Here is a 65518-nt window from a genome sequence, read left to right on the forward strand (position 1 = left end):
AATTGTTTGAAATAGAGGTTATCCTTAGAAACCTATTAATAGTGCCTGAACATATGTAAAGCCAAAGAAAATATCAGAATCTCCAGCTAATAGAGGATGGAGGGTATTACCCAATGCAGGAAATGGGAAATTCTAAATTTGAAAACCTAAAACCAGTGGATGATGTTCTGTCCCCGTCTCATACACGCAAACAAACAGTCAGCCAGGGGTTAAATAAAACTTGCAGACAATAAATTCCTTCGATAACAGGATTGGCAGCAACCCAGTAGCTGCTTGCCAAGAACTTTACTCACAGAGGGAGGTGTTCCTCCTCCATCAGATAAACCAAAACAAATACACAAAGTCAAAGAATTGTCAAGTCCAGTCCATATTAAATCCAAGGCAGGCAGATAACGTAGTTTCAGAGATACAATGCGACTCGCTAGTTGTTTAGTTTTGTCCATCACAGAGCCTGAATGGCTACCACACCCCCTTTTATCCCCTGTTGGGTGTGGTCCAGTGACTCAGATTAATCTCTAGCACCCTCCTTTTCTGTTGCATGCGCTTGTCTCTCCAACGCTGGCGTGGATCCAGCCAAGACTTATCTCCGTCACTGTCCAACTACGACTGCTCGGAGATACCTGGCTCCTGGCCAATCTCTTCTCCTTCGGGAGACACCTGAGGCATTGCCAGAGAGGAGGGTCCTGGAGACGGAGGCCTGGCCAACTCCTCTCCTTCACTTTCAGAGCCTTCTCCCTCCGATAAGATGGGCTCGGGGGTCGAAGTCACAACAGATAAAAAGGATTAAACCTAATGAAATTTGATGGGCTAAGGCACAAGGTCAAACTCGATCGTGTCACGGGCCAGATTGTGACGTATCGTGATGCTTTTGCCTTTGCGGAGCCGGGATGGGCTGGCCTGCATGCAGAGGTGGGCTTCACATTCTTTCACCACCGGTTCGGCAAGCACTGGAAATGTGTGTGCACACCATCCACACATGCGTGTGACATCAAACAACATGGGAATTTGCTCATGCACATCATCAACACATCCGTGCTGCATCAAAACCACAGCGATATAGGACGGGATTGCACCTGGGCAGGTACTGGTTCACCCGAACCGGTTCAAGCCTGCTGAATACCACCTCTATCTATGCATGACATATCAGGCCCACGGGCCAACAGTTTGATAGGCCTGGGCTAAGGATTTTTTCTCATGGGTCAAAGAAAACTTTTGCCTGGTTTTGCATGGTATGTGTACCATATAATCTTTTTTTTAAATGAAATCTATAAATGTTTCAGATCTCCAACTTCTAATTTGCAAAGGAGTGATGTCATTGTTCTAGGTAATTAGCTGTAAATTCTAGAGCTGGGGTGTCAAACTCATGGTGTCATGTGACATTTCACGAGGTTTTCCCTTTCCAGTGGTGAAATCCACTTTCACCACTTTCGCTACTGGTTCAGGAACGGGAGTGTGCGAGCGCTATGCACGCATACCTCTTCTGCGCATGCTCAGAGGGTCAAAAACTGGACATAATAATATCCCTGTGGGTGGGTGGAGCCTCCTGCCACCGGTGCTACCAGTTCGTGTGAGCCAGATAGATCCAGATGGATTTCATCGCTGTTTTTCCCCTTCGTGGAGCTGAGGTGGACATGGCCTGCGCGTGACGCATCCGGCCCACGGGTCACCAGTTTGACACCCCTGTTCTAGAGGAACAGTGGAAGCATGCTTTAAGGAAACTCTAGAAAGGACATATTGGCATTTCTAATGATTTATGCAACCTGGGTGGGAGGATTTGCATGTATGCGAATATTGTAATTGCCTTATAATGTAATAAAGAAAACTTCATTATGAACCAAATATATGATTCAGCTTATTTTTATTAACATGAGAAAAAATGGGCAGAATTGGAGAGTTCCCCCATTTAATCAAACATTTTGCTCTCTTCAATGGCCAACCAAAAAGATTTCAGAATTCCACCAGAACTTGTGCAAAATTTGTATTTCAGCAATTATGTATATTGAGCACAGCATAATCAGTGCCAATATGAGAGTAGCATACAGTGGAACCTCCGGTTACGACCATAATTCATTCCAGGACTTCGGTCGCAACCCAATTTGGTTGTGACTGGAAGCAAGACTGACTACACCTCTGCGTACCCCCCAAAAATGGCACAGAATGGGAAATCACTGCGGCAGGGAAAATCGCCACGGCTGTGTTTGATCGCCACCCGAGGATGTGCTCATGATCAGAGTGAAACATTTAGCAGATTTTTTGGTCGGCACCTGATTTGGTCATGGTCAGAAGCATTCGTGACCCAGGTTCTACTGTATAGGCGTTGAGTATAATAGCCACCTCCTCCATGAATTCTGCTTCTAAAGATATTGAATGAATAAGGTTTTCCACTTACAATTGCCTCATGTGCCATTCCCAAATTAATGTACAGTTTCTTCTGATTATGCAGTCAGTCTGGAAATATTTCCAACTCATGGACATGATCATAACTAATTAATTTTTAATTTAATTTAATTTAATTAATTTAATTTAATTTAATTTTTTTTAAAATTTTATTTGATTTCTATACCGCCCTACTCCCAAAGGACTCAGGGCGGTGCACACCAAACAATAAAATACATACATACAAAATTTAAAAAGTAGAATTAAAATCAAATTAAATAGTTTTGGCCCAGACAAATTAAAACCCCAATCAATTTAAAACCAATTTTAAAAATTTGAATATATAAAATACTAAAAAATATTAAAAATTAAAAATCTTTTATAAAAGAGGGAGAAAATTAGGCCAGGCCCGCTTGGTGAAATAAAAAGGTCTTTAGAGTGCGGCGGAAGGTGCGCAGATCCGGCATCCTCCGTATCTCCGGGGGGAGCTTGTTCCAGATAGTAGGTGCCCCCACAGAGAAGGCTCTCCCCCTGGGGGCCACCAGTCAGCATTGTTTGGGTGACGGCACCTGGAGGAGCCCCTCTCTACGGGAGCGTAGCCGGTGGGAGGCAATTGGTGGTAGTAGGCGGTCCCGCAAGTACCCAGGTCCTGAGCCATGGAGCACTTTAAAGGTGGTAACCAAAACCTTGAAGCACACCCGGAAGACTACCGGGAGCCAGTGCAGCTCACGCAAGAGGGGTGTTACATGGGAATCCTACATTCTTGGTAATCCTAAATCTTTTGTGTAAGGAAGGTAGGAGGTGTGGCTTCAGTCAATCCTGCCAATCCATTTCATTTAATAACACTGACTTGCAATAGAACCCAAGAATGACTGAAGTGAGCTTTTCTGTAGGGTAATGAATTGACAGCCTTTTCAGCTGATGATTACCATTGTGAAAATTTACATATCAGAGATCATATATAATAAGGTAGCCTTTTTCTTTAAATAAAAGCTATTGTAAAATGTTTGAAATTGTGGAAATTATATTCCCACCCTGAGATGTCAGTATTATGAAGACAAATAATGTAAAGCCACGATGGTGCAGTGGTTAGAGTGCAGTACTGCAGGCTACTTCTGCCGACTGCCGGCTGCCTGCAATTTGGCAGTTCAAATCTCACCACGCTCAAGGTTGACTCAACCTTCCAAGGTGGGTAAAATGAGGACCCAAATTGTTGGGGGCAACATACTGACTCTGTAAACCATTTAGAGAGGGCTGCAAACCACTGTGAAGCAGTATATAAATCTAAGTGCTGTTGCTAAAACAGGTGAGCTCAGGTTGATGGTTTTGTTCAGGGCCTATTTTGTTCAACACAGCCAGGAAAAATTGGTTGATATTCCATTAGCAGAAGTTAATCATTAAAGGGAAGGATCCATGAGAGTTGAAACTATTTTTGAAATGGCTCACATATCCATATCTAAAGAAGATGATTGGTTCTCCAGTTGATGCCTGGGTGGAGTCAGTGATAAGGGATCTTCCATTTCAAAAGAAGATGCAGAGAAAAGTAAACCAAGGAGTTCTTGATTGCATTAGCCAGAATTGAGGATGCAATCTTAGATGGAATTGTTCTCCTGGGATCTTTGTCCTATAAGGGTACCATTGTTTCCCCACTGTCTATATGCTTGTTCATAATACATTTTCTCATCTCAAGGAAGTCATCCTGCCCTTGAAACTACTCACTGCTCAGGAATGTGAGGAATAACACTCTTAATTGTAATAATAGTTATGTAGTAATCTTGTTTCATGTGTGTTTCCTTACTATAATCATTGAAATAACTACATAAGCCAGACTTTTCCAACATGGAATCTCCAGATGTTTTAGACCAGGGCAGTGGTAAGATTCAAATAATTTAACAACCGGTTCTCTGCCCTAATGATTTCTTCCAACAACCAGTTCACCAAGCTGCTCAGAAAGTTAACAACCAGTTCTCCTGAAGTGGTGCGAACTGGCTGAGTCCCACCACTGGACCAGGGGTCTCCAAACTTGGCCACTTTAAGACTTATGGACTTCATCTATGGTGGGCTGAGGAATTCTAGGAGTTGAAGTCCACAAGTCTTAAAGTGGCCAAGTTTGGAGACCCACGTGTTAGACTGTAACTCCCAGTACTCCAAGCTCTATTAACAGTGGATAATTAAGCAATTATCAACCTTAGCTGTGTAAAGTTGCAGCTGTTGTCATAGCCTCTAATTGTGGATACAGTAGTTCCCAATCTGGTAATTTTCATATGTGTGGACTTCATGCTGTCTAGGAATTCTGGGAGTTGAAGTTCACACATCTTCAAGTGACCAAGGTTGAGAAACACTGATCTATGCTATTGTTGACCCATGAGATTTTTGCATAGTATAATTAAAATTGCAAAAAAATAAAAACAATTTAAATGGATGGCATCTCATGGAACTGTTTTTTTTTTTTTTTTAGGTTTCCACTCACAAGCATTTATTATTGCTCGGGGTGCAAAAAACTGAATGGAAGCTACTATTAAATATCAATTTTAATTATGCTCAAAGGTTAATAAACTGTTCACAAAGGAAGTGTAATTAAAAGACAAATAGGCAGAAATAATCATGCAAAGTTGGGCTTTTCAGATTATTTTTTCAACAAATATTCTGGTATATAGATAGTAATTGAGCGAAATTTTCCAATTCCCTTTGATTCATATGGAAACTGATCACTCAGTTAAAAAAAAAAAATATATTCTGCCTTTACATGCTTGAGTATATACTGTATAACAATGAGTTGTTTTATTCAATCATTTTGAAGCATTGTATAAAACAATAAAGTGATACATGGCCTACTGCAGTGTTTCTCAACTTTAGCAACTTTATGATAAGTGGACTTCAACTCCCAGAATTCCCATGCTGGCTGGGGAATTCTGGGAGTTGAAGTCCACCCATCTTAAACTTGCCAAGATAGAGAAACACTGTTCTATAGAATTTGGGAAATGAGAAGGCCAAATCTGTTTCATTTATTCCTTTCAAATATAAAAATAAAACATTCCTCTAGCTTCCAGGACATCTAACCCACAATTTACTTAATCAGGATTTATTCAATCAGCTGGATTCACCTCAGCCTCTCGAAGTAACAGTAACAGTTGGAAAGAGGTGGATCTCTTGCCTCACAATCAGGAGATTGTGAGTTTGATCCTAGGTAGAGGCAGATGTAGGGTCTCCTGTTTGGGCAGTGGGTTGGACTGCAAGGTCTTTTCCAACTCTGCTAATCTTGGAGATCATCTAGTCCAACCCCGCTCATGAAGGAGACCTATACGAGGGATTCAAACCCCTGACCTCTCTGATCGGCAAGCTCAGCGTCTTAGCCACTGAGCCACTTAGGGAGCAGCCTTTGAAGCATCTCCTGCCAGAATATCCCAAACTACATTTGAGCTCATCCAGTTATATGAATTCTGTCACTTGCTTTCTTCTTTCTGCCCAGCATATATGTGTGTGTGTTTTGTCAACTCAAATGAGTTGCTCGGTTCCCAAATAAACTGAGCAATGAATTTAGGGTATATTGGCTAGAATATGGTGGGTTCCTGTATGATTTGCTGGCAACACCAAATCAGTTAAAAGAGCAAGGAACTGCATTCACACAACATGCTAAACTTGGTTAGCATTAATTCTGTGTTAACTTTACACTTCTTTTGAATGCCAGGAGAGCCACTTAGCCGACTGTGCCAAACCCAGCCTGGGGGAGGGGGCTACTTGACAGATCAAGGTATCTAGCTAGATTTACAAATCTAGCAAGCTGAAGAAATCATCCATGGGGTTACTTTATTTATTTTTTTTAATTTGATTTATATGCCGCCCTTCTCCGGAGACTCAGGGTGGCTTACAATGCATTAAGCAAATAGCCTTCATACTTTTGTATATTTATACCAAGTCAGCTTATTACCCCCACAAACTGGGTCCTCAATTTACTTACCTTAGAAAGGATGGAAGGCTGACTCAACCTTGAGCCTGGCGAGATTCGATCTTACTTTAATTGCAGACAGCTGGTGTTAAATTACAGAGCTCTGTCTGTTGAGCTATCCAGGCTCCTGATTTAGTTGAGAGGTCTATAAGGGGCGTGCATAAGTGCACCAGCGTGCCTACCATCCCTGTCCTAATATTCCTTTTTTACTTACTCTTTTCATGTATTCAAATTATGCTTATACTTTTACCTGTTATCTTATATATGCTTGACAAAATAAACAAACTTAAACTACACTGCTCAAAAAAATAAAGGGAACACAAGCAGAAGACATCCGAGATCTGAATGAATGAAATAGCCTTATTAAATACTTTGTTCTTTACATACAGTAGTTTATACACTGCTCAAACAGCTAAAGGGAACACAAAACTACTGTATGTAACGAACAAAGTATTTAATAAGCCTATTTCATTCATTCAGATCTCGGATGTCTTCTGCTTGTGTTCCCTTTATTTTTTTTGAGCAGTGTATTTAGTTATTTAGTTATTTAGTTATTCAGCACGCAGGCTAGGGTGCCAGGCAGGGCCGGATTTTCCTATAGGCTAACTAGGCTTCAGCCTAGGGCCTCAAGATCAAGAGGGGCCTACATTCAAATTGTTAGCAAAATTAAAATTACACTTTCACTATAGGTGAAAGGGCCTCATAAGTGGAATAGCCTAGGGCCTCTTTTCATCTAAATCCGGCCCTGGTGCCAGGCTAACCCCGCCGGAGTGGCTATTCAAAGGGATGCGTGAACTCGCAACACTGGCGTCGTTCACACAACCGGGAAGGGGCGGGGCTCGCGTGTCGTGCGAACGCAGCTCCTCCTGCTGCTGCTGCTGCCGTTTCGGCTCTTCTTTCGGCGCGGAAGGAGTTAAGTTTTGGCAGGCGCAATAGACACGATAAGGGGGAGTAGCCCGAAGCCGAGGCAGGCAGCGCAAACAGCGCGGCGCATTCCTGGGTAGCCCTCAGCTGCCAGCATCTGATTAAAACCATCTCTCTCGCTGTGAGTGGCTAACTAAACAGAAGGCTGGAGTACGGCTGCGTCTATTTAAGCCGAGTTGCCGGAGCTGCGCCTTCGCCGGCTCCAAGAGGGGAAAAGCCTCATGCGCCAAAAGGGTCGGGGGTAAGCCGGGTAAGTTGGCAACGGAGTAAAAAAAAAAAAGAGAGAGAGAGAGAGAGGCGCGTCTTTGGGGAGCCTCGGAAGGGCGACGCTGCAAAAGGGGTCGCGGTGGGCTGCGCGTTTGGAAACGCCAAATTGGGTTAAGGAAGGAAGGAAGGAAGGAAGAAGGGAAGGGAAGGGAAGGAAGGAAAGAGGAGACGGTGGCCAACTCGAGGGACGAAGCCGAAGCGGTCGCGGCTTGGGAGGGAAGCGTCTTCCGCGGCTCCTTTTTTTTTTTTTTCCCTTTCCCTTCCTTCCCCCCCCCCCAAAAAAAAAAAAGGAATCTCCTTGGGGATCTATTCCTCCGGGCCGGTCGCCTGGGCGAAAGCGGCTGCTGCTTTTTTTTTTTTGCTCGAGCTGCTTGCGAAATAACGAGGATCTTTTCTGATCTCCATCCGAGCTGGCTTGTTGAGCCGCCGAGCAGACGCGCATGGATTATGCGGGCTATAAAACCTCTATAGAGACAGATTTTTTTCCCCCCTCTTACGTTTTCTAAACGCTTTTTTTTTTTTTAATTTGTTGCCCAAATAATTGGGGGAAGGTGGGTGGGTGGGGGGGAGGAAGAGTCCTTTGCTGTAAGGCTTTTTCGAGGAATCCAGAAACCTTTGCCAATCTTGGAGGGTGACGGTAGGAAAAAGGGAGGCAACAGAATGAATGGGAAGCACATAAGAGACCTGAGCGAGCTGTAAATATGGTGTTTTTGTATAGGAAACTTGGCTTAGAAGATTACCTTTTCAGCGTGGAAAATACCACCCTAAGAGTCCAGGATTTCAAAAGGGGTTGGGGGGGGATCATTGACTTAAGAAAATAAGTATTGGGCACAGCCTTAAAAAAAAAAAATAACAGGCAGATGCTTGCAGCTGCTAAAAAGGAAAACTTGGAAGAGTTGTGGAGTAAAGATTGCAATGAAATTTCGGAAGACGGAATTGCAAATCCCTCAGAACTGGAGGGGAGGGAAAAAAAAATAGATGGTTAGGAGTTGTAGGCCTTTCCTCTTAATGTAAACCCACTTGTTCGTATGCTAAAAAAAAAAAAGTTAAATTGAGCCCTGGTACTTTAAGTCACTGGACAATGTTCTAAACTTAATAGCTTTGCCTGGAGCAGAATTTCCTCCCAGGTGTAACATTATTCCTGCAGCCCCTTCCTTGCCTAAGTGAAAACAAATAGTAACTTCCCCAAGCAGTCCAAGATGGAATGATACGGTTTTCCCAACAGCAATGGATGAATGGTGTTTTAGTCTGTGAGCGAACCAGTTATGTTGAAATTAACTTAGGCGTGTCTGGCTCATCTTTTGAAGATAAAGTATTGTTACTTTTAAAAGCCTCTGAAGGGCTTGTTAGGATTCTTGCTCCCTTCAACCTGCCTACCCCCCCCCCAGTCCCGGTTTGTTACATGGGGAAGTCTAAACCTTTCTTATGGGATAAAATGCGTATTTGGTGTCAGTATCTGGAAGCATTTGTCTAAAAAAACAACACTGGCCATGTTACATGAAATAATACATAATCTATGGTTTCAATAAAATGTCTTGTGTCCCCGTAAAGGTGGAAGCAAAGATTATCTGGGGATTGCAGGATTAATTGTGGACAGCAGACATTCTTGCTTAGGAAGAAAGTGGGTTTGCCAATTTATCTGCTAGTTCTTTATTTATAATCCAGCATGTCTGAACGCAGGCTGACTGCCTGCTTTCTATTGCTGGGTTCATACCAAGTTAGCTTCATTACTCGGGAAAAAAGAATTGTTCCCCTCACTGGTTTTGGATTTAGGAAGCCTAAAGCACACACCCTAATGTGTATTGATGCTGGCTGCAGGGAAAGCTGCTGATATCTTGGAAGGAAAATTGTCTCCAGCTGTATGTAGAGATCCTGCAAAAGGTTAGTTGAAGCTAGAAAAGGGAGCTGATGTGTCATACATTTTTTTTTTCTTTTGGGCTGTATGAAGCAAAATGAGAGACAGCTGACTACCCTCACAGGTGTGATAAGGAGTGCAGGACATATGAGTCAAGCTGTGTGGTGGCTTCTGTTGCTGAAATAAAACCTAAAGAAGGTTTCATGATGTTCTGTGTATAACCTTGATTAGCTGAAATGCTTGCTATTCACTCAGCCTGTTTGATTTGTAGAGTTGGCAACTACGGGTCAAGGAAAATAATTTTCAGCAATGCTCTTGTAACCTCTGATACAAACGATGGAATTTTTTTCCTCTTGGACTGCATGTCCAGGAAGACCTGGAAATTGCTTTGTAAGCAGAAGACTGTGTGAGTGAAGATGTAATGTTTAACTCTGGTTAAAAATGTCTTCAGCAGGCTACTGACATTGGGAGCAGTGTAGGATCAATGTGGATGTGAAATGTGATGATACAGTTTTATTACCTACTTATGAGGAAGCTTGAACGCCGTGTTAGTCTCATTAGTAAGGCAGCCCCATACAATGGCTGTGCAAAATCTTAAGTACTTGCTGCATTCTTTCACTCATGTAAATGTTGAGTCATCTTTTCAGTCCCAGCAAGGGGCTGTAACAGCAAATAGAGATATAGAGGATAACCAGCTTAGCCTGCTCTGTACAGCTGAGATACAGCCAGCAGGGGGGTTTATTGGAAAGCTGGTTTCAGCAAGATTTTTCATAATCTAGTCTCCTAATATGATACCCTCCAGATAGGAGACCACAACTTCCTGAGTGTGCCAGGTATGGGGAAACCAGATTGTGAATAGTTTTGAAATGTATAGATGTACGTAATGAATGTATGTAAATCTGGGATTCTTAAAGCAATGGGATGCATAGCTAGTGCCAACCTCGGGTTATACCAGTCATTTGATGTATGGAACTAATTTCCTAGTGAAAGCTATTGAATAGGGCAGTTGGCAACAAATCATGGTCATGCAGAAACTTTGCTTGAAGGGCTTCAGTTTTGTTCTAACATATCATGCTGAGAGTGTCTTCCTCAACCCCTTGAATTTCTTTGTATGAAAAGTCCTCTAACACATTCTGAGGAATCTCTAAAATGTAGACATTGCAACATGTTTTCCTGAAGAGTTGCTTCTACTGGAAATCGATTGGACGACAGTTGTGATGATGGGGAGATGATTAATTTCCAGCCTGATACAGTTTTTTCACAGATGTTGCCAAGCAAGGCACATGACGGTTTTGCTGAAAGGATATTTGATTAGGAAGGAAAGTGAAGAAAGCAGATGAGTCAGTTTGCCTTCTAGTCAAATTGTGTTTGGCTACAATTTCTACAGTCTGATGTTTTGCTTTGTGCTGCCTGGAACTTTTGGAGACTGAAGTCTAAATCTTTTGCAGATACCTGATTGCTTATTCCTAGGTCTTATATATTGTGTTCGTCATTGAAATCAATGACCTTAACACATCTGTCCTGGGCCTTGCTGATTTTCAATAGCACTTAGACTTATATACCACTTCACAGTGTTTTCCAGCTCTAAGTGGTTTACAGAGTCTATTGCCCCCAACAGTCTATTGGGTCCTCATTTTACCGACTTCAGAAGGATGGAAGGCTGAGTCAACTTTGAGCCACTCAGAATTGAACTCCTGGAGTGAGCAGTGAGTTAGCCTGCAGTACTACATTCTAACCACTGAACCATCTTGTCTCTATACCATCAACCATGGTATCTTTCTGGATCAGCTCAGTGATTTGGAACATACCATGTTGTGATGATTTCCCCCCAATTCCACTTGCTGCTGGGGGGAGTTGTCCCACCTTAGAATTCTGCTTTGCAGGGGTATCAGCTTGTTGGGGGCAATATGCTGACACTGTAAACTGCTTAGAGTGGGCTGTAAAGCACTGTGAAGCGATATATAAACCTTAACTGCTATTGCTATCAGGGCTGTACCTTCTCCCTACTTACCGGTATTTTAAATATCTACAGGAAACTACTGGGGAAGGTCATTCCACCATGTGGTGTCCAGTATTATCAGTACATTGATTATTTCAGTTGTAGATCTTTGTCCTTGGCTGAACAAGTGTGGCTGTCAAAGTCCTGGCCTGGCATCTGGATACTATAGGACTTTGGTTGAGGGAAGAAGAATTTTTGGTGAAACTTTAGCAGCTGTGGTTGCACAGTGGTTAGAATGCAGTATTGCAGGTTAACTAGGCTCACTGCCAGGGGTTCAATCCTGACTGGCTCAAGGTTGACTCAGCCTTCCATCCTTCCAAGGTTGGCAAAATGAGGATCCAGATTGTTGGGGACAATAGGCTGAATCTGTAAACCGCTTAGAGGGGGCTGTAAAGCACTATGAAGCAGTATGTAAGTCTAAGTGCTTTTGCTACTTACCGAGACCAGATTGTCCATTCTTGGTTCTACTCAGGGATGTACTCCCCTACTCAAAACTAATGTGCAATTTTGCCAGCCTCCTAGACTCGAGCAGCTCCTGATCGAAGAAGTGGCCAGAAGTACTTTTGTCCAACTTCTGCTTCAGTTGCTTCCCTTTCTGGATTGGGAGGTCCTGCCTACTGCTTCTGAATGGAGTACTGCAATGTGCTCTATCTAGTGCTGCCCTCTAAGGCTGTTGAAAAACTCCAACAGTCCAGAATGCAGTGATGGTTATAGTTATGGATGCACCTCATATACACATATAATAACATCATTAATTTTCTAAGCCACACCAACTACCTATGGTTTGATAACTTGAGTGCAATTTAAGGAACTGGTTATTTCTGACCCTACTGGTCTTCAGAAAGACATTTTAAAATATGGCTTTTTCCTGTGGATTTTAACTGGGATTGTTTTGTTTTTTTTTCTTTCTTTTATTGTGCACCAACAGGAGTCACAGCGTTTTGAGTCTGGAGGCCGTATAAATTCTTTAAATAACTTAAATAAATGAAAACCATATTATGGCTCAAAGGTGCATGCATCAAAAGATTTTGGCTTAAAATCGTTATTTTAGCATCATTGGGTTGCATATGTGAATTTAATTTATCTTGCATCTACTGTGTTTCCCCGAAAATAAAACCCTGTCTTTTATTTTTTTTGAACCCTGAAATAAGTGCTCAAAAGCCCTATTGGGCTTATTATCAGGGGATGTCTTATTTTGAGGGAAATAGGGTAAGTATTATTAGACCCTGAAATTCAGAGGAGTTTATTATTACTTTTGTTATGGCTATCCAGTCCAAAAGGCATTGTGCAACAAGCAATATACAAAAATATCAAATAAAAACATTGAAACAAAATATATCAACCTGGACAAAAGCCAGCTATAATAACCAGGCACACTAATACACCCCAGGCATCTAGACCAGGGATCTCCAACCTTGGCAACTTTAAGACTTGTGGACTTCAACTCCCGGAATTCCTCAACCAGCGAAGCTGTTCTAGAATACTATCAGGTCTTAAGGCCTTCTAGAACCCCAAGAGAGGGGAAGCCAGGAGTGAAATCCAGCAAGTTCTGACAGGTTCTGGAGAACTGGTAGTGGAAATTTTGAGTAGTTCGGAGAACCAGCAAATACCACCTCTGGCTGGCCCCAGAGTGGGGTGGGAATGGAGATTTTGCAATATTCTTCCCCCAGGAGTGGGGAGGGAATGTGTATTTTGCAGTATCCTTCCCCTGCCACGCCCACCAAGCCACACCATGCCCACCAAGCCACACCACGCCCACCAAGCCACGTCCACAGGACCGGTAGTAAAAGAAATTGGATTTCACCACTGGTGGAAGCTACAGAAATGTCTGAGGCAAATGGTGTACCAGAAGGCAGGAGCAGCAGCGACAGAGAAGGCACACTTTCTCTCTTTCACAAGATGATTTTGAGGGGGAACCAGGGATGGGTTCTACTTACCTTTACTACTGGTTCACAACAGGGCATGCACAGAAGCGTTCTGATGACGTCGGGGTCGGTGGGCAGAGTCTCCCACCGGTTTTACTACTGGTTCTATAGAACCGGTGCGAACCGGGGGCAACCCACCACTGGGGGGAACCACAGTGTCTCTGTTTGAAGATACTGGGTAGGGAGAAATGATTGGAAACAGGAAGTCCCGAAGATTACTAGACCCTGTGTCACAAAGAGCTTTATAGGTGATGACCAGTACCTTTGAATTGCATTCAGAAGCCAGTTAGCAGTCAATGCAGCTTGTATAACAACAGCGGTATGATTACGAGGCATGAAATGTGCCCATTACAGTTTCCACCACTGTATTTTGGAACAGCTGTAGTTTCTGGATGGTCTTCAAGTGCAGCCCTCTAAATGCAGTACCGTAGCCCAGTTCTGAGATCACCAGTGACTTCCTAGTCTGTCAATTCCTGAAATTGACAGACTAGATAAACCTATGCAAAGGAGTCATCTACTCCTCAGGTGTCAGCCTCCAAGACCAAGGATGGAAATGTCCCTATCCCAGGGGGCTCAATCAGTCACAGCTACTCAGTTATGTCAGGCTTGAGCTGAAGTCGGTTCCCTATCCAGTTGTTTAGGTTAGTACACAACTGACGTCATCCATGCAGCTTGGAGTTGAGATGTATAGTTGGGTATCATCCATATACTGATGATACTACAGTCTTAACTTTTAAATTTGGTTCTTAATAAAACATCTAAGTACATTGTATTGTCACTGAGTTTTCATGTACACTCTGAAATTCCTATCCAGCAGAAATTGAGCAAAAAAGTAGGCATTACAATACTTATATACCACTTGTCTTAGAGCAATAGCAACCATCCTATCCTTTGGAGATGTAATATACCAAGATTTATCAGTTTATATATCTCAGATGTTCTGCATTTATAGAGGAGGATACAGATTGTATAGCAATCTGGTGTAATTCTGTTTTTCCTCCAGCAGTTTGGGGGAGTGTACCTATTACCTATTACTTCATTCTCCCCACAACAACTCTGCAATAGGTTGAGCTGGGAGCTGGTCCAGAATCACCAGCTGAGCATCCATGGCCAAGGATAAACTTGAATTTGGGAGTTTAGCCAATGTTCTAGTCTTGTGGTTGCTAATTGAATACCCATGAGAAACACACAAGAAGACTGAATATTCTCTTGCATGGTTCCAGTAACATGAAACAAAGGCAGTGAGATAAAAATCAACCTCAACACAACATAGTGTATAATTAACTTTCACCTGTGAGTGCTGGAACCATTAACAGGATTGTGAATTAGTGATGAAGAACATAATCCACCAATTGCTGTATACTTGACAGAGCAAGTTGCCTTAGTTCTGGGATCCATGTATTGGCCAAGATAAATCTTGCATCACTAGACTGAGTCATGGGTGGAACCATTGGCATCATTGCAGTCAACCTTGTGATAAATGCATAGCCATGCCTTCCTTGCTTGATATAAAACTTCATACACTTGCTAGCCCAGAGCCCCATCACTGCATATTCTTTTTTTAATTCTTATTAAACTTCAAACCAATGCTTGCTATTAAACTTCATACACTTTCCTAGCCTAGGACCCATCAGTGCATATTATTCTTAAGGCCTTAATCCAGGGGTGCTATTCAGCAGGTTCTGACAGGTTCTGGACAACCAGTAGTGGAAATTTTGAATAGTTCAGAGAACCGGCAAATACCACCTCTGGTTGGCCCCAGAGTGGGGTGGGAATGGAGATTTTGCAGTATCCTTCCCCTGCCATGCCCACTAAGCCACGCCCACCAAGCCACACCACGCCTACCAAGCCACACCCACAGAACCTGTAGTAAAAAAAATTGAATTCTACCACTGTCTTAATCCATGTTATGGATGCTGTTTTCCCCCATTAATTTGACGTAATGGGGTCCTTGCTTGGTGCAAGCATCTCTAAAGGAAAAGGATCCCAAATCATGTGTCAGGATGCCATGGATTAGCTTTTTCAGATGTTTTCCAGATGTAGTGGGACAATCAACATTTATGTGACATGATGACAAATATATCATTTGATCTTTGTCTCTCAGAAACAACTGGGAAGATTGACAAAACCTGGCAAAAATGTTTCAACAAATTCAGTTTAAGATTGAATATATTAACATTTTAGGAACTTATAGTAGTGAGTTTTTCTTGTAATCGTTCAAGAAAGAATCAGAAAAATTGCATTGATCTATCTTGGATATTATAGTAAACAAAGCAAATAAGGAATGTCACTTTAAATTCCAAGATAAGAAAGCGAGGTTCCAGTTGTACAATATTGAAAAGTATTTTGTAAATATTTCCTGTTCAGAATTCAGCATCAGAAAAGAAGGGTTGTTTTTTTCAATGGGATTTTTGCTTTAATTCATTCTTACCTATGCAGACTCTTAACAATTAAGCCTCTGGATCAGAGGGGGTATTCAGCCGGTTTCGATCGGTTTGCCTGAACCGGTAGCGGAAATCGCCCACCCATCCCAGCTCTATGCCATCCTATTTAGGCATGTTTTTTAGCTGTGCGCATGCGTGCAAGCTGCACGTGTGAGCAAAGCGCATGCGCAGAAGGCCGTTTGCATGCGTGGACTGCGCGCACGCTCACATTTGCAAACCAGTAGGGAAGGTAATGAATACCACCCCTGCTCTGGATGGCTAGAATTAGTAATCAGGCAAATATGAAGTTATAATGGGAGAATAATATCTATGCCCTACATTGAGGTGTGGGGTACAGAAGAGTTCACCATCCTGATCTGGCCAAGAATGAAGGGCCAGAATAAACCGTGACAACCCATGTCTTCTTAGCATAGGGCTGTTTCACTGCAGACTTACTACCGTGTTTCCCTGAAAATAAGGTCCAGATAATAAATGATTGTATGATTTTATGTATCTTATTATTTACACAATATGTCTTAGAAATAAATCTCTTCCTAAGGAAGTTTCCAAAATGTCTTAATAAAACAGGCAACTAAAAGCAGCATAGAATAGTGCTCTAGAGTAGTGGCCGTCAATCTTTCTGGTCTCGGGGATTAGTTTTGGGGGGGATTATCTTTCATGGGACTGGGCACAATTGTAGAAGATGTTGGGGACCCCTCCTCTAAAGTTTGGTTTGAATCCAGGTTCTGCTTGTTAAGGGTTAGGATTGTAGACAAACTTCCTCAACCTCATTCTCTTTGTGTGATGTGAAGAGGTGGAGAAGAGTAATTGAAAATATTACTGTTGCAGTAATTGATCAGGGGTGAAATTCGTCAGGTTCTGACAGGTTCTGGAGAACCGGTAGCTGAAATTTTGAGTAGTTCTGAGAACTGGCAAATACCATCTTTGGCTAGCCCCAGAGTGGGGTGGGAATGGGGATTTTGCAGTATCCTTCCCCCAGAGTGGGGTGGGGATGGAGATTTTGCAGTATCCTCCCTCTGCCATGCCCATCAAGCCATGCTCACCAAGCCACACCATGCCCACCACACTACGCCCACAGAACCGGTAGTAAAAAAAATTTGAATTTCACCACTGTAATTGATATACTTACTGCATATGCTGTTTTGAACACTAGAAATACTGAAATGTAAAATCAATATTGAATTTCGAAGTTGTAGAAATTTGAATGAGAATGTCCCCTAAGAGCAGGCTTAATGTTCATATACTCAAATCTGTTTATGATTCATTGATAGGAAAGGAATACAATTCCATTCTACAAAGGAAGGCACATTTGCTGATGACTGAAGTGCTATGTAATAAAATGTGCTGTATCAGCCAAAATGCCTTAGTTTTTGAGACGGGATGTTGTAGTTCATTTCACAACTTCCCCTTTGACGTATGTAACAATTCATGAATTATCCTTTTCTTGACTTACCCTTGACTTAAGGATATCACCATTCTTGGTGGTATGAATACAATAGATATACAAGTTTAGCAAATTTTTGGCATAATTTCCCAATACTGTGCTGTACTACTCATTCTATTCCAGTGGAATGCATTCAGTTATAATATCCATCCATGCGCATGGCTCGGCAAAGGAGGGAAAACTCTTGTTTCTTGCTAAGGAAATGTATTCCTTCCTGGCTATTTCTAAATAATAAAAATCCAAATAAAGGAGTTGTCTATTCTCCATGGAAGAAGACAAATTTTCCTGTGTCCTACACTGATGAGAATAAGTTGGCTGAATTTACACAATGTGCCTTGTCTTGGTTACTGAATTAATTCACCTGCCTGGGTTCTCGGTAGCGTATTGAACAAATTACAAAATAGGCAGCCAGATTTTAACTGTATTAGCTATACCTTTGAACTGTTTGGTTTCAAGTGATTTAAAAATAAAGAACAATGGGAAGGAGCCAAAATCTAAAGGTTTTGACATCAATTGTTAGCAATAGATGGAATAAGCTGGTTTTCCTAATTAAGGTGAGATTTTTCTTTGCCGCTGACTTCTAAATTTGTCTCCATCTTTATCTATGAATAGAAGATGGCATTCCTTTTCTATACTTTGGTATAGGACATACCAGTTATTGTACTAACTGAATTCCCTAAGAAATGGAGATTAGATGCAGGATAGCTTTGATTGGATAAAGGACACAATTTTTTAGAATATATTTAGAGCTATTGACACAACTGAATGCACATTGCCGGGTTAAATGTTGGTATTGGGGGGGGGGGGGTTCTTGCTTTTAAATGTTAATCTTTATCATGATAAGGTAATCCTCAATTTACAGCTGGTCATTTAAGGACTGTTTGCAGATGTGACAATTGTAGAACGGATGCTTTGTGGCATGTAAAGCACTTGTAGGCATTGTAAACTGTTGTGCTGCCCTCACCAGCTCACATGACTATGTTTCTCAGCAGAGTCTTTCTCCCCCAGAGAGGAGAAGGATGCTAGCGAAAGAGAGAGATTCCAAAAGGTAAAATACTGAAGGCTTCTGAAAGGCTCCAAATCTCAGTATTCTGAAATGTATGCAGTTGCTTAAAGACAGGTTCCACTTACTTTTGCTACCGGTTCAAAACTGTGAGTGTGCGTGTGCACATGCACAGAGCATCTGTGATGACATCCGGGCGGGGGGGGCAGAGCAGGAATGAAATATTTCCGGTTCGGACTGGATCGCCCGATCCAGTAGCAATGGCGGCGGGTGGTTCAGAGAACCAATAGCAAAAATTCCTGCCCCCCCCCATGCCCAGCTGAGCCGCACGATCATCAGTGGCTTTTTTTTTTTACTTTTAAAAGCATTTTTTCTTCGGCCGAAAAAATGCTTTTAAAAGTAAAAAAAAAAAAACCCTCTGACGATCGCACAGCTCAACTGGGATCGTCAGAGGCTTTTAAAAGCATTTTTTCTACAACCTCTTCGGCTGAAGAGGTTGTAGGGGGGGCATGCATGCTCCCCCCGTGCCCCGTTTTCACTAGCAGAGGCACCATGGGTCTGTCCTTCGCTATTTCCAGGCCAGCCCCGCGGGCACCCCACAGGCCGGATCCCGCTGTGAGCCTTGAGTTTGACACCCGTTGTTCTGACCCAGCTCCCCAAACATGACAAACCTTCTGAAGTTAACTCAGTTCTTTTATTAGGAGCGCCAGCAGCCCCGGCAAAAAGTTTCTCTCTCACTGCAGGCTAATAAGTCCGGCCGGCTGGAAGATGAATAGTTGTCTGCCACATCTTTTCAGCTCTGCCCCCTGCCTTTTATCCCCAGAGCTAGAGTGGGGCTTCGCTAGCAGTGGTGGCTCTTCCTTCCCCAGGATCGGTCCATGGATTTCCATTGCTCTCCTCTTCTCTGCCTTCTGCGCATCCACGCATCAGGCACTGGACCCAGCTGTTCCTCCTCTTCCTCATCAGCCACCTCCAGACCTGGGTGCTGTTGTCTCTCCATCTGAGGGCCGACGGCCAGCCCAGGCTCCGCCTCTCTCTCTCTCTCTCTCTCTCTCTCTCTCTCTCTCTCTCTCTCTCTCTCTGCCAACTCCATTCTCTCTTCCCCCCTCAGAGCTCTCAGGTTGCCTTGATGCTGACCCTGACTCCCACACCGCCACCGCCTCTGATTCGGCTGCTGGAGGGGCCGGTGGCCGACAGGCCACCACACCCCTGTTCTAGACCAAAGATCACCCATTTCAATCTGGGAAGAAATTCCCTTCTTGCACATAGGAAGAAAATGGGAAATGATCAAAACAATCTCCCACCCCACCCCCACAAACACTATGTTTAATATATGCTTAAAAACCATTTAAAACATAAAAGGGTACATATCTTCTTAAATTCCAAAAAAGCAAAGCTATCTTCCATAAGCTATGTAAATTCTTAGCAAGATGCAGGAAGAGGATAAGTATTCTGAGACTTCCCATATATCTGCCTGTGAATTAATCTTGAGTACTTGCTAGACCAGTGTTTCTCAACCTCAGCAATGTTAAGATGTCCGGACTTCAACACCCATGCTGCCTGGGGAATTCTGAGAGTTGAAATCCACACATCTTGAGTTAGTGAGGTTGAGAAACACGGTGTGAGGCCATGAAGAGATCAACATAAGACATTTGCTGTTCGCTGCCTGGCTACATTTTAATTGACCTCAAGATAGTAAAATACCCAGAAAGATGAAAATAAACAGTAGACCTGTATAAGAGATCCATGAAGTTGTGGGCTAATTAAGATGTTGTATATGTTTTGTAGCCTGAGGTTGATGCCTAGCTCTGGCAATCTTGGGCCTTGATACAATTGGCAGCCTGGTTAGCAATGTTTCTCATGATACCTGATCTTATTACGTAAGTTACTTTCAGTAGCTGCCTGTCAACTCTCATCAACTTTCTCTAATTTGTGAAGATGAAATGAGCATGAGAAGGTAAGGTGAATTCCTGCTCTTCCTGTGATCAGTGGGGCAGTTCAGGTCCATAAAGGGAAATTCAATGAAAGGGCCTTGATAGGGAAAGGGTTGCCCTTTTGGCAGGACTCTACACCCCTAATCAGTTATGATTTCAGCATAGGCCAGTTTAAAAGACACCTTTTTCTTCCTGAATGAAAGTGGGTAGCCCTTGCTTAGAGATTGCCTCACTTAGTGACCATTCAAAGTTATGGTGGTGCTAAAAATCAACTTAGTGTCCAGTCCTTACATTTGCAACCTTCACAGAATATCCCTGCTCTTAGATTTATTTATTAGCTCCATTTCAATATGATCTAATAGAGAAAGAACCCAGTTCAGTTGAAGAAAGTAATAAGAAGCAAAGTAAAACTGAAGTAAAATCGTAAGCCCTATCGCTGTCATGGGAGTTTCACCTAACAACCGCTTCACTTAAGAACCCAAGTTGCTGGTCCCAACTGTAGACACTAAATGAGGACTGCCTGTACTGCGTCCAAGATGACTACTTGTAATCCTGAAAAACTTCCTTCAGATAATAATTCCATTTTTCCATTTGAACTGAGGTACCAAGATTTGGCTCAGTGGCTAAGACACTGAACTTGTCGATCAGAAGGTCAGCAATTCAGCGGTTCGAATCCCTAGTGTTGCATAACAGGGTGAGCTCCCGTTACTTGACCCAGCTTCTGCCAAACTAGCAGTTTGAAAGCACGTAAAAAATGCAAGTAGAAAAATAGGGACCACTTTGGTGAGAAGCGCTCCTTTGGAATGCAGCTACACGGAGACGTTTTTGGACAGCGCTGACTCTTCGGCTTAGAAACGGAGATGAGCACCATCCCTAGAGCCAGAAACGACTAGCACACATGAGCGGGGGAACCTTTACTTTTACCTTTTTACAGGTATTTTTAAATTGTAACCAGGTTTGCACATTAGAGTAAATCCCAGCTTGTTTATCTACTGTTTATTGAATAAACTATACCGAGATATAAATTGTGGTTTACACAAAACCTCAATGACTGGGGTCATGCAGCCTTGTAAGCCACAGCCAAATTACAGTATGGCTTAGCTGTACATTGTCAGAGCCATCATCTTTCAATGTTCTTCAACTTTTGCTAATGTTCAGCAGTGAGAAACATTCATATCTTTGCATCTACAAGGGTCAAAAAAGAGCTTGAAAACACACGCTGTATCTCTGTTCCTGATCCTGTTGGCACATTTTGTAGCATGAATGTAACTCTGAAAATAGAACTTGACTTGCCGGTCACAGAGTGATCCAGCTATTCAGCCATATCCAACTTTCACACTTCCTTCTCTTGCGCTTCCTTGGGGTTTTGTCAAGCAGTGAAAGGCAGGACCAACACTAGGCACAAAGCTGAACAGGGCTTGGGTGAAGATTTATGTGATCTGCGTCATAGTAGGTCAAGGCTGGCAGGCATAAATGATTGTGCTATTGTACAAGGCATAACTAGTGAGCAGCTTGGACTATGGCTTGCTATTTATAAATGTCATGCTACTTTGGCTCTACCCAAGCTTTGTAATGAGTGATGGAGAGTTCTGTAATTTTCTCTTTTTGACAGATGTTCCCATCTATTACTTGGATACATATTTTTCAAATGCAAAAACCACTGTACTGTGACAATGCATTGCTTCTTCAAATTGGGTGAAAAGTGGGGGAACTCACGGTAATTTAAATGTGAAGTACTCTGTTTTGAGGACAGAAGGCAAAGAAGTAAATTTATCTGTCAAAACCCCACATCAACTTGGAAAATTTTATTTTTTTTCAGGGAATAGATAGGATGTTGATAGGAAAGTTATTTTTCAATACTTCAGTACTTCCTGGCCTTTTGATATCATCAGCACATAATTAAAAGCCTTGCAGTTCCCATGATTTCCAAAAGGGGGCCTCCAAGATAGATAGATTGATTGATTGATTGATTGATTGATTGATTGATTGATTGATTGAATCACATTTCTACCCCTGGTAATCATAGAACATGTGGCCGCTTACAGTACATATAAATTAAATTAAAACAGCCAGCGTGAGATTAAAATTGATCTAAATCATAATCTCCATCAATAACCACCATTAAAAATGCCAAAACACAAAAAGCAACAAGAAAAGAAAATAGAATAAGGGAAAACATAAGAAAAGTTTCCCTAAAACAATTCAGTTCGCAACTTTCCCTCAATTTATGTGGAAAAGTGAGAGAAGAAGTTGAACATAATTCCTTCTGACTTGAAAAGCTAGATATATATCCCAGCAGCCACTGGGTCTCCAGAATTGGTAAGGTAGGTTCTCCTAATAATTAAAAAGAATAAGATCAAAATCAATGAGAGAAAGCTTTTCCAGAGGAAACCTGGCACCTGAAAATATTTGGCTGTTTTTCCTTCCCCCAGGGGGTGAAAAGTTCTTTTCCACTGCTGGTTTTTTTCCCCCCTGTCAGGGTTCCCTGGAAGTAAGAATTCACATAATAGCAACATTTAGGTAGAGTGGTATATATTTTCTTCAAGGGACAATTATGGTTGGGTTTTCATTTGTTGAAATGAAATGAAATTTTGTTTTTAGGATGGTAGATAATAAAATTGAAAAAAACATCTTTATCCTCTGACAACGTCAATAAGTAGGATTGTATATTAGTAGTAGATTAGTACATACTAATCAGTGGTGGGTTTCACATGTTACTACCAGTTCACTGCATGCATGCTTGCTTCGTCCGCATGTGCATCCAGTTCACACACGCACCTGCCTTCCACACATGCACTTTGCTCATGTGTGCGCCTTCCGCGCTTGTGCCCAGCCTCAAAAACGTGCCTAACAAGGAAGGGATAGAGCTGGGGCAGGTAGGTGGGCCCACCTGTGATTTCCGCAACCGGTTTGGGTGAACTGGTCTGAATCGGCTGAATACCACCTCTGATACTAATCATGAAAAGGGTCCATTCTCTCACCTCTGTGGGATTAGAAAAGATCTAAAGAGCTCTCTAAGTAATTCCACAGCAACGTTCCCAAGCTGGTGCTGATGTCAGGAGTTCTGGAAACTGTAATCCAATACATCTGAAGGACATAAGTGGAGGTATGCAAAATGTTTTGAGTTTGAAGCATTCTAACCTGAAACAGAAGCTGAAATGGTTTTTCTAAGACTAGAGCAGAGTGTTTTGACCTTGAAATATTTTGTACACCTCTAGGCATTAGATTACTTGGTATTCAATAACTTCCATGCTTTTATTTTTTTTTTTAAGTTGTCCTGATGTGCTAGAAAGTTTGAACATAAAGTCCTAGAATTATTGTATTACGGATCTGGAACTTCTTAGGCATTTGTTATAAGAAGCTTCAAGAGCTATCTTTCTGGAACTACCATTTCTTTATAGGGAATAGCTGGCTTACAAAGCTATGTTTCCCCAAGAATTGAAGTTGTTCTCAAATGCAGTCACAATCTATCTTTATGTCTGTTCAGCTGCAACTTGCATCATATCTAGCTGCGTACCTACCATGATGGGGAGGTGCAATCCAACACATCTGGAGATATCAATGGAGATCGTCAGTCATCCAGATCATGGTTGTCCCAAAGGTGCTTTTTTTCAAGAGGCAACTGGATTTGTTTTTCTTTGAAAATGTTTTGCTTCTTATCCAACAAGCTTTGTCAACTCTGGGCTGGATGAGAAGTGAAACCTCTTTAAAGAAAAACAAGGAAGTCCAGTTGCCTCTTGAAAAAGCACCTTTGGGACATCTGGAAATAGTAGAAGAAGATTGCTCTAATGAATAATTTTGAAGGAAGAAAGTTCTGCTGTCTTGGTGAATGTATGTTAGTTGACTATAATGACTGAATGGAAAGTCCACATTAAAAGAAAATTTTTAGTCTAGATGTTTGTGTCCTATTGGCAGGATTGCTAAAGGCATCTGAAAGAGGCAGATGGACTGCTGGCTTGGATGTACCTTGACCCACCACTGTCTTGTGTTCTAATGGGATAGTGCCACTGGTTCATGCAGTTCAAAAGCATCCACTGCAGAGTAAATGATTGGGTGCCTTCCAAGTGTTATCTAGATCAGGGGTCTCCAACCCTGGCAACTTTAAGACTTGTGGACTTCAACTCCCAGAATTCCTCAGCCAGCAAACAGTTGAAGTCCACAAGTCTTAAAGTTGCCAGGGTTGGAGACCCCTGATCTAGACTACAGCTGTGGTGAATCCACCAAATACAGCAAGTGTTTGAGGTTATGGAAATGTTTATCCAAAATCTTTGATGAACTGCCCTTCGGCTTTGTGTCCTGGCTGAAAGCTTTCCAATGTTCTGAGAGGAATCTTTTTTCAGCTCTAGCTGGAGATGCCAAAATTTAACCTGAGACCTTCTTCAGGCGAAGCACCTGCTGTGGCTCTTCTCCTAAAATACTGGGAGTTTCCTTCAGCTGGTTGTTCTCTGAATGAACTATCTGACACCCCCATATAATTAGCATAACATGCCCATTATTGTATTAAGTGTTTTTGTAAATTATTGCTCTTTTAAAAACAGCAACAACAACTAAAACCTACATCGACGTTGCTCAACTATCAATTAGGCCTGATTTGTTCCTTCATTTGTATGGAACCAAGTTTGGCTTCTTTGTAACAGCAGGATTTTATTCTTCCGCTTTTCTGATGTACCTTGTTAGTGATTTTTTTTTCCTCTTCAAGACAAATGGAAAACGTTTCCTGTTACATCTATAAATGTGACTTTTTTGAGTTTGTAAGACTTCTATCACAGTGTTGGAAGAAAATATCCATCTAGTTCAGTTCCAAGCTGGGAGAAAGACACTGGAAACATAGAGGCTGATTGAAAAAGATGGTTTATTGATGAAGCAGAACCACATGTGATTCTGGGTAGCTGACAAAATGGAGTTGAGAGTGGGTGGCTTTTATACCTTCTCTGGGCTTTGTATGTGAGCTTCCTGTTCCTGTGCAAGAACATATATTCTATTGGCTGTTGTCAGACTCCCATGGGGCCATGTAGGGGTTATGTAGGGGTCATAGCTGGCTCTATAGGCAATGTACAAATCCTAGGTGTTTGTCTGAGCTAAGTTTGGTTGAAGTTTGTGAAGGTGATGCAATGACTGAAATACCCTTAGACAGGGGTGTGAAATTCATGTCATGGTGTCACGTGACGTATCAGGACTTCCCCCCCCTTTTGCTAAACTGGGCGTGGGCGTGGCCACCATGTGACGCAGGCTGGGAGTTTGACAGCTCTGCCTTAGGAGATTTTGCAATGTAGTGAGCTCTCTGTCTTCTGATAAATGGTAGTGGGTTAATTTTATTATGTCCTGAAGGCTCATGTCCTGTTCTTAAGCCCATCCTGCTGGAGCTGAAAGTCTTTTGTTTTGTAGATAGGCTGGCCCAGTCTTTCTTAAGGGGCACCAGATATCTGCTGCGGGAGTGGGCTATTAAGAGTGACTCTGCTTCCTGCCTCTAGAAAAACCATGTTTCTCCATTTCTCATTTAGGGAAATAAAATATTCTGCCTTTTTAATATTCCTCAAAATATTTCATTCTTCTGGGGGGTGGGGGTTAGCTTCCCACAACAGTCTCATACAAAATGCATGTTTTCTAAGCCTTATTATTGAAAACAAAAGTGTTAACAATAGCTGTACTGTCCTCACACATTTATCTTGAGGTAATTACTGTTTTATGTATGTCCATTGCCTGTTTCCTTCTGTGCTGGTAGTTATATCTAATAGGGCAAGGTATTTTTTTCTGTTGGATTATGGAATACTTATGGAATTTATGGAAATGTTCCAGTGGAAAGCTTCAAACAGGCCTGTACAGGTAGCCGTCAACTTACTACCACAATTGAGCCCAAAATTTATGTTGCTAAGTGAGAAATTTCTTAAGTGAGTTTTGCCCCATTTTACAACTTTTCTTGCCCCATTTGCTAAGTTAATCACTGCATTTCTTAAATTCCCCATTGACTTTGCTTGACTAGCTTTGACTAGCATTGTCTAGCTTTGACTAGCATTGTCTAGCTTTGACTTAGCATTGACTAGCTTCCCCATTGACTTTGCTTGTCAAAAGGTCGCAAAAGGAGATCATGTGACTACGGGACATTGCAGCTGTCATAAATATGAATCAATTGTCAAGCATAGAAATATAAATCATGTGACCATGGGGATGCTGCAACGGTCATAAGTGTGGAAAATGGTCATAAGTCACATTTTTCAGGGCTGCTGTAACTTCGAATGGTGACTAAGTGAAATGTCGTAAGTCGAGGACTACCTGTATTGATCTAAGTTCATTGGAAATGTGTCTTTGTGAATGTCCTTTCTGGAAACGCTTTAGTTATGATGTAACACAAGCTTTCCCATTCTCCTAAGACGACTTCAGGGCATGAGGTCGAGGAAGGCTTTTCTAAGAATTGTTATTACCCGAAAAAGCATTTTTCTAAAGTATAGTTGTGTTTTTTATTAACATGGAACAGTGCAGGAGAGAAATAGTGCAACATTTAATGGGTGTATATTTCAGAAACATGTTTAAATACTACTGATGAATCTTGGTCACAATCTGAAAGCCATGTGCTTATATTTTAGAAACAGTAGTTCTTACTGAAGTGTTCTGAGATTGAATGTGAGTAGTTTACAAAGAGAAAGGTTGGTAATGGAAGTTAAACCTAGCTGGTACCTAAGGATAAGGTAAAGGTAAAAGTTCCCCTTGCACATATCTGCTAGTCGTTCCCGACTCTAGGGGGCGGTGCTCATCTCCGTTTCAAAGCCGAAGAGCCAGCGCTGTCCAAAGACGTCTCCGTGGTCATGTGGCCGGCATGACTAAACACCAAAGGCGCACAGAACGCTGTTACTTTCCCACCAAAGGTGGTCCCTATTTTTCTACTTGCATTTTTTTCGTGCTTTTGAACTGCTAGGTTGGCAGAAGCTGGGACAAGTAACGGGAGCTCACCCCATTACGCGGCACTAGGGATTCGAACTGCTGAACTGTCGACCTTTCGATCGACAAGCTCAGCGTCTTAGCCACTGAGCCACCACATCCCTAAGGATAGAAGGCTTCAATATCATTTGAGTCCTCCATAAGGATTTTCAAATTGGCTATGTAAGGACAGGGTCCTCTTTTTGCTGATGCTGCTTGAAATAGTGAAAAAGCAAGGCTCCAAAATGAGCTGGAATTCAGGAGCAAAAGTCTTCCTTAGCTGAAGAGCATGGCAGGATCAAAGGAAGGAATCATGGGGACTGAAATATTAACTTGTTAAGGCTGCAACCTTTGTACTCCAAAAACCCATGTCAGCATTCCAGCAGTTTCAGCTGACAGATAAAAATCCAAGCAGGGAAGAAAACATGGTTCAGTCTTGGGTTTTAGCTGGGATTCTCTTGCAAATACTTTTCTGTTCCAGTAAAGGAGAATACAGTATTTGCAACTCAGGATTAAAATGAGGTGTCCTTGGTGGTCTCTGAGCTTGGTTGCAGATATTCTTGCTAGCATTGACAATGTTCCCTAGTTTGGGTAATGAAACATCTGCAAGAAAGCTAAGCTGAGAGAGCACGTAGGACCCCTCTGCTCCTTGCTAAAAGCAGTGGAGGGAACACATGGATGCCAGTAGGACAAATGCTTATATATCTCTAAACAAGAACACGAATCTGCAAATCTGGCTATGTTCTGCCTGCCTGAGGCGCTGAATGTGCTAAGGGCCATGTTTCCTGGCTGTATTATTAACTGATCAAATATCTTTCCCCCATGTGTATTTAATTTGGATGTCTTTAGTGTGTTGTTTTAAAATGTTCTTAGTCTTTTTCATTGTAAAGGGGTTTTCTGAATTGTAAGCTGCCCGGAATCATTGACTGAGATGGGTGCAGTGGTGGGATTCAGCCAGTTCGCACCACTTCGGGAGAACCGGTTGTTAACTTTCTGACCAGTTTGGAAAACTGGTTGTTGGAAGAAATCATTAGGGCAGAGAACCAGTTGTTAAATTACTTGAATCCCACCACTGGATGGGTGGCTATAGAAGTTGAATAAATAACACGCATTTTGCTATAACTAAATGAAATGTTTTAATGCGAAGACTGTGCCCGAAGCCCATTCCTCAGTAGGATGCTGTCTACATACTAATTGACCATAAGCCTTTTCAAATCCTATATTCCATTTATCTTTATATTAGTTATAAATGGCCTTTTAAACCAAAGACTTCTGGAAAATAGATGCAGGGGTTTCCTATAATGTATGTATTAATTTATTAGGGCCAAATGCTGCTTCGTTCCATTATTCAGTAGAAATAATGAAATGAATCTTTCTCATGAGAAGAACTGAAATATGGAAGGTAACAGCACAGAGCTCGCCTTGGCCAAATTGAAAAAAAAAACGGGGGGGGGAGGGTCAGCCTTATGAGGAAGACCAGGTCAGAGAATTGATTCCACAAGAAGACTTGGACTAGACTTTATTCAGTGGCTAAGACGCTGCGCTTGTTGATCGAAAGGTCGGCAGTTCAGTGGTTTGAATCCCTAGTAACGGGTGAGCTCCCATTACTTGTCCCAGCTTCTGCCAACCTAGCAGTTCGAAAGCATGTAAAAAATACAAGTAGAACAACAGACACAGGCAGGTAGACAGAAAAGTATTAGGAAAAGACTCAGATTGTCTTCCCTGATATCCTGGCACATTAAGGGAGGGAAGGAAAATACAGGCAGATTTGCAATATTCTGATTTGATAGGTAAAGGTTCCCTCGCACATATGTGCTAGTCGTTCCCGACTCTAGGGGGTGGTGCTCATCTCCATTTCAAAGCCGAAGAGCCAGCCTGTCTGAAGATGGTCATGTGGCCAGCATGACTAAACACCAAAGGCCCTGTTACCTTCCCACCAAAGGTGGTTCCTTTTTCTCCAAATGGCTTATAGTTGCCTTCTCCAAGGTCTTCTCCCCAGTTCCTTGTACTGAACAGAGTCGGTAGAGGAATGGCAGATCACAAATGTCACAGCTGTACAGTAGACTGAAGATATGAACAAACATACTGGAAAGAGATAATGATGTTTCCACATTGCTGCCAAGAAATTTACATGGATATGCCCTTGTAATCACCAGGAATTCAGCTTGAATCCCTGAATCTTTTACTGCCAGCAGCATCTAATAAAATACTGCATAACGAAATGTCGGGGGAAATATAGCAATAGCACTTAAACTTATATACCGCTTTATAGTCCTTTACAGCCCTCTCTAAGTGGTTTACAGAGTCAGCGTATTGCCTCCAACAATCTGGATCCTCATTTTACCTACCTCGGAAGGATGGAAGGCTGAGTCAACCTTCTGCCTGGTGAGATTCAATCTGTCAAATTGCAGGCAGCTGGCAGTCAGTAGAAGTAGCCTGCAGTACTGCACTCTAACCACTGCGCCACCGAGGCTCATAATGAAATTCTGGGATTCTTAAGATGCAAGGTCTGATGTTTCTTCATCATTTTATTGGTTGTAATTCAGGTCAGTGATCCAAGAGAAATGAAACAATGGAAACCAGTTACTTAAAAATATAAAAATGTCTTATCACGATTTCATCATACTTGTGGCTAATGGGAAACTTCCCTGAGTGAGGCAGGATACAATATTATAGTTTCCAGAGATTAATATTTAAGACTGTTCAGAACTCCAGCAACTGTGACACTTGTACCCCCATCCTAAATACTTTGAAATCCAGCCTAAGACTTTCCAAACTTGACTAGAAAAAGCAGGTCCATTAAGAACATTTGATTACTTCTGAGACTTTAACTAATACTTTCAACAGGCTGAGTTGAGTATTTCATAATATTGCAATTTGTTGTTGTTAGTTGCGAAGTGGTATCCGACCCATCGTGACCTGATGGACAACGTTCCTCCAGGCCTTCCTGTCCTCTACCATCCTCTGGAGTCCATTTAAGTTCACGCCTACTTCTTCAGTGACTCCATCCAGCCACCTTATTATCTGCCGTCCCCTTTTTCTTTTGCCCTCAATCTTTCCCACATTAGGCTCTTTTCCAGTGAGTCCTTCCTTTTTGCATAGCTTGTGGCAATTGCTTAGCGCATTGTAAGCCACCCTGAGTCTCCGGAGAAGGGCGGCATATAAATCAAATAAAAAAAAAAATTGCATAGTTTATGGCAATAACCTTCCAAATTCTATGGCTAGAATCTATGACACATCCTGAGATTATAACCCATTCAAGATATTCAACAGTCAAGATGCTTGTCAAAGGAAAGACTTTTAGTCAAGAAATTATTGTGGCATAATCAGGGTGCAGATGATCATTTCATTTTGGAAGTGATGTAGGCTTCCTTGTACCATTCAACACTATATGGGTCTACTTGCTTTATGGAAGCGCCTTGAATTCAAAGTGAGAAAGCATCACTTAACCTTACCAAAGTTAATGTTCTGGAGAGCCAGGTTTAAATTATGACTCATACTGTTTGGCAATAATGCAAGGTATCATTTTGAAAGCAGCAGGTTGGGAAAGGCTGGTTTGATAGGAATAAATGACATGATTCTGCAACTGACTGTTCTATTTTAGCCTCACTGGAAAAGTAGAAAGATCTAGTGGATTCTCAAAGAAGAAAGATATGGGCAGGATGATGCCATCTGTGGGTTTTGGATTTAATGGTTCAGCTGTGGCTACTTCGTAGGGCAAATTTCAGGATCCAATATAACCATATAGAGCAGGGGTATCAAACTTGCATCATCACGGCGGCATCATGTGACGGGACTTTTTTGCATTTTGCTAAACGGGTCAGCACATGACACATCCAGCCCATGGGCAGCGAGTTTATAAGGATCAGGCAGCCATCACCTAATTTGGAATTCAAAATCAACACCTGAGCCATTGGCAGGACTTACTTGGTTGATATTACTTGCTATAGCATTACTTTCACAGACAACAGAACATATTAGGTCACAAGGATGATTTTTTAAAAAACATTTTAATGTACAACTATGTTTTTCTAAAACTACATGGTGCATACTGTGAGAGATCATTTAGTCTAAGGTCTGAATTTACCTTGGTGCTCTGCAGTTTGGATTGTAGCTCCCAAGAAACTCTTCTCATGAAGCCACATTGCTTGATGAGGGTGACGAGAGTTGAAATGTACAGTATCTAGCAGGCTTCAGCCAAAAGATGTCAATAGCATTTAATATTTTGGTTTGATTGATGAGTTGCTCTGGAAGTCATAAAATAAACTGAATGGGGGGATCTTGGCTTTGTCGATAGCCCATCCGTCTTTCCTATGTGAGCCAGTTCCCTTCAGACCACACGTGGGATATGAGATCTGTGTCAAGTATGTGAGACGTTTTGATACAGTTTGCTATCTTAGTCTCATGCCAGAAAGTCTTCTATTTTTATTATTCCTCTGGATGCAATAATTGCTGATGGAAAAGCAATTGAAATATTTTGACAAATTTTTAACAGATGAGGTAGGGTTTCTGGCACTTTGCTTCATTATGATGGGAGTTATATATGTATATGTAAGACTATCTAGTACAGTGTTTCTGAAACTTGGCAGGTTGAAAATGCGTGGAGTTTAACTCCCAGTATTCTCCAACCACATGGTTGGCCACAGGGAATTCTGGGAGTTGAAGTCTAAACATCTTCAAGTTGTCAAGTTTGAGAAACACTGGTGTAGTCACTATTTCATCACCAGTTTGCAGTCAGATGTTCATATTCCAATTTGTCCCAAAGGAAAGTATCGTAATGAAACACTTTGTCTGATGTAAATTTTTCAGATCAAGAAGCAAGGCGAACCAGAGAGGCTGTAGAATGATGGGAGCTTTATTATTATCATCATTATTTTTAAACTACTGTATGCTGCCTTTCTGAGCAAAGCTATCCCTCCTGGTAGTTTGCAGCATCTTAAAGTTACAATTCAAGTATTAAATTTTCACTGAAAACCTGTAACTGGAATATACTTCCGTAGCCAAATGAAGTTAATTCAATTCTTTGGGAGAAAAATTTAAAATGTATTCACACACTCCTCCTGAACATAAAATAGTGCCATTAGCCACTTTGCAACATCATAGTAAACTCATAAATACCATTCTTAAAGGTACAGAAACAGGCTTTTTCAAAAAAGGAAGACAGTATTTAAAATATTAGATAACATAATCTTAGCTGCTCACTATGATGCAGGAACAAATGGAATTTAAATAGGAGTAGGACACATCTCTAGAGGGATGCAGTGGCTCAGCGGCTAAGACGCTGAGCTTGTCGATCAAAAGGTTGGCAGTTCAGCGGTTCAAATTCCTAGTGCCGCATAACGGGGTGAGCTCCCATTACTTGTCCCAGCTTCTGCCAACTTAGCAGTTTGAAAGCACATAAAAAATGCAAGTAGAAAAATAGGGACCACCTTTGATGGGAAGGTAACAGCGTTCCGTGTGCCTTTAGCATTTAGTCATGCTGGCCACATGACCACGGAGATGTCTTCGGACAGCGCTGGCTCTTCGGCTTTGAAACGGAGATGAGCACCGCCCCCTAGAGTCGGGAACGACTAGCACATTACCTTTACCTAGGACACATCTCTAAATGTGTATTTCCACTAGGAGAGATGAGTGTTCAGAAATTTTGATTCGATCTTGCAATGATGAATTTAGAGAGTTGAGCAACCCTTTGGAGAAAACAGTCCTATTCATTTCCAGTGTGAGTACTTATCCAGACCTATTTAAATCTAAATCGAATCAAGTCCATTAAACTTTTAATCTTATCAAGTTTAAGAATTATTCTAACCTCAAGGAGCTGATTATGTAGTTTATCAATGAATTTGTAATTGAATGATATCAAGACCTTCTGTTTTTTAATTGTTACTATCAGGGAATTGCAGGATAGAAAGCTTTTTAACACCATTGTAATTATTATGGAGGTATCTGACCTTGTTCGGGATTAGAAATTAAGTAGTGTGGTTGTTTTTTATCTGTACTTGGATGGAAGTTCATCAAAATGTCAGGGCTGTAGACAGTACTGGAACAAAAACAAAATACTGGGAAAAGGCAATGGCCAATCAATTATATACTGATGTGAAGGCAACTGCTTTGAGGTTCCATGAAATCGCCATCAAATTCAATTCAGAAGACAAATTGTTTTTCCATGCAAAAAAATATATATCTAGCATTCAAAAGTCATATTTAATAAGACTTAGAATTGGAAGAATGAATGACAGAAGTGAGATGGACAAATATTCTATCTTAATGTAAAGCAGCTTTTATAGCTTTCTGTTTTTTTGAGAGCTACATGTTTGAAATTAGAACATGGATCCAGAAAATCTGCCACAGAGCTTGTTGAGGGTGAATCTGAATCTGGATTTTCTTTGCCACTGATTCTGGGGGACAGTTGAGCTGCACTGTTTTGGAGTAGTCAAGTTTCTGCTCCACATCCTGCCATACTTGAAAAGACTGAGTCCTTTGATGGTTAGGGACCTTTTGCCAGTTGCTTACTAGAATGTCCATATGATAAGAATATCATGAGGCCTGCAGCGAGAATTGTATTTGCACAAAATTGGAAAGCAGAAAAAACCCCTACAGAGCAGGGATGGGTTCTATTTACCTTTACTACTGGTTTGCAACAGGATCGTGCATGCGCAGAACGTTGATGATGACATCCGGGGCGGTGGGCGGGGCCTCCGGCGGTTTTACTACCCCGCTGGTTTTACTATCAGTTCTTGCAAACAGGTTCGAAACGGGGGCAACCCATCACTGCTACAGAGGGACAGGTAATTTAGAAAATATTAGAATGTGCAGAAATGAATAGATTAACATTGGCAATTAAAGGGAAGAAAGAATCGGAGTATTATAATATATGGGGGCAATTTTATCATAGGATGGAAAGTGAATATGGACAAAAAATGGTATAAAATTAAATAAATTTGGAAGGAAAATGCTTTAACAGGAGATATAATAAATTGAAATGTAAAAGTAAAGATATGTACATGTTAAGAAAGTGGTGGTAAGCGTTAAATATGATGACACAAAGGATTTGTACCCAGATGACGCACTGATAGGTCAATGATGTAATGTTTGTTATGAAGAGAAAAAATAAACTTTTTATTAAAAAAATATCATGAGGCCTCTGGGGTTCAAGTGGGTCGCTTTGTTGTAAAATGTGCCTTTTAAAAACTATTGGAAAATGGAAGAGACCTATGTCACCCATTTTAGTTTATGGCCACATCTGTCTTTGGACCAGATCAGATTCATTTTTCTGTTGACTTTTAATGAGAGACACAGAGTGAGAGAATGGAGGTTTACCAGATCAGACATTTACTCCCAAGTGGAGATCATTAAACAGTACAGATCTACTTTGAGTTGCTCCTTCCTACTTGAATGCAACACACACTGAAATAAATCAGTTCAGAATGTATTTGCACAACATTGGAAAAGTGGAGAGATTCCCATTGATGAGAAGGTGATAAGGAAAGTATTAGAATGTGCAGAAATGAACAGACTAATATTAACAATTAAGGAGAAAGAATAAACTGAATATTATGTGATATTGGACATATTTTATCAATGGCTGGAGAATAAAAAAGGAATTTGGAAATGAAGAAGATTAAAGAGAAAGTAAAAATATATTAAGATAAAGATGTAAATAAAAAGGAAATTGTTAGTATATATATATTTAATGAGAATATGGATGTTTAATGTTAAAATGTATTATTATAAGATATTAAGAAGAAAATTGAGAGTTTTATAATGTTTAAATGTATAATATATATATTAAGCTTAGTGAAATAATGTTATGTGAATGCGAATGAGATAGAAAATGGTGAATGATGTTGCACAGAGATGTTTGTAACCAGACAACACACTGCAAAATGGACAGATAGAATGTTTAAGTTTGTAATTGAAAAATAAAAAACTTTTTATATGAAATAAATCAATTCATTTTCTCTTCTGAAGGTCAGAGTGGTATGCTTGTCCTCTGAGGACCAGGAACTGGAGATCAGTTTTATTATTAAGCCCAGTCTTTGTCTTTGGAATTGAAGCTGGCCTCTCACCATGTCAAGTGAAGCAGAAACAGTCAGTGTCAACAGTCAACAGCCAACTGCCCAGCAGCAAACACCACTCAAACCACAGCCTTCCAAAAAAGAGAAAAAGAAAGGTAAGGTGTAAAAGTGAATCAGAAGGAAGATCATTTCTGAAACCACCTGGAAAAGACTTGAGGAAACAGCCTGGTACAGATCAAAATAGGGTGGAGAACCTGGTTTCAGTCCAGTTTGAATCAGACCGCACTCATAATTTGGTGCTTGGGATTGTCCAAATGATGGGACATATACTTCTCTGATGAATAAAATGCATGAAGGTATCTGTGAGTAAATAACAACTGGGAAAGCAGATAGTAGGAGGAATCGCTTGCAGGGGATGCTTGTAGGAGAGGAACATATGTGAAAGTTACAAGAAAGTTCATGCCACATGTATCTTAAGCATTTGCAAACAGATGCAAGAACAGAAAATGTACTCTGGAAAACACAAAGATAAAATGAATAGATTTGGTGGATCCAGTGGTCCAGTTTGAGGCAAATCTTGACCGTGATGCTTATGAATCTTTAACATATTTTATAGGGTACACAAATATACACCAGTCTCTTAAATATCCATCTATCCTTTTTACTTTGTTATTACAAATTGAAAACAAGCTACAGTAGTGGCCAAAATTGTGGAAACCTTTTGGGAAAGGTGTATTTTTGAAGTTTGATCGCTAATAACACCACTTTTTTTTTTTTTTTTGGAGTTTCAAGATAATCATATTTCACTGCTGGAATGGCCTGGGAATAACCCAGACCTTAGCCCAATTGAAAATCTATGGAACTGACTAAAGAAACTTGTTAGTCAGAAGCGGCCCAGCAATAAAACCCAGTTAATAGAAGCAATCATTCAATCTTGGTTTCACATTATAACAGCTGCAGAACTAAAAGTTAGTTCACTCTATGGGAAGACGTTGTAAGACCATAATTCATGCTAAAGGTTACCCAACTAAGTATTAAGTGACGTGACATTTTTTGTATATTGCATTTTTTCTATGGTGATAATTTCTGTATATCTCGTTTTTTTGACGTGTTTCACTTTCTTCTTTATACTGTAACTGCTATTTTAATAGCAAATTCTTCATAAAAGTTATTGCATTACATTCTTGATTAAATTATATTTCCATTGATATATAATTTTATGGTACTACTCCAAAAAAAAAAAGTGGTGTTATTAACTAGTTTTAGAAAATACACTTTCCCCAATAGGGTTCCACAATTTTGGCTACTACTGTAATTGGAATCTTGCATTAGACTGCCATCTTATGGTCTTGCCGTACATAGCAGAATTCTTTGACTTTAAAAAGCAGTCAGCCAATCTTGGCTCTTCCAACTTTTATGTGTATGTAACCTTCTATTCAAAGAACTGACCCTTTGTGCTCCTCTATACGCAATTATAGCTCAAGTATATTTATGGCTAGTGCAACACGAAAGAATTACTAACACGCTGAATGTCTGCTCATTGCATCCAGAAGAAGAGCAAATAATTTATTAACTACAATACACCGATGAGGGTCGCTGGCGGTTATAAATTGCATACTGTACTCTGTTATCTGTAGCCACAGCAAGAGTTCAGATGGGCTTACATGAATTAAACTGGCTTTTCAGGATTGGAAAAGACAGAGGAATTCCTTTTGGCCAGATTTCAAGGTGATGGGGTAAAGTACAAGGCCAAATTGATCGGTATTGATGATGTTCCAGAAGCAAGAGGAGACAAAATGAGCCAAGATTCAATGATGAAATTAAAGGTAGGTTTGAGACATTCCTTACAAGTTTAAGTCTTATTAAACCTATAGATAATGTCATATCATGTACATAGATATGGCTTTTTGTCTAAGACGGGTCTGCAACCTTAAATATTCAAAGAGCCATTTGGACCCATTTCCCACAGAAAAGAAAACAACGGGAGCCACAAAACCTGGGTGGGCGTGGCCAACTCTATGTCACTAACTTCCACCAGTCACATGATCCCCTAGCCACGCCTACCCAGCCAGTCATTAGGGCAGAGAACCAGTTGTTAAAAAACACTGGGAACCACAAAATCCTGTTGACATATCTCTCTCTCCCCTCCCTTCCTCTCTCCCCCCTCTCTCCCTCTCTCTCTGTATCTCTCTGTCTCTGCCCTGGCCGCTTCTTCATCCCCCACCGTCGCCCTTACCTTCTCAGACCAGGTGAGGAGTGACTGGGAGGGGAGGGCAAGGGGCGGGGCCAGCCAGTGGTGGGATCACCCGACAGGGAGCCATAGCAGAGGGCCCAAAGAGCCACATGCGGCTCCAGACATTGCTGACTACTGTTCTAAGAAGACCATCTCTAGCATTGGAGATGATGTATTGTAGGTCCTTAGTGGTCTCTGAGCTTGATTGTTTTCTTTGCAGGCATTTCATTACCCAACTAGGTAATGCCATCAGTGCTCTGTTGGGGATGGTGATGAGTCATTGACAATGGACAGGATGTGCTTGGAAATCTAGATTTACCAGAATTTTTGGAGCTATTCATTATTGCATCCTGACACAGACTTAATTTGGAGATGGGCCAAATGTCATGTTTGTGACTTTTATGAAACAAGAAATATCTAGGGGCGGGGTGGGGGGGGAGGAGGAGAAGGAAACCTTACTAGAACGAGTGTTCCGAGTCTTGTATTCAGTTTTCTTCTGGCTTTTCTTCATATTTTCCATCAGAAAGCTTTGTTTACTGGGGCAGAGGAAGTAAGGTTCAAGACTTGTACATTTTCCAATATAGGTCAAAAATGTTGATAATATTTTGAAAAGCGACAGTTCATTATGCTGCATCCCAATTCGACAGGACTGCAAAAATCAAGAGATACACTGGATCCATCCAGTTAAGACAGGCGGTTTCTTAACTGTGTGGCTTCATTTTTCTTTGGATGAAAGCACTAAAAGACCCAAATAGTTTTTACCTGTTCTTTTAAGGAAAAAAAATGCAAAGTGAAATGAACCGATTTGAATAATGCCACTTTTATTTATTTATTTATTTATTTATTTATTTATTCATTCATTCATTCATTCATTCATTCATTCATTCATTCATTCATTCATTCATATAAAATGCTGGCTTTTTATTACTAGGGAATGGCAGTTGCAGCCCGTTCCCAGGGACAGCACAAGCAGAAAGTATGGGTGAACATCTCTCTTGCTGGAATCAAAATCATGGATGAAAAGACGGGGGTGAGTTCCATGTCCGATTCTGTTTAGAGGCCTACCTGCTTACTGAAACAAGTAAAGGCTAGTTTTCACTCTAAATCAGAGGTCTTCAAACTTGGTAGCTTTAAGACTTAAAGGTGGCTGGAGAATTCTGGGAGTTGAAGTTCACAAGTCTTAAAGCTGCCAAGTTTGAAGATCTCTGCTCTAAATTTTTATTACTCTCAAGCACTGTGTCTAAACCAGAGTTGAAGTCCACAAGTCTTAAAGTTGCCAAGGTTGGAGACCCCCCCCCCCGTCTAAACCGAAGCTGGAGTTCCTTCAATAAAGTGAAATAGCCATGTTAGAATGGAGAAAGTAATTATTGCACCTGGATTAAGTATTGTATATCCTGTTTTTAACTTTAAAAAAATTACCTGCCTGCAAACTCTTGCTGCACTTCATGAAGCAAGTAAAATTGGGCTAGCTCTGATTTGCAAAGAGCAAATGAGGAATTGACATTGAGGCACAACTCTTCTTAGGTGAAAGGACAAGCAACTACTGTAACATCTTTGATCGCTATCTGACTTCTTGTCCTATATTCCTTGTTCTAAACTGAAACTAAAGTTCTCTTATATCAAATACTTTTGACCCTCGTAACAATATCTGCAGTTATGAGCCTGGTGGCGCAGCAGACTAAAGCACTAAAGCACTGTTATTAACATCAAGCTGCCTGCAATTACTGTAAGTTCAAATCTCACCAGGCTCAAGGTTGACTCAGCCTTCCATCCTTTCTAAGGTAGGTAAAATGAGGAGCCAGATTGTGGGGGCAATAAACTGACTTTGTATAAATATACAAAAGTATGAAGGCTATTGCTTAACGCATTGTAAGCCCCCTTGAGTCTCCGGAGAAGGGCAGCATATAAATCAAATTTTTTTTAAAAAAGTTTCTGGTTCTATGATCGGCATATATGACTTATTCAGGAGAACTTAGCTTTCTAGATCTTGGTACTGTTAATTCAAACTACATGTTAGACTATGATGCAGTTTGTTTGCTTTTTGCTTAGTATACTGTATAAACCCAGCGAAGTATGATTTAGTCAGCCACTGTTAAACTAAGGTTAAACAGTAACATGTGACTCAGTGTTTTATTTATCAGAGTAAAAAAGTGTTTTGAAAGTATTGAATATCGGCTAAAGTGAACAAGAGTGGCAGCAGTCTTGATTAGAAAACAGGTTATCCTCTTTAAAGCTATTGCTTAACGCATTGTAAGCCGCCCTGAGTCTCCGGAGAAGGGCGGCATAGAAATCAAATTAAAAGAAAAAAGAGGTATGGACTTCAATTCCCACAATTTCCCAGTCAGCCATGCTGCCTGGAGAATTCTGGGAGTTGAAGTCCATGTCTCTTAAATTGGCCAAGGTTGAGAAACACTGGGTTAAACAATCAAGCGTGATATGCAAACTTGTCAAATTGCTTGTTCTGAGGTCTGATTTCTTTGACAAGATATTATGCTATTCATGGTTATTTCTATGTCACTTGGTTTGATTCTAGGTTATTGAACATGAGCATCCAGTCAACAAAATCTCATTCATTGCTCGAGATGTGACAGACAACCGAGCCTTTGGCTATGTCTGTGGAGGAGAAGGGCAGCACCAGTTCTTTGCCATCAAAACGTCACAACAAGTAAGAGGATAATAGTGCAAGAGTAATGATTGGCATAGAGCCATGATGGCAAACCTATGGCACGCGTGCCACAGATGGCGCACATAGCCATATTGGTGGGCACACAAGCTCAGCTCCGCCAGCTGATTTTCGGGCCTTCTGGGCCCACTAGAAGTAGGGAAACAGGCTGTTTCCTGCCTCCGGAGGGCCTCGGGGGGTGGTGGTTGGGAAGGCCCATTTTTCTGTCTCCCCAGGCTCCAGAGCCTTTCTAGGAGTCTGGGGAGGGCCCTTCCGAGACTCCTAGAAAGGCTCTGGAGCCTGGGGAGAGAGAAAAACGGGCCTCCTGGGATATCGTGTGCCAGGAGCGGGGGGAGCGGGGGGACCACATGCGCATGCATGGGGGCAGGGCACATAGAAATGTGGCCTTGGGCACGCACGTGTGCGGAAACTCCCCCCCCGCTCCTGGCACACGATGGCAAAAAGGTTATCCATCACTGGCATAGAGGCTACTGTCCCTTTCTGCCAATTGCCAATATAGGAAAGGGAAATGTGACACTTCCCCCCAGTCAAAACCATCTCTGGTTTAAAATAAGTTCTGTGATTCAGCTGCAGGTTCTCCCTGAATGTGCTCTATCCATAAACATGTTCTTTGGACAATCATGTTCTGACCTGGGCTCCCTTAAAAAGGGAGGAAGCAGAAATTGGTCCTAGCAAAACCTCTTTTATTTACACGACTATGAATTACTTTCATTCACAGTCAGCAAGGTTTGTCCAAACAGTTTTTCAAAGGAATATTTATCAACACACTTTCTCATTTGGCAAGCTGCCATGTTTTTCCAAACACGAGTAAGACAAAACTTGGCATAGAGTCTCTTAGAGTCACGAACAAAACTTTCCACTCTTGAAACTACTGAACGGACGAACAAATCGTTTCCTGCAAAAGCTCCCCGTTCGCTCCTCTTTTGTTTCCTATGGGAGGGGCCAATCACCTCCAAGATGTGGCTTTACTCCCAAGTCGACCCTGCTTTCTGAGTTGTTCTTGTCTTCTGGCAGCTCTGCGCATGCGCACACTGGGAACGGGCTCCAGCTATTCCTCTGCCTCGGTGCTGTCTTATCTCCCTCTCTGCCTCCGACGCAGAGCCCTCGTCCAAGCTTTCCCCAGCCCCCAGGACTGGCCCATGTTCCTCCCCAACCTCCTCACTGTCTGACTCTGCTGCCAGCTTCGTGGGCCGCCAGCGGGCCACAACAAATCATTGCTAATGCAATTCCTACGGGATTGATCTATTAATAATAATTTGTGGTCCTACCTATTGCATTCAGAGTGCACATGAGATGCATAATGGAGCAACACTTGGGAAACAAGAACTGTGCTTCATTCTGGCTCAGAATTATGGCCCAGGTTCCTTATTCCTTAGATCTTCAAGAAAGATGATCCTAGAGAACTGTAGAGTGGATTAATAGCTGAGATATTACACAATTCCTCTTAGTTCTCCAGGCCCGGAGTAATCTTTTCTCCTTGGATGGTGCTTAGCACAATCATTTGTGCTATATATTTCTCGAAACCATATATCTGCCATTTAAAGTACTTGTAATTCAAGCCCTTGAATTGCCTGCTTTTTTAGAAAATGCATCTCACTTGGCTCTCTTTTCTTAGGCTGAACCTCTGGTTGTAGATCTGAAGGATCTCTTCCAAGTAATCTATAACATGAAGAAAAAAGAAGAGGACGATAAGAAGAAGGTAATGCTGCTTCATGGTAGACTCGACAGATTTCAGACTACATTGTAATTGGATACAAAGCTGGAAAATGCTTCAGTTGATTCCCAAATGTTTGCCACATCTTGAACTTCTAACTAAATTATAGGGTTGTATAGTATCTTCAAAGGGCCCCTTTGCTTGGATAAAAGTCTGAGCACGTTGCTTGCGCAGCATAAATGCTGTGGTGCTTTGCTCTTAATTGGTGGCCTGAATGTGGTGCTTCAATTGACAACAGTGGCTTTTGTCAACTGAAGTAGCAAGGGAGGGAAGGAGCTCTGACTCTTCCAGTGCTCTCATTGGCTGCAGAGCCACAAAGCTGCATCTCATTGATTCAGCAGGCTGCCATTCACACTTAGGAAAATGCTTTCCTTTTTCAAAGAATGAATGTTTGTTGCACTGCTGGGCCAATATTGCTGCCAGTCTGGGTGGAGGGGTAATTTGAGAAGCCTCTTTGATTGGAGAGCCCCAGAGTGCCCCTTTGTCCATGTCTAATAGCAACCATAGCTTGCTGCAAGAAAGCACACACAGTACCCAGATGTAGCCTTTAATTTTAAAACAGTTGAAGATAATACTGCTAATATTATATTGGATATACGTTTATACTAGTGGTGAAATCTAAAATTTGTTACTACTGATTCTGTGGGCGTGGCTTGGTGGGGGGGTAATGTGACTGGGTGGGCGTGGCCATTTTTTTTTTTTTACTTTTAAAACCATTTTTTCTACAACCTCTTCAGCAAAGAGGTTGTAAAAAAAATGCTTTCAAAAGGCTCTGACGATCCCAGCTGAGTTGCCTGATTGACAGAGGCTTTTTTCTTTTAAAAACCTCTGCCGATCAGGCAACTCAGCTTGGATCGTCAGAAGCATTTAAAAGAAAAAAAAGCCTCTGCCGATCAGGCAACTCAGCTGGGATCATCAGAGGCTTTTTTTTAACTTTTAAAAGCATTTTTTCAGCCGAAGAGGTTATAGAAAAAATGCTTTTAATTTTTTTTAAAAAAAGCCTCTGATGATTGTGCGGCTCAGCTGGGGATAGGGGGGCGGGCAGGGATTTTTTTTTTTTTTTTTTAATTTGATTTATATGCCGCCCTTCTCCGGAGACTCAGGGCGGCTTACAATGTGTTAAGCAATAGCCTTCATTCTATTGTATATTTTATACAAAGTCAGCTTATTGCCCCCACAAATTGGGTCCTCATTTCACCTACCTTAGAAAGGATGGAAGGCTGAGTCAACCTTGAGCCTTGGAGAGATTTGAACCAGCAGAAATTGCAGAAATTTTGCTACCAGTTCTCCAAACCACCCTCCTCCATCGCTACCGCATCGGGCAATCCGGTCCGAACTGGGAGCATTTCACCCCTGGGTTATACCTAAACACTGTTTAAACAAACAATAACAATCACAAGATAATATAAAATCAGTACTCACAATGCAGGTTGTCCTTGACTTAGGACCACAGTTGAGGCCAAGATTTCTATCGTTAAGTGAGACATTTGTTAAGAGAATTTTATCCCATTTTATGGCACAATTGTTAAGTGAATCACTGTAGTTCGGAAGTGGTATTCAGCAGGTTCTGACCAGTTCTGGAGAACCAATAGCGGAAATTTTGAGTAGTTTAGAGAACCGGTAAATACCACCTCTGACTGGCCCTGCCTTCATCTATTCTCTGCCTCCTGAGTCCCAGCTGATCAGGAGGAAATGGAGATTTTGCAGTAACCTTCCCCTGCCACGCCCACCAAGCCATGCCATGCCCACCAAGCCATACCCACAGAACCAGTAGTAAAAAATTTTGAATCCCACCACTGCTGTAGTTGTTAATTGAGTAACACCATTGTTTAGTGAATCCGGCTTCCCCATTGACTTTCCTTGTCAGAAGGTTGCAAAAGGGGGATTATATGACCCTGGACACTGCAACAGTCATAAATGTGAGTTAATTCCCAAGCGTCCGAATTTTGATCACATGACCATGGGGATGCTGCAACGATCATAAGTTTGAAAAACAGTCATGAGTCACTTTTTTCAGTGCTGTTGTAACTTCGGTCACTAAATGAACTCTTGTAAATCGAGGACTACCTGTTTAACCAACTTGAAACACCTGGATACTGACTGGGGAATTCTGGATGTTGAAGCCCACATGTTTTAGAGTTGTCAAGTTTGAGAAACACTGAACAACTTTTCTTGAATTTTCCTGATGCAAGTTTTTTCTTCTATTTCAGAATGAAGAGGCCAGTAAAACTGAGGTAAGAAAGACGTGTCTTATGGGGCGAGTTATTATATCGGAGATCATAGCAATAGATTTCTTAAACCTGACTTAATTTTGTTTTCTTCCAGAATGGTAATGATGAAGCAACTACTGATCAAGTTGGCAAAATAAAGTTGGTATGTAGAACTTTCTAACTTGAAGAGCAGGTTATTAGTCTTCTGAGTGGTGGTTAAACCAGAATGAGTTGCATTATTGCCGCAAACTTTGACTGACCTGATATAGCTAGTTTGTCTCATAGCTTAATGCAACAACAGCTTGGTTTTTTTCCAGCATTCCTGTGTCTGCTTTTGTTTGGACTTGAGTGATTTATAGATTGAAGTGTGGAATCCTAACTCTTACAAACCTTGTACTTTAGGGTGTCGACCAGATGGATCTATTTGGAGACATGTCTACTCCTCCTGACCTCAACAGCCCCACAGTGAGTAGTAAATGATTACCACCTCCAAAATCAGGAACATTTTGAAAGTCCTCTTCAATGTTCTCCTGTCGTGCCTGGATGATGAAGTGATCCTCTATAGACAGTCTTCTGTTCAAAGGATCTTGACGGAGGGACCTTGAACAAACTGCAGATTGTAGTATTGATCGATGCCAGAGACTGATTATAGCTTTGTATATAAGGATTTATCAGGATCTAAGGAAGAATACCTAGCATAAACTGAGTTTCCAGTTGGCTGGCTTGAGGAACAATGATAACTTCAGTGATAGTACAGAAACACATTGGCAGTCCAAAAGGTTATAATAAATGAGTGTAAAGAAAGAAGCTTGGAGGAAGAGAGATGGAAACATTTAGCAGAGTTTATTTGAAGAAACTATCTTAATGCATTTGGCTTGATAATTAGCTAGATTTGGAAAGCTCTTAATCAAACACCGCTATGAGCAAGTCATCATGACATCCAACATTGCCTATTCAGGCCTGTTTCGCTACAAGCTTCCTCCTTCTACCACTGTTTCATAATCAGGTATGGATAATCGTGGTCTCCAGTAGGAATGTTTTCACAGGACACAAAGCAATCCAGTTGTTGAATGTAAAAATGCATTCAGCAACCTAAACCTGTGGCTCCTTGTTATAAACGGTGGCTTTTTGGTGACTCAGTCTACTGTATGTATTTGGAAGAGTCATCGTTTCTTGTTAGAATGAGAATTTAAAGTCTGTCTAATTGTTATTTTGATTCTAGCTCATGCTAACTATAAATGATGCCTGCTCTGTATGTTTAACCTATGCTTAAGTCATAGACAAAAAAAATCAAAAACTGTGGTTAAAGAATTCCCGAAACAGTTGATATCATGACTGTTTTTATATATTAAAGAGTTGTGGTGTGCTGTCCAAAGACACTTTTTGTGAGATAGATGGCCCTATAAACGTTATCATTCAATAAATAAAACAGGAGATTAGATGCTTGTACATGCATGTTCCCAGCCTGATTGGTTTGATATGTATTATTTATCCATTCTAAATCCAAGCGAGATTGAACTTCTCAGTAGGGCAGTGGTGAAATCTAAAATTTGTTACTACCGGTTCTGTGGGCGTGGCTTGGTGGGGGGGTAATGTGACTGGGTGGGCGTGGCCAATTTTTTTTAACTTTTAAAACCATTTTTTTACATGTAAAAACCATGTAAAAAAAGTGCTTTCAAAAGGCTCTGACGATCCCAGCTGAGTTGCCTGATCGTCAAAGGGTTTTTAAAAAACCCTCTGCCGATCAGGCAACTCAGCTGGGATCGTCAGAGCTTGGATCGTCAGAGGCATTTAAAAGAAAAAAAGGCTCTGATGATCACACGGCTCAGCTGGGCATGGGGGGCAGGGGCAGAGATTTTTGCTACCGGTTCTCTGAACTGCCCGCCGCCATCGCTACCTACTCGCCCGAGCCGGTCCGAACCAGGAGCATTTCACCCCTGCAGTAGGGTGATAGTTAAAAAGAAAAAGGATTGCAGCAAAAATGCCTTTCTGTCATAATCGCGCATCTTCTATTAAAAAAAAAATCCATTTCAAATCTGCTTGCTTACCATTTTTTTTTAATCAAGAGCTCATGAGACTACTTGCACACATGCTAATCTGTCTTCTTTCCCAAACCTAACAGGAGGAGGAAAAAGAGATCCTGTTAGTGGATTTAAACTCTGAGATTGAAGCCCCTCCAACTTCTCTCAAAGGGGAGGACCTTTTCTTGAACGACATCACGCCTTCCCTGCCATTGCCAAAGCTACAGCCGCCTTTCTTGCCTGAAAACGCTTTTTCTGCAAACCTCAGCTTCTTTCCTACCCCCAGTCCTGACCCTTTCCGTGACGATCCTTTCACGCAAGCTGACCAATTGGCACCCCCTTCCCTTGATTCTTCTTTAAAACCTTCCAGTCAGAAGATGGAGAACAGTGGTGTGAACGGGGACATAGACTACTTTGGGAAAGAGTTTGATCAGATTTCCAACCGGACTAGCAAGCAGGAAATGCCGGCCAGCCAATGGCTGCTTGAAAGTAAATCGGCACATTTAGCGGTGAAGACATCCGACGGGGTGCCGGAGACAGAACAGAACGGTTTCGTGGCCAAATCCCCCTTGAGTGTCTTTGCAGAAAGCTCTCCCAAAGGAACACCTGTGCAGAATGGGTTACGGCTAGACTCTGATAGCAGCCACCTGTCAATGCCACAAGACTCCATCACGATTAGCCCACCTCCACAAAGTACAAAGCCAGGAAGAGGAAGGAGGACTGTTCAGGTGAACGTTGGGGCATGCACAAAGTGGTAATATGCATGTTTTCTACTTGGAGTAGGTGAAGGAAACTCTTTTCCTCTCTTCCTGAAAGCTCTGCTGGGCAAGAAAGCTTTCTTTACCTTCACTCTATAAATGCTGCAACCGCTGTGAACTTACAATTTTTTCTCTGTAGAATCATCCTTTCCTAACCTTGCTTTCTTTCTCCTAACGCTGCCATATATTTATATCTTGGGTAAGTAAGACACTTGGAACTAGTTATATTTGCATGCTTTAAGCATATTGTTTTGGAAGAGACATCGTGATTTCCTTGTGTAGTTCAAGTAGTGGAATCTGGTATGGGATGATCCACCATGTATAGTAGACCTCAAAGGTCTGGAAGTGAGGTCAAGGAGATACATAAACAACCTTGGTTTTCTCATATAAGCTGAAACTAGTGCAGGATAACCCTCCTTCAAGCCACACCTTGTCTTAATTACAAGAACAATAGATCCCAGTGCTAATGGTACTAATGAGAACCATCTCAACTATAGGCTTGGACTGAAAGATTTTTCAGGAATGTAGCATTTTCATTTTTTAAAGAAGGCATGTATGGGGAGGGCAGGTGATTAAAACTAGGAGTGTACACAAGAGTGGGTTGAATACCATCCATTCAGGCTGCTTTAGACTGATTTTTGCAGCTCGGTGAGGTAAAAGTAGCCCAAACAGACACAGGTACATGAATTGGAGGTACAAGGAGTAGAATCTTCAAAATCAAAACTGATTTACCTCACATCTGATTTTTCTCTGCTCAATAAAAAGCAGAGATGAGAAACAATAAAACCAAAGTTAAAATAAATGAAAACCTGTTTGCAGAGGAGGCGCAGAATGACCTTCCCTGAATCTGAATATTTGCTTATACCTTCTGCGTGTACCTATCTGAAATTATGTATAATTGATCTTTGAGGAAGGAATAGTTGTATGTGAAAATGTATCCCATTCTTTCTTTATTTGGAAAGATAGGTTGGTTGGTTGGTTGATTGACTGATTGACAGACTGAAGTTATCTTTTTTCCCCATTCTAATGATTATGCTTTGGATTTTGGACTTAGAGCCAGATCACTCAGGGTATACTCCCGGTTAAAAGCCTATCTTAAAAATGTAAGTTTTAGCATTAACTACTGAGTGATAAAAAGGCTTGTCCATTAGGCTTCTGTTGGATGTTGGATTTGGGCAGACAAAACATACCTTATTGTGCAACTGATGAGTTGTCTTAAGTTGGCCAAAGGTGCTGCTGGGGTTTATTTCCAGTAAAAGAAAATGTATGAATATGTAACTCTGGTTTGAACTATGAACTTCTTAGTGCTCTCTGAACTTGGTTGTTTGCTTGTATACATTTCATTACCCAACTAGGTAATGTCATCAGTGTGAGTAAATGTGAGGTTTGTTATCTGTTTATAATAGCTTCCCCTGCCAATTTTGGTGAGAAATTGGTTTCCTCCTTGGTGGTTCTTTGATTAGAATATTATTTTCTGCTTAATTGTATGTCTGGCATTGATCACTGCTTATCTGAGTGTTAGCTGCTGGAAGAAATCTGTTCTAGATTGTTTGTTTCCTTCTTGGATTTTTTTTTACTCTCTGTTTTGAACTGTATGTAGTTTATCTCCATTTGTCTACTGATGATTGATTTGTCTGAATGACAAGCCTACAAGAATTCCCTAGTATTTTTCAACTGGGCTTGATCTAAAGCATGGGTATCCATCCTTTTGGCTTGCCTGGATCCCACTGAATGAAGAGGAATTGTTTTGGGGCACATATCAAGTATATAATATAGTAAATGTATATAAATCACATAATAATGTTAAAAGTTTGCGAACCTGTGGGGCTGCATTATTAGCTGTCCATGGATTGGACAGGCCTGATCAAAAGTGTAACAGTTTGCCAGTTGAGACTTTGGTTGAAACTGTCCACGTGTTCTGAAATTAAGGCATTTTTCATTAAGAGGTTTATTTATTTTTTATTAAATGTGGAAAGCATCTTTCCTATAAGAGCTAAGCACATGCTACCTGAGAGGTAGATTGGGGTCTCCAACCTTGGCCACTTTAAGACTTAAGCAAAGCTGGCTGAGGAACTCTGGGAGTTGAAATCCACAAGTCTTAAAGGGGCCAAGGTTGGAGACCCCTGGCTTAGACTGACTTGGCCATGTGTTTCTATGGTTGATTGGATCATAGTTTCCCTCAGTTTCCCAAATCTTAGTCCCCATGCTTTTGCTTACTATCTTACACTGATTAATTATCGTTTTATTGCGAACTGGTTTGACGGTTCCGGGCATTGAATGTGCAGTGGCATTAACGCTAGCATTTAACTAATTATAATCGTGTTCATTTCTTCAGGAATATATTTAAAACATGCTTCTGAGTTTATATACAGAAGTAATTATGTTTCCCCAGGACGTCAGTCTTTTGGGGCTGTTTATTCCGTTTGTGTGTAGCCCAGTGCTTCTGCGTTAGAGAGACTGCTTGTCAAAAGGACACACAATTTGTTCTTCGCAACAAAATGCTCTTGGCAGTTGATGTGGCACCATCATTTAATAGTGAAAGCTCTGCAGGCCACAACTGTAAACATTGCAAAGTCTTCCTTTGTTGTTTTTCAGATTGTTTGTAGAAAAGATTTTACCCAGTTAAAGGAGAATAGGCTTGTATTAATGTTTTGCATCTCTATACCTGATGTTTCTGAAGCATGCCACCCTGTTTAATATGAACTGAAATCATTTGCCTGGGAGTTAATCACTCACATCTTACCTTTCTAGCTTGGTTTTGCGGCTGGAATCTCACAATGTCGCTGAGCAGATTGGGGTGCTGGTAGCATAAAGCACGACTGAGGACATTTAACTCCAAATAACAGACGTCTTTTCTGTGCAAAAAAAACACAGCCTTTCTAATGAAGGTTCCCTCTGGTTTTTTTGTTTTTGTTTTTCTAGAATGCAGCCAACAACTTGTTTGGTCCTGATATTTTTGCTCCTGGATATTCTGTAACAAGCACTCTGACTACTGCAGGACAGCCTTCCGGTGTACAGACTAACCCACTAGATCTCTTCAAAACCAATCCTCCTACAGCAGCTCCCATACCTGGACTAGGTTGGTAAAGATTGTGAAACATGAACCTAACTTACATATTAGCTGAGTACATTGAATGAATTATGCACATACTCTATGGTCCCTAGTGTGTTTTGCAAACCCATTAAAAAGGGGGTTTGCGGCAGTGGTGGGATTCAAACTTTTTTTACTACCGATTCTGTGGGCGTGGTGTGGCTTGGTGGGTGTGACGGGAAGTATACTGTAAAATCTCCATTCCCACCCCATTCCTGGGGGAAGGTTACTGCAAAATCCCCATTCCCTCCCCACCCCACTAAAGTTCTTTACAGCTCTATTCTCCTCTGCAGGGCAACAAAAGAAGACCCAGCAGATGAGCTGGGACTCGGGAGGCAGCGAATAGATGGGGGCGGGACCAGTCAGAGGTGGTATTACCGGTTCTCCGAACTACTCAAAATTTCCACTACCGGTTCTCCAGAACTGGTCATAACCTGCTGAATACCACCTCTGGTTTGCGGGGAAAGCAGTAGTTAATTGTGGGAAAGAATGTCAAGCAAATCTCAAAGATGCTTTTTTTTCAAAAGGAAACTGGACTGTTTTTTTTTTCCCTGAGGAAGAAGTCAGTGTTTTGCTTCTCGTCCCAAGAAGCTTCATCGGTTCTGGCAGGATGGTGGGGGCAATGGAAGGATTAGTTCTGAGAGGGTGGGAGATGGGGTTAGAAGGATTATATTTCTTTGCATTCAAAGCACCTGGATGACTGAGAATCTCCACATTTATGTCAAGCAAATCAGTCCTTATAATCATTTTTTGGAAAGGCCTCTGGTAGTGGATGACACTGTTGGATACAACCCTAAAATGATTAATATGATTTTATTATATTAATTTACTCTTCTTTTATTACATTTATTGATTTAAAGTAAGGTTTTATATTCAGTAAACCACGTTGAGTCGCCATGTTCAAATAGGCAGCAATATAAATGCAATAAACAAACTACTGTATTTTTCGGAGTATAAGACGCTCCGGACTATAAAACGCACCTACCTTTTTTGGTGAGGAAAACAAGAAAAAGAAATCTGCCTCTGCCTCCCAGCAATTTTGCCTCATTGCAGCAAACAGCAAACAGCCTGCTTTACTTTCATTTTCGTTTTCAGCATAGCTTGATTAGCACAAGAAAAAAAAAATCTGCTCCCAGCAATTTACCTCCTTGCAGCAAGCAGCAGAGGCCCGCGCAAAACAGCTGAGAGTCAGGAGGCCAATCCAATCAACTTGTGCTAATTAGGCTGTGCTGAAGCTGAAAGGAGCTGTTTCTTCTTGCTGCTTGCTATAAGAGGTAAATTGCTGGGAGGCAGAGGCCAAAGGGTGGGGGCCAGTGGGCGGGCGGGGCTACATTCGGTGTATAAGATAGACCTAAATTTTCACCCCCTTTTAGGGGGGGGGAGGTGCGTCTTATACTCTGAAAAATACGGTATACAAAAGCAGCTTGGTCATTTCTGCATCAGCCAGGAAGGCCCACAGAATTTTTTCCTCAGAAGTTTGAATGGCAACAAACTGCAATGTTTACGTGCCTGAGTGCCATTAAACTCCTGAGAGTTTAAACTCCTATTAACTGTTTTTAATTCATTCAGGATTTTGTGGATTTTTTTGTCCTAACTCTACATATGTTAAGAAGTTCAGGTACTTGACTCCCTAACAATTATATACTGTACTTCCAGGCTAGGGGTTGGGAAAAGTAGTGCTAATCTGTGAGGCTACGGTCCCAAATTTAATAAAGTGACTTCGAAAGTATTCCAAGTAAAATGATAGCGAATATAATCTGAACGTAAAACGATACCGCATATTCTGTACTTGGATTTTCAGAATTTTTAAGTCCACAAAACAAAGTCACCAGATTTTCCACAAAATAATTTATCGTGGGTTAATAATTTCCAGCAAACTCTGCTGAGAAAGCCTTCTTGCAAATAGACGGAATAAAAACAGAGGGAAATCGGATAGAGATAATATAGGAAGAATATAGTCAACATTTATGAAATCATATTGATTTTTTTTTTGAGTTGTCCAGTGATGAGTTTACTTAAATGAGTCATTTTATTCTTCCCCAGGTGGCCTGCCTACATCAACATCCCCAACACCAGCATGGGGTCCCCAGTCTACGGCCTTCGGTCAGCCAACCCCGGTGTTTCCTGGAACTGCTGTGAGCGCTCAGCCAGTGAAATTTGCACCATCTCTTGGTTTTGGTGTTCCTCAACAATCACCTGGTTGGGGCCAGCCAGTTCCAGGCCAGACTCCAGCTCCTGATCCCTGGAGTCAATCTGTGTGTGTTTCTCCATCCAATGCATGGGCACAGCCTCCTACTAGTGGGAACCCTTTCCATATCAACATGTTTCCACCTTCTCTGGCATCTCATCCTCCTTCTATGTTGTCCTCCATGTCATCTACTAGCCCTCCTCCTCAGTTGCCTCCTAGAACTGCACCACAGAAGGAGTGCAGTGTAAAAAAAGAAAGCGATGCCTTTACTGCTTTGGATCCTCTGGGTGATAAAGAGATAAAAGATGTCAAGGAGATGTTCAAAGACTTCCAGCTGACGAAACCACCCGCTGTGCCTGCCCGGAGAGCAGAGCAGCAACAACCAGGTAACAAAATAGAGGTTCTTCAAGATGTGGCTAACCACGATCTCATTGGTCTCATTGAATAACCTAGTTCTATATCAAACCTCTTCTTGACCATAGATTTATTGAGTGGCCTTGAATAAACCATTTCTCTTATATTAGCTAAATGACTGATACAAAAAGTGTGGTATTTGGTGGCAACTTAACTTTTCAATTTGAGTAAGTCTGAGGTAGTCGGTGCCTCAGTAGAGAGCACTAAAACTCTATAACATACCAGTATTCCCAATCTACAGAAACATGTAGAGTTCAATACTCAGAATTCCCCAGTCACTGCTCAGAATTCTGGGAATTGTTGGCTACCAGATGAGGAAGGGTGTTGCATATGGTGCCTTGGGTCGACAACGAATGTGCTACAACAATAACCAAATAGATTACAGCTTTGAATTGACACCAGGAGATCTGTTAAAATAAGAAAGAAACATGGCTGCTTTCCTGAGGCAGCACAAGTCTCTCTTCTTCATCCACAAAGCTGCCTTCCATTCTAGAATTCCTGGCTTGCTAAAGGAAAGTCATGTTCTTTATTTTACAATACTCTATAACTCAATAAAAATGTTTACCCAAAAAAAGTCACATTCTTAATCTGGGACTTTTCTCCTTGGCTTTTTATGAAATGAGGCAGAGTTAACAAAAGTTGTGCCACCTAGGGGCAACAGTGGCTGCTAGAGTGCTTTCATCTGTCTGAAAAAAAGCCCTGAAGATTTTCCACAAATAAAAGTAAAAGTAAATGGTGTTTAGAGAAGAGAAGGGCTAGGAAAGTCAATCAGGAATTTTCTCAAAAGCTTATAATAATAAGCCAGTTCTGGGAAATCAAAATGAAAGCTGCAGGGTAATTGTAACAGGCTGTGAGAATAACCTTGGGAGACAGGAGGAAGAGCCACAGCCAGGGCAATGGTCAGGAAAGTGATATCCCAGCCCATAAAAGAACAGGAGTGGAGAAAACGTGTCAGAAGAGACCCTCTCTAGTTCTCTAAGTAGCAATAGCACTTAGACTTATATATTGCTTTACAATGCTTCATAGCAGAAGGCGATATATATGTGATATATAGCATAAAGCGGTTTATAGAGTCAGCCTATTGCCCCCAACAATCTGGCTCCTCATTTTAGCCACCTCGGAAGGATAGAAGGCTGAGTCAACCTTGAGCCTGGTGAGATTTGAACTGCCAAATTGCAGGCAGCAGAAGTATCCTGCAGTACTGCACTCTAACCACTGTGCCACTGAAGCTCATTAAAGTCAAGCAAGGGGAGAAGTAAATAAAGATAGAGTTAGCACACATTATTTTGGTTTCCTGTCTGGACTAACTTGAAAGGCTGACACTAATACTGTGCATTAAAAGAAAACAACTATGTCCCTGAATCGAATGCTGTTGTGGCCCGTCAGCGGCCTGTGCAGTTAGTAGCTGATTCCGACAGCGAGCAGGCTGGTGTGCTGCACCAGCAGCCTGTGCAGCTGGCGCTCGAGTCAGACAATGAGGAGGCTGGAGAAGATGTGGCAGAGGCGGGGATTCAGCCAGGGCCTTTAGAAGCTCCCATAAGTGAAGAGGAAGAAGAGGAGGAGCCTCTTCTCGATGCACGAGTATGCAGAGCTGTTAAAAGGCAGGAGTGGCTCCTCAGGAGGAGGTCTCCTCAAGGGTAAGACTTGGGGCTAATTGGTCACTCCCCTAGCCTATTTAAGGAAGGACGACGACTGATGCAATTTGCAAGAAACAACTTTGTTCATATTCCTTCGTGTCTTGATTCCAGAAACGTTTGATTCAGCTCTTGTTTCTCTCTTGTCAGTTTTCCTGCAAATTGCTTCTGGGCATTCTGCCAACCATAGTAAGATTACGGTTATCTGAAATACTGTACCTCAGAATTGAGTTATTATTCTTTGGATTCTTGTTGGCTGTTAATGAAGTTAATGTTGGCTGTTGCTTGTTGGCTGTTAATTAATTTAATGAAGTTAAATTAACAGCCCTTGTTCAGAAAAGACTGATTTAAACTGTATGTTCAAACAACTACTAAGAAAGCTCATTAGTAGTCCTTAATTAGTAAACTAAGGTTTGTATGGACTTTGTGTGTGCTGCGTTCTTTGGGGTCCGTAGCTGGGGCAGAACAAATGCTGATTTGTGTTGATTGTATGAAATCTGGGAATCAGGCAGGTACAGTATGTGATGTTGGTTGCTTAGTTAACCTTGAGTTTGCAGAAAGACATTATGTATTGTTCTAGTGAAGGTATCCTCAATTTGAGTGCTGTTTCCTGTGAAGTTCATGTTTGGTGCCAAACATGTACTTCTTTGCTACCTACCCTGTTTCCCCCCAAATAAGACATCCCCTGATAATAAGCCCAGTCGGGCTTTTGAGCACATGGCAATAAGACTAAGCGCTTATTTCAGGGTTCAAAAAAATATAAGTCAGGGTCTTATTTTCAGGAAAACATGGTAATAAACTTCCTGGTGAACCTTTTATAATGTAATTTGGATATTTTAGAAAAAGTGTTCCTTTATTCAACGTAGGGCCTCCGAAGTCTGGTCTGAGACAAAATGCTCCCCCGCTTATTTCCAAACCTGCTGAAGACCGCTTTGAAAATCCTTTCAAGATGGATCCTTTCGCTGCTCCTTCACAAGGTTTAGTAAGTATCCGGACTCCATTTTACATGCAGTGACTGATAACATGGCTTAACTGTGGGCTAAGGGGAAAAAAACCATGAACATAGAAACTTTGTGCTCAAATAAATAGACTGTATTATGGCTTAACTCAGTGGTCCACTTCACACAAATATTAAGACGATGCCTGGATTGCCATAAAAAGTTAAACCACAAAATCCATATTAGCCTAGTTTCGAATGTTGTGTGAAAAGACCAAAAAGAATATGTTACCTATAGCTACGATCTAGTGCAGGGGTTTGCAACCTTAAACACTCGGACCCGTTTCCCACAGAAAATAAAACACCGGGAGCCACAAAACCCTTTCTGTGCCTGACTATTTCTTGAGCGGCCACAAAACTAGCATATGTAGTTGAATTAAATGTTCTGGTTTCTTCTGAAACTTTTCTTTTCTTGGATTTATCCATGGTTGGCCTACCGTGGGTTGAAAAGCTCAATAAATCGTGTGCTGGCAGGCGTTGCACATTGGTGGTTGTGACACATATTTTGAATGACAGGGAGCCGCAGAGGGATAAAAGAGCCACATGTGGCTCCAGAACTGTGGGTTGGTGACCCCTGATCTAGTGTCTTCTCTCAAAATGAAAGAAAGTGGGCTCCTATAAGCTGTTAAACTGCATAGCAAAGTTGTGGCCTCTAATTGGGAAGAGCCAGAATGGGAGGTTCCCAGTAAAGGAGAAAGACTTTAATCTGAATGTTCTTCTTAGTACCTTAAAAACAAAATACTGATTTACAGTGGCAACCCTTTAAGGAGAAAGGAGCTCCTTTCAATGGCCTAAGAGACTTTAAAGTTAATCAAAAGTTGGCCCACCACATTTTTCAAGCCAGATTTAGTTACATAATGGAACATAACATTTCTCTGTGTCAGTTACTCTTGTAGGAGAAAATCCGTAGCAGATGGATGGATGGAAAAAATAGAAGTCATACTTATTTGTTAATATCTAATAAGCTGATAATACTGGAAAAAGCTACAGATATTTTTAATGAGAAATGTTTCAGGAAAGGCTTCTTGGTTCTTTTTTTCCTAAAATGATAATTTTAGATATGTGAATAATTCTCAAGCTGCCCTTGATCCAATAAGTTAGCTAATATGTTAGGTGTATTCAACTGGGCTAGATGTGGGTAGACTATACAGACACAGTAAACTGGACATGTTTTGGGCCTGAAGAGACCAAGCTACTGTGGCAAATATTTTGAAGTCCTCCATGTCCTGCAGTTTTTCAAGGTGTTGAAATGCCTAAACTGGACTGTATTGCTTGTCTTTCATCTTTGTAAGAAATCTACATCTCGATTTTGTAACATGTCATTATTATGCTTAGTTTTCCCCTGAGAAGTATATGCTTGTAACATTAGCTGCTAGAAAAGTAGTGCTTAGTTTTGCTTCTGTGGGTCGAAAAATTCTAAAAATATAGGAGTGTTCATGTACCTTTGGCTTGGAAAAAAGTTTGTCTGCAAAAATGTCTTCAAATCATGGTGAAAGTTTTCTTTTTCCTTGTCTCCAGATTACAGCTCAACAACAGCAATTGTCTTCAGTTCCTTGTAATGATCCTTTTGGAAATCCATTTGCATAAATTAGGTTGGTAAGTGATAGTTAATGTGGTTATTACTATTTAGCATATAATTAGAACATGACAGAAGTAAATGTATGCATATAATCCACATAATTATATACAAAACATCTATGGGGGAAAAGGCAGTGGCCTCATAATGGGATGTCCAATTCAGATATCCAGGCTCTGGCATTGCTTCGTGCAGATCTAGGAAACCAGAGAATGCACATCCTGGGCAATCTTGCACAATGTGGTTAATTGTTTGCGTATCAGCACCACAATCTCTACAAGGGCAATCTTTCCATTCCCACTGATACAATGAAGAGGCACTTCTTCCAATAACATACCTAATTCTGTTCAATTTCATCCAGACAGAGGGAGGCAGGCTTGGTAGAGGGATCACTAATGGTCAGGCCACAAGAAGGTATCTTGGACCATTCCTCTCTCCAGGAATTCTCGGGGTTAAATTGGGTAGATGTTAAATGAATAGCGGTTTATTATGCTGGCCTATTTAAATCTTGTGGTGGGTGGTGCATTGTCCTGGGGAATAGGGAAGGCCATGTTATTCAGCATCCTTGACTTCAGCCAACCAAGATCTTGTTGTCTTCTTATGTGGAGAGGTATGATATTGCTAAGTACTGGTAACCAGTGCACAGGAGTGGGATGCATTGTCCGGTAGAATTGGCTATAGGCAATTTGGGTGTGGGCGCTGTTATTTTATTTTTATTTTTTTTATTAGTCATATTTCTATGCCGCCCACTCTCCGAGGACTCTGGGCGGCTTACACCAAAGACAGTATACTAAATAGTATATTGCCCCCAACAAAAAAAAAGAGCCTTGGTAGTACAGGGGTTTAAGGCACCCTGTTATTAAGCTGGTTATTAAGACCAGCTGCCTGCAATTACTGCAGGGTTCGAATCTCGCCAAGGCTCAAGATTGACTCAGCCTTCCATCCTTTCTAAGGTAGGTGAAATGAGGACCCAGTTTGTGGGGGCAATAAGCTGACTTTGTATAAATATACAAAAGGATGAAGGCTATTGCTGAGCACATTGTAAGCCGCCCTGAGTCTTTGGAGAAGGGCAGCATATAAATCAAATTAAATAAAAAAAAAAAATCTGGGTCCTCATTTTACCCACCTCGGAAGGATGGAAGGCTGAGTCAACCTTGAGCCGGTGAGATTTCATCCGCTGATCTGCTGAACTAGCAGTCAGCTGAAGTAGCTGCAGTACTGCATTCTAACCACTGCGCCACCTCGGCTCTTTGCCCACATGTGGGCAAAAAATTCAGCTCTGGAATAAACCAAAGCCAGGGCTGTTGCTCTAGTACAGGGGTGGCGAACCTATGGCACACATGCCAGAGATAGCACGTAGAGCCCTCTCTGTGGGCACACATGAAACAGCTCTGTTTCGGGTCTCTGCCACGCATGCGCTCATGCCTCTGGCTGGCCAGCTGCTCTTCGGGTCTCTGCCATGCATGCATGGGGGGGTGCATGCGCTGGGGGTGCACACGCATGTGCCCACATCTTGCAATTTGGGCATGCACACGCACACTTTAGCCACTCAGTGCCTAAAAGGTTTGCCATCACTGTTCTAGGGTATTGGCATCAGCACGCCAAGGTGTCCAGCTTTAATGTACTTTGTTGTATTTTATTAATGCATTTAATTTAAATCAATTTAATTTATTTAATTTACTTAATGTGGTGGCAATCCTATTTAACTTGGCTTTTGAAAAACCCATCTGAACTCAACTGAACAGTCAGCAATGTTTTAAGGCCCGATATATCAACATGGGCTTTCGACTGATGGCAGCCGGAGCCTCCTTAAATTGAAATAATTAAAAAAACCCTAAAGTCTTGTGAGAATGTAAGATTCTCTTACATAAGATTTCTAAATTTCAGGGTTCTCCTTTGAAAATGTATGAGATTCTATTTGAGATTTGGCAATTTCACATGACTGCTGTATCTTATTTAATTATAAATGTTGCAAGTGTTATTTTGGAATACAGTGGGATAGCCAGACATTCATAGGCATATTGTTCAATCCCATTCTAAAGTACTCTGCACTTAAATAAAACAAAAGAAATACTTGTCTATACATCCAGGTAAACACAAAATTTGTTTCCCACAGCCCACCAAATGTGAAAAGAAAACAAGTGTTATGGAATGCAGCTCTGAGATGCTCACGGTCCATCTCATTTCTCTTCACCACAAGTGGGTGTTATTGGCAAAACTATAACTGGATTGTTGGGTCAAACAGATGCAAGGAACACCTGGACACTGAGCTTACTGTCTTCGGTCTGCATTATCTGCCTCATTCTTCAACTTTTGGATCATTCAAGTTAAGACCTTGGAACTTCTTAAGCCAAGGAAGCAATTTGCTTGAGACCAAACTGGAACTGGTGGTAATTTTTAGCCCGTGTGGATGGAAGAAAACACTCTATGGTGTCTCTTATTCCCTCACTTTCCGTTTTCATCAATGCTTAGAAGCACTAAAAGTGAAAAATGAAAGAGAAATTAATGGTTCTTTATGGACAAAGACACACAGATTTGTACTCACTTCTGCACAAAGGAAAACCATGATGTCAGCAGCACTGAGTTGCCAAGAACATAAAATAAAATAGTCAAGTGCTATTGTAGAGTTTTCCTACCAATATTATTACAATTTTTTTAAAAAAAAACCTTCCAGCACTCTATTTACCTCCCACCCAAATGTCAAGGTGAAAGAATATTTAAATTATGAAATGGGCAAATATTGTATTACTTCTAACTGGTGAGTTCTAAAAATGCAATTGCTAGCTCTAAATTATGCAAATTTGAAACATCTTTGATGGTATCTTGTCCAGGATATCAAATGCTGTTTTCCTAGAACATATTTTTGTTATGGATTGGTCTCTGGTAAGATTCTCGTTTTTGGAATCAGTGCTGGAAAAAAAAGAGTAGCTACAAAAATGGATAAGTGGGTTTTAAGATAAGTTATTAAACTGGAGAGCAATTGTACTTTTAACAACTAGTCTGAACAAAATGATATTCATGTCTATTAATTATGATAAGGCTAGAGGCTGATAATTCACTCTTTAAATAATAAGTTTAATAATAAGTTGGACAAAGCTATTGTTAACAGCCAGATGTCTCTCCAGTACAGCAGTTACCAATATAAACTTGAAATAGTATCCATGTTTAAATGTTTAGGTGAACGCAACATGGTGATCTACTTCCTAAAAAATACCAAGCCTCCAGTGATCGGTTCAGCTCTGTATAATACTCTATTGCACATTCCTGTAATACAAAGCTCTCCATGTATGTGTTTGTCTCAGACTGAAAATACAGAAACTTCTTCTGGACTGTGTTACACTGTAAAAAGTACTCGGGTGTTATGGCAATTAAATGTAACTTCATTTCAAATTGGCATCAGAGGAAATGTTTTGATGATTAAATATTTTCTTTACTTGTGTATGGAAGAATGCCTGCCTGGTGGATGAATTTCAGTTTAGTGATCAGATGAACTCCTATTAAGCAGAGCAATTTAATGAAACCGGGATTTTTAATTTTTCTAAAATGTAAGCAGCCACTGAATGCCAACGGATGGTGCTATTGATCCAGTGAGTTGGTATGTTGGTAGATTATGAATTTACAGTACAAAATAACTAAAGAGTTGAAAATGAGGGTATCCGCTCTCGAGAGTTTATAGCTGTTGATTCTGTTCTTTTACCAACTAAGCATCTAAGTAGACTCTTAGATACCACTTAGCAATAGCACTTAGATTTACATATATGTATATACTGCTTTATAGCTCTCTCTAAGCTGTTTACAGAGTCAGCATATTGCCCCCAACAATCTGGGTCCTCATTTTACCGACCTCGGAAGGATGGAAGGCTGAGTCAACCTTGAGCCTGGTGAGATTCGAACTGCCAAATGGCAGGCAGTAGAAGTAGTCTGGACTACTGCACTTTAACTACTGTGCCACCACAGTTCTTGATGTAGTAATATGGCTTTTTTAATAGAAATGTTTCTTCACCTTATATGCTAGCATCAGTGTAGAAGCCCATTGTAATGGAATGTGCACCTGCCAGCAGCAGAAGGGGAGGATTTGGTCAACTTGGAGCAAGAGACCCAGTTCAAGACATTGCATAGTCCTGAGCTGGATGGGAGAGAGAGGATGAGGTTGGCATATCTCATCACGCTCATGGACCAAATAAATCAATTTGGACATAATAGTATCTAAACTTATATACCATCCTATTGTGCTTTACAACACACTGCATGGCTTACAGTGTCAGCATTATTTTCATGTTGTCCCCAACAATCCTGGTCCCCATTTTACTGACCTCAGGAGGATGAAAGGCTGAGTCAACCTCGAGCTGCCTTAGGATTGAACTCCAGGCTGTGGGCAGAATTTGTGTGCAATAGTGCACTTAACCACTGCACTACCAAGGCACTAAAAATAGATAGGCAAACTTGACCAACCATCAATAGTGTTTCACTCTCCTTTGATAATCCATAGTATGCATTGGTAGTGGGCTAGCTTGCATAAAAAAAGTCTGAACTGCTAAGGTATATATATCCATAGCTAACATTGTGGTTATAGCGACAGTAGGTCTTGAACTAGAAAGGTTTTTTTAAAAAAGGTAGGAAAATTCTATGGAATATCCATACAGATATGTATGGAATTAAGGATAATAAGGATTTTGCAATGGCTGTTTGTAGATTATATTCAACTGGGCAACCATGGAATATAAATAAGAAAGACTCAGTAATGCAGGAGAGAGGGGAACAGCAGAGCACAACTGAAAGCTGAATTTATACAGAGAAAAAAAAATCAGTGGGATTATTTTTGCTATTGGTTCAGATGACCCAGAAAAAAACACATGGGCAAGGTGTACACATACTACAATTGGCAAATAAAGGTAGGAACAAAATGCCTTGTTTCCAAACCACAATTGGTAGATCATCTTCCTATTAAAACAAAGGCTGTGATAAGAAATGAAATGGGATGATAATATACTGATATCTTCTAAGGATGCTCTGAGACCCAAATAATGCAGCAGCAATAAGAATCTGGACACTCTTTGAGTTCCTTAAGTGAGTTAAAAACAAAAGTGATGGACTGGGTTGTAGAACTGAGAGCTCAGGTGAGCTAACTCTTAACTGGTACACTGGTTAACAATTGTGTCATGTTTTGGACAGTTTGGTGTAGTGGTTAAAGACAGGCTAGAACCAAGGGGCTCTGGGTTCTAGTCCTGGCTTGGGCATGAAGCCAGCTGGGTTTGAGACAGTCACTCTTTCTCAGCCATGGAGGGAGGCGGGTGAAAAAATACTTCTAAAAAATCTTGCCAAGAAAACTGCAAGAGTCAAAAACTGACCTGAAGGTGCGTGCGCGCGCACACACACACACACACACACACACACACACACACACACACACGGCCACTGAGTTGAGTTCATCCGTTGCCATGAAATGAGATATCATTGGTTTGCTGATGTTACCCAATTGTACATTTCTGCCCCTGGTGAATTAAGTGATGCCATGAATATTTTACCCTCTGCCTGGAAGATGTGAGGATCTAGATGGGAAAAAGCAAGGTTCAGCTGAACCCCGGCAAGATTGTGTGGCTTTGGGGCCTGCCACTTCTAGGACTGTGCCATCCGTGATATTGGATGACATTGCATTGTCCCAGGCAAACCCAATGCACAATTTGGTTTTCTTTTTGGACTCACAACTCTTGCTCAAAAGGCAAGTGGCAGTCGTGGCTAGGAAGGCCTATGCACAGCTTCGTATTGTGTGCCAATCACACCCACATGGGGGAGAGGGGCTCCATTCACAGTCACACCCTAGTTCACCTCTCAATTGGTTATTGTAATGTGTTCTTTATGGGCCTGCCCTTGAAGAGTATTTGGAAACTTCAGCTGATGCAGAGTGCAGTGGTGCGGGCAATAATGTGTGCGTAGAGAACACAGTACTTCTCTTCCATGAGCTGCATTATCTACAGGTCCAATTAAAGGTCCTGGTTTTAACCTTTAAATCTCTTTTTATTTTATATTTATTTATGCATCCAATTTAGAAACCGCTCATCTCACTCACAGAGCCCGGTCATCTGAGGGACTGCCTCTCCCTGATTAGAATAATTTCAGACTTAATACTTCCAGGCATGCAAGATTAGTATTACAAATTTAGTAATTAGTAATTACTACTTTTAGTAATGCTAATGTATTAATACTTAATACACTCACACTTGTAAGATTCTATTAATATAACCTTACAATAAAATAGAATTAACTCATCTGCTCTTGTTTCCTGTCCAGTCTATTTGGTAGGGCTGAGATCAATCTTACAAAGTCTGAAAGTAATTTTCTCCCACCATCCTCTTTGCACCTCAGTACCTAGGAAGGGTCGCTTCTGAGCCTTTTGCTCTGCCCACATTCCTGGAGTGAGCTTAGCCACCCCTCATCAGACTGTTCCTTTGGTTGAGTCTCATTGCCCTGTCTCCCAAGGTCATTCCCACACACTATTTTTTGTTGTTATTAGTTGCGAAGTCGTGTCCAACCCATCACGACCCCATGGACAATGTTCCTCCAGGCCTTCCTGTCCTCGACTATCCTCTGGAATCCATTTAAGCTCACGCCTACTGCTTCAGTGACTCCATCTAGTCACCTCATTTTCTGTCGTCCCTTTCTTCTTTTGCCTTCAATCTTTCCCAGCATTCTCCAGTGAGTCCTTCCTTCTCATTAGGTGGCCAAAGTACTTGAGTTTCATCTTCAGGATCTGGCCTTCTAAAGAACAATCAGAGTTGATCTCCTCTAGGACTGACTGGTTTGATGGCCTTGCAGTCCAAAGGACTCGCAGGAGTCTTCTCCAGCACCAGAGTTCTATTACCTCTGCTTTAACCGAGAGTGCCCCAAACTGCAGGTTGGATGAACATGCATTCAAAGTGTGTTCTCAGTGCTCACTCATATCCTTCTATATATTACTACAAATCCCAGTATTCTTCAGGATTAGCCATGTTGCCTAGATCTGTTGGGAATTGCAGTTCAACAATATCTACAGAATCTACATCCTGCTTACCTGTTAATGTTATCACCTTCTCAACTACAATTGTTAATAAAACTGCAAGGCTACAATGAGGGGATTTTTTTTTTCTTTCTCAATATAATAGAAAGTTGATTTAGACTTGATTCCCCTTAAACTTGGCAGCTGAAAATGAAAGTGCAAATATAAAAAGAAACTACTAGCAAATATTTAATTTCTTTTATCAGGCATGGGTTTCTAAAGAATTAAAAAGTCCCTCTCCATGGGATAATCTCTTAAGTAAACAGTGTGACTTAATTGCAAATAGCAAGAGCTTGGCTTCCCGTATTTTCATCAAGCCTTAACATGAAAGCAAAACTTCAAGCTTTATCACAAAGTACTATTTTGCAGCTTTTATACAGGTTACAATGTAGCAAATAAAATTAGATGAGCCAAAAAGCTTATTGAACAGCTACTCACTTTAAAGGGAAAAAAACTGTTCTTACTAAATCTTGAACTTTGTAAAAGCTATCTGTTCATGACTATTATATCACACTATTTCCATTAAATTAAATATTGAATTAGTTAATGGAATGGATTGCCCCAGTTTGGAGTCTAGGATAGGACAATGAAAAATGAAATTTGCAAATATCCTCAGTTTAAAAAAAGAGACCCTGAAAATAGACACACTTGCTTACTTAAATTGTGTGTGTGCGTGCGTGCACGCACACACACACGCACACATTTTCCCAAGTGTCAAAGTCATGATCAGGTGCCTAGGCAATTGGCTCTTTTGGACGCAGAGACAATAAGCGCACCAGTAAATAAAGGATTTAAATCTTTATTACGCCTTTATTATTAGCTCAAGCAAATAAGATTTTGAAGCACAATATAGAAAGCATATACCAAGCAAAATGATTCCCAAATCTCTTATAAGCTGGCAGGAGCTCCCTAATAGAAGAAATACTCTTGAGGGTAGTCTGTTTCCACACTACCCAATGATAGGTTCTGTGCAGAAGCTGCCCGCAAACAACCCCAAAGTTTTTATCAAAACCTGACATCATAACTTCATGACCCTGGTGTGGTCATGAAACAGCAAGACCTGTAGAACATGGCTCTGGAATGGGAATTAGAAGTCTGAGATTTTCACAATAAAAAAAGTTCTGTAGCTACATAAAGATTCCTACTTCATCTTTATGCTCCTTGACACAAGAATTTTAAAAAAATTAGGTTAGCCCAGAATATGCTCTAAAACTCTAGACCAGGGGTGTCAAACTCAAGGGCCGGGGGCTGGATGCAGCCCGTGGGGTGGGGCCACCCTGGAAGCAGCAAAGGACCAGACTGCGGTGCCTCTGCCAGTGAAAATGGAGCTCACAAGGGCCGCATGCAGTCCTCCCGAGCTCCATTTTCACTGGCAGAGGGTTGCAGGAGCCCATCCCAGCTGAAAACAGAGGGCTGCACGTGCCCTCCCCCAAACCCCGTTTTTGCTGGCAGAGTGTTCAGGCCACCACAGGCACCCCAGACACGAGTAACGCCATGCTGGCCATGCCCACCTTGGCCATGACCACACTAGCCCCCGAGGTCAAACACAACCCTGATGCGGCCCTCAATGAAATCAACCTTGAGCCTGGTGAGATTCGATCTGCCAAACTGCTGGCAGCCCGTGATCAACAGAAGTAGCCTGCAGTACTGCACTCTAACCACTGCACCACCGCGGCTCTTTGACTATCTAACTATCCACTCAGACAACAGGTAAGAAGCAGTCATAGCATTTATAATGGGCCATGAGCATCACACTCTACCATCTAGGATAGGTTTGCGGTCCTTAATTGTATGTCTTATTTCCATCCGTTCCTATATATTGAACAATACTGCTTCTGGTACAAAAATGTCATTTACCAACCCCATTTCTACCATACTTTATTCTGCAGTGGAAATAATGAAGTATTAGTGCTCATGGCTTA

The 65518-nt window shown here is 41.3% G+C and overlaps 1 protein-coding gene across 2 annotated transcripts; it reads left to right on the forward strand.

Moving 5' to 3' along the window:
* The first annotated feature begins 7433 nt into the window (after positions 1 to 7433).
* DAB2 (DAB adaptor protein 2) lies at positions 7434 to 59957 on the forward strand. Of its 2 annotated transcripts, none has more exons than XM_070935925.1 (15): positions 7434 to 7496; positions 34998 to 35199; positions 36731 to 36870; positions 38209 to 38307; positions 39811 to 39942; positions 41576 to 41659; positions 43885 to 43908; positions 44000 to 44047; positions 44287 to 44349; positions 46007 to 46633; positions 49586 to 49742; positions 51798 to 52328; positions 54857 to 54972; positions 56506 to 56583; positions 58680 to 59957. In XM_070935925.1, exons 2-14 carry the CDS (start codon positions 35097 to 35099, stop codon positions 56572 to 56574), a joined length of 2193 nt encoding a protein of 730 aa, XP_070792026.1. In that variant the 5' UTR covers positions 7434 to 7496; positions 34998 to 35096; the 3' UTR covers positions 56575 to 56583; positions 58680 to 59957. The 2 variants fall into 2 exon arrangements, with proteins under 2 accessions (XP_070792026.1, XP_070792027.1); XM_070935926.1 differs by having other exon boundaries at positions 56506 to 56579.
* The last annotated feature ends 5561 nt before the right edge of the window (positions 59958 to 65518 follow it).

This window comes from Pituophis catenifer, unplaced genomic scaffold (assembly GCF_029215685.1).
Source record: "Pituophis catenifer annectens isolate HBS135680 unplaced genomic scaffold, rPitCat1.0.hap2 SCAF_2, whole genome shotgun sequence".
In the NCBI taxonomy this organism is placed as follows: Eukaryota; Metazoa; Chordata; class Lepidosauria; order Squamata; family Colubridae; genus Pituophis; species Pituophis catenifer.

What these genes read in the sequence shown, in the direction of transcription:
- DAB2 (XM_070935925.1), top strand. Translation starts at nt 35,097, where the DNA reads ATGTCAAGTGAAGCAGAAACAGTCAGTGTCAACAGTCAACAGCCAACT. An exon ending in AGCTCCCATACCTGGACTAG is followed by an intron (nt 49,743 to 51,797) that starts GTTGGTAAAGAT and finishes ATTCTTCCCCAG; the next exon opens with GTGGCCTGCCTACATCAACA. An exon ending in AGCAGAGCAGCAACAACCAG is followed by an intron (nt 52,329 to 54,856) that starts GTAACAAAATAG and finishes TATTCAACGTAG; the next exon opens with GGCCTCCGAAGTCTGGTCTG.